We start from the raw sequence: 72,089 nt of genomic DNA on the forward strand, positions 1-72,089 counted from the left end.
AATTCAACCTTACATCCCAAATTTTTCAATTGTGACACACTCAAAAAATTATAGTTTAGTCCTTCAACATAGTAAGCATTGTCACATGAAATCTTATTTGTGAGTTTGATAGAACCTTTTCTTTTTATCAAACATGGTGCATCATTACCAAATCTTACACTATTTCCATCATAACAATTTAGGGTAATGAACTTACTTTTGTCTCCAGTCAGGTGATGTGAGCATCCATTGTCAATGATCCATTTGTTATTTTTGTTCACACAAGTCGCAAGTGCAGTTGCCTCATCTTCATTAGATTTTTCCTTCATTACAACATACACCACTTCATCATCATGTTCATCAGAATCATCCCTTGTTTCCTCTTTAGCAATGTAGCATGACTTCTTGCCTTTATCTTTGTAATCTTTGCTATCATCTTCTCTTTTGATCTTGTACTTATCACCACCTCCGTAGTTCTTCTTCTATGTACATCTTGCAGCAATATTACCAACCTCATTGCAATTGAAATAAATGATGGGCAATTTACCTTTGAACTTGCTTTTACCTCCGTGGAATCTTTTTTCCAGTAGTGCTTCTAGTTGTTCAACATCTTCCTCATCTGTATCACTATCACTAGAAACATATTTTATGTTTCTCTTCTTCTTCTTCTACTTCTTCTCATCCAAATCTTTCAGTAATAACTTATTTTCGGAAGTAGATTCAAGACTCTCAGGTTTGTAATTATCAAAGTTAGATAGGTCAACAATAGTGAGCTTCAAGAGTTAGATTATTTCCTAGAATACATCTCAGTTCTTGAATTGTAGAAACTCTAATAGCATAAATAGGCACTAGTGTTCTCAAGACTTTTCTTAGCATAGTATTGTCATCTATCTGATCAGTAGCTCCTTTTATTACACTAACAACTTCTTTTATTCTAGTAGTATATTGAGCAATATTCTCACCTTCTTCCATTCTCATATAATCAAACTTACCTCTGAGACTCTCAGATTTGGCTCTTTTAACATTTTTGTCTCCTCCATAGATGGTGGCTAGGGCATCCCACATTTTCTTTGCACTATCAAGACCTTTGATATCATCAAATTTGACATAGCTTAGGGAAGAGGCAATCTCCAACATTGCTTGATTGTGTTCTTTCTTCTTCTTATCTTTAGCAATCAAGACTCCAGCTGGATCAACATGTTCCATAGAAATGGTAGATTGTGCATGATCTCCAAGTCCTCCAAGGTGTAGCTTCATCAAACTTTGCCATGTAGGAAAGTCATCTCTATTAAGCTTGGGTACTTCTCTTTTAAACATCTCGATCTTTGTGCTTCTAGTACCTTTTAAATTAGTCCTCTTAAGTAGATGGCTTTGATACCAATTGTTGGAATACTTTAGAAAAACTAGTTTGGGGGGGGGGGGGGGGGGGGGGCAGGGGGGGTGGGTGGTGAATTAGTTATCCAAGATCCAGATGTATAAATAAAAAATTTCACAGATCTAGTGAACCCATAAAATATTCATATCCATGCATGCATCTATAAGACTATGCAATCACTAAAACTTGTAGGTTTCTATCAAATCAACTTACAACAATGTAAAGCATGAAATGTAACAGGTTCATCAACACACTTGAAATAATGATTTACATGGAAATTCAATTTGGGAAAAACCACCAGTAACATGCCACTCCTTTTCACTCTTCTGAAGTGATGCCCTGTGAAAGGTCAACCTTGTCAAAGGTTACAATACACACTGTTAAATGTGATCCAGTTAAGGAATTTCAATCACCCAGTTAGAAGTGAGCCTTGTTAGACTGTAGGCCATTCACTTGGAATGCCACCCAGTTAAAGGATTTACAAGTGACTGCTAGGTCAACCTTAATCCAAAGGATTAACCCTAGACTGATGCAATTGTTAGAGAGTAACAATAGAGCTTTGATCTGATACAACTTACAACTTCTCTTGCAAATTATAGATCTCTATTTAGTCCTCAATTCTACTTGGCTTTCATACTTTGCAGCTCTAATAGCTTATTCACCCTTCAAGCATTCATCTTCTTAAGCCTTCTTTCTTAACATGCCATTGCAGACTCTTCTCTTAGGTCACTTGATGAAGCAAAACCCTTGACTCCTTGTCTCCCTTAGGTTCTCATGCATGACAACTTTTCTTCATGACTAGAGATTCCTATAAATAGGAAATTAGGATATTTTCCCACTCATTTTCCATTGTCAAAATTTAGGGTTTTGATGAATTAGGTAATATACAATGTATCTACCCCATAATTCATATCTCTTCTAGAAACTTCTTTTAGAATCCATTTGAATTCACCTAAAAATGGTTTACCTCAAATATTTTTCCACCAAATCATCAATCTTATCTTCCTCCTAGTTCACAAAATTCAAGAGAACAAACTTGTCAACTCAGATTTAGTGAATCTCTGATCTTTTAAATAATGCAATAGCTTGATATTATCAACCTTCTGATGCTTGGCACATACTTCATTGCTTGGCATCCTCTATAAAATCACTTAGCATCAACTAATGTTTGTTGATGCTCAACATCAACTAAACTTTACTCGGCATCAATTGTCTTGCTCGACATCCACTAGAATTTTCTTTTACTCGACTCCAACTAACTTACTGCTTGGCTTGCACTAACTTTGCTCAGCACCTACTATCCACTCGGTCAAGCTTGATAGAAAAACTTTATGTAACTTGTTTTTCTAACCTTTCTTAGTGTAGGCAACATTTGTAACCTTAAGTAGGTTATCAATACATCATGTTATCACTATCTTAGCTGATTCTTGTACTTCATTACATAATTATAATTCAACCTTTCCTCTAGGTGCTATTGTTACATCTTTTGATTGAATTCTCTTCATCAATCAAATAAGTGATAGTACATGAATCTTATAAGAATTTGTCTTACTAGCAAATAATAGGTTTGACATTAGTGACAAAAAAATGATTGAAACACACAGTCTTCTTCAACAATCTCCCTCTTTGATTAACTTATTCAATTCATTCTCAACATATTCAGCTTCAACTATTGATTGGATAAAACAATTTTTCTTCTTGCTTGTCCATGAGATTAGTCTCTTTCCTAGAGAGAAAGCTCCTCCACTTGTACTCTTTTTGTCATCAACATTGCCTTCCCAATCAACATCTATGTATCCTTTTAGTTTGAACTTGTCATTCTTCTTATAATGTAAGCCATAATCTTCTATTCCTTTTCAGATAACTCAGTATCCTTTTCACTTCCATCATGTGATCCTCCTTAGGACTTGTAGAAAATATTGTAGCAATCCCAACTGGCAATGCAATATCAGGTTTGTTGTGAACAACATATTGTAACTTTCTAATCATTGATCTATACAATGTCTGTTCACATCAATAGAATCATCATTCTTAGATAACTTATGTCTTGTAGCCATAGGTGTGTTGAGTGGTCTTGAATCTTCCATTCTAAAAGTTTTTAGTATCTTTTTGATGTATTTTTATTGAGTAATGTAGATACCTTGCTTCATTTGATATATTTGTAACCCAACAAAGAATTTGATCTCACCAAACATAGACATTTCAAATTCTTTCTTCATCTCATTTGCAAATTATTGTACAATGCATTGTTTCCTCTAAATATGATATCATCAACAAAAAATTTAGATAATAATATCTCATTGTTTCCTCTAGTCTTCATGTATAGATTGTTGTTATCATTAGTTCTTGCAAATCCAATCTTTACCAAATAATTATGTAGCCTTTCATATTGTGCTCTAGGGGCTTGTTTCAATCTATATAGAGCTATAACCAGTTTACATACTATGTTCTTCTTGCTAGAATCAAAAAATCTCTCTAGTTGTTCTATGTAAATCTCTTCTTCCAGTATTCTATTCAGAAAGGCAGATTTGACATCCATTTGGTACACTTTAAATCTTTTGTAAGTAGAATATACAAGTAGTGTTCTAACTCCTTCCAATCTTCCAACTAGGGCAAATATTTCCCCATATTCAATTCCTTCTTCTTTTGCATATCCTTTGCATACTAGTCTATCCTTGTTCCTTGTGACTTCTCCTTTCTCATTCAGCTTGTTCCTGAATACCCACTTTGTTCCAATAATATGCTTGTCCTTAGGTCTAGGTACCAGTGTCTAGGTTTTTTTTTTCTCTATCTATTCAATGTCTTTATTCATTTTTTGAATCCATACTTTATTAGCTAAAGAATATTTCACTAGTTTAGGCTCAAACTCACTAAGTAAACATGTATTGCTTCTTAGTATTTTCCTTGTCATAACTCTAGATTATTTGTTACCAATGATTTGTTTAGGTGCATGGTGTCTTCTTACATATTTTTCTATTGTAGGTTCTTTTCTTCTTTCTTCTTGCACAGGTTCATCTTGAAAAATTATTTCAAGTTCATTTTGTATCTCTTCTTTAGGTTCTGATTTCTCAGCATTGTCTCTTTGATGTTTGACATCTACTTCATGTATCTCGACATCATTCTGATGATGCTCGACACCTATAGTCTATTGCTTGACAGCCTACTACTACAACTCAACATTCACATTTCACTATTGCTTAGTAGCTTTGTTTTCTAGTTCAAGTAAGGTGCATGGAACACCTTCATTCACATAAAACAACCCTTGGATACTAAGTTGAATATGGTTCCAATTTAGAATCCCACTGTGGCTCCTGAGTATCCTACTATCTCTCAGCCTGGGACCGTTTTAAACCCTGATCAGTAGGGGAATGTGTCTCTCAGGTATGACCCCAGTTGTAGGGAATAGCTCATCACAACTAGATTTGAGACCACCTTGGATGCATATAACTCCTAAAACTTCTTCTATTAGCACCTCTACTTCTCTATGGTGATATAATTTTCCTTCTAGGCATATTGAAATAAGCAATGTTTTATAGAGGGTAAGGATACTTCCATCAACTTTACCCTGGTCCTAGAAACCTAACCCTCTATTAGGATCTTGTTCTTCCACTCCCTTGGAGTCTACTAATGTTTTAGACACTCTCCATAACCTCCCTAACCTTATTCAACACTTTTGGTCACAACAATAACCAAAGAAAACTCACTTTCTTCACATAGGGCTAATTAGGTCTATTAGTTTCTAGGTCTAGTAACCTTGTTTTGCATCAACACTTAAAATTATTCCAAAAAAACCCATGAAAAACCTTATGAATCTGAAATATATCCCCTATCACTCCAAGATTCCAAGTTTTTAGAGTTTCAAAACCCTATTCACCCTTAAGCCCTACTTTCTAGCCTATTTTGTAGGCCTCCAGACTAGTCAACACTAAAAAGCTTCTAGAAATCTTCAAACCAAAAAAAAACCTTCCATTCCACTTTTACATAAAAGGTATCATCCTAGGGCTTCTAGGAACTCCACTGGTTTGACCCAACTTGATCATGTCCAGCGTGCTCTGCAACAACTTTTCCAAACTGTCTCGACTCACTTATTCCTAGCAGTCAACCTAGGGCTTCATTCCATGGAAAGGTAACCAAACACAAAAATGCAAAAAAAAACCAAAACAATATATATATAAAATGTATAACCTATCATCCCACAAAGTTTCATCCATTTTCCACCATGGATAATTAGATTAGAGCCATGTTTGTGGAAACAACCCTATGAAGGAAGTTCTCAGACTAGTCAACAAGAAAATGCTACAACTTGCAAAACTGATAACATAAACCCAAGTTTGAATATGAAAAAGAACAAGGAAAAAATATTCTAAGAAAATCATAAGCTTGATCTCCTGTTCCAATCTGTACATAGTCATACTACACCATTAAACAATGAAAACCTCAGAGAACTATTTGTACATCAAGTCCGCACATGCATAATCTGATGGAAAACCTTCAAACCTTTCAAAATATGATCCTACATGCTCACATACCCAATAATGGGTAGTTAGAACTTCCAAAACCACCAATTTATTTATTTTTTGCAAAAATTGCAAAAGTTGCTTAAGCAACTTTGCAACTTTGGAGCAACTTTTGCTCTTTACAAGTTTTGGTCAAATAGGTCCACCTAGGACCTTTCTAGGACCCTAGATAAGATACCTAGGACCTATTTAGGCAATAAAATAGCTTAGTTTCCCATACCTAATAAAATTTTACCTATTGAGCAACTTTGGCTCACTAAGCAACTTTTGAGCACCCTAGGACCTAGTGAGCAATTTGGCTCTTCTATTGGACTAGTTGCACTCCAAGGATTCTTGGAACTTATTAAGAACACACACACACACACACACACACACTCTCTCTCTCTCTCTCTCTCTCTCTCTCTCTCTCTCTCTCTCTCTCTCTCTCTCTCTCTCTCTTAAATAACCTCTAATAACCCTAAAAATCAAGATTTCTTAGAACTTATTAAGCACACACACACACACTCACACACACTTAAATAATCTCTAACAACCCCAAAACCAAAATTAGGGAGGTGCCTTGCTCCATGCTCCCTTGGGAAAAATAACTCAAGTCCCTTGAGTTAGGAGGTTTGCAATGGTGACCCCATGCTTCAATATATCAACTTTAGTCATCCAAGTAGCTTCAACATCAGGTAGTCCCTTCCATTTCACCAAATAGGTCGTGTAGGTGCCCTTCCTAGTCTTCTTGATCACCTTAGAATCCACAATGTTGTCTAGTTGAAAAGGTTGTGGAGTGGGCATGTCTTGAACCCACTTTTCCCTTTCAAGTCTGCAAGATTGTGTTGATCAGTATCAACATGAGTACCTTTGTAGGGAAATAAGTCACATACATTGGAAATAGGTGATATCCCTAAGTCAGGAGGAGATTCAACTTCATAGGTATTGTTACCAAACTTGTGTAGGATTTTTGGAGGTCCTATCTTTTTCATCAGTAACTTGGTTGGATGTCCCTTTGGTAGTCTCTCTTTCCTGAGATAAGAAAGTACTAAATCCCTCACTTTGTATTGCAAGTCTCTCTTTGTTTTGTTTGCCTTGGTATTGTACTTTTCCACTTGGTTTTGCAATGTCTTCCTAACTTGCTCATGTAACTCTTTCATCTATTTTGCAAATGAATCTCCTTGTGCACTCCTCTTGTCAAGTAGGCTGAGATCCATTAATTCCAAAATACCCCTAGGGTGATTCCCATATACAATTTCAAATAGGCTCTTCTTAGTGCTCCTGTTAATGGAGTCATTATAAGCATACTCTGCCTACCCTATGATATGATCCCATGATTGACCATGTTTCTTTGTTAAAGACCTTAATAGGTTTCCCAAAGATCTGTTCACTACCTTAGTTTTCCCATCAAACTAAGGATGGTAAGCTGAAGAAAAGGAAAAAGTAGTTTCTAGCATCTTCCAAAGGGTCCTCCAAAAATGCCCTATGAATTTACTGTCCCTATCACTCACTATGTTGAATGGAAAACTATGGATTCTCACTATATCTCTAAAGAATAGACCTTCTATATGTGAAGCATAATTTTTTTTCTTACATGGGATGAAGTGTGTCATCTTTCTAAAATGATCCATAAACACAAATACATTGTCATGCCTTATACATATCTTAGGAAGTCCTAAAACAAAATCATACTCAAACACTCCCATGGCCTTTGTGGTATGGTGAGTGGTTGATATAACCCAACATTGTTGGTATGTCCTTTGGCCCTTTGACACACATGACATTGTTCCACAAACCTTCTCAAATCAGTCGACAACCTAGGCCAATGATAATACCTAGAGACTTGTTCAAGTGTCTTGTCTACCCCAAAATGTCCTTCCAAACTACCTTGACACTTTTCCTTGATTATGTTCTCCCTCATGGAACATTTTGGAATACATAATAGATGTCCTTTGAATAAAAAACCTTCCTACAACATGTAATCAATAAAATCTACCATAAAACCCTACTTGAATTTGTCACATACCTCATAGGCTTCTTTGAATTCCTTATCCTCCTTGTAGAGGTCTCTTAGATCTTCCATTCCCACACTCTGCAATTTAATCTCCTAGATGGCTATGAATCTTCTACTGAGAGCATATGCAACCTTATTGCTCACACATTTATTGTGCTTGATTAAAAAGGTGAATGCCTACAAATATTCCACCCACTTGACGTGTCTCTAATTTAGTTTCTCCTGCCCATTCAAAAAGCTAAGGGCATGGTTGTCTATATAAACCACAAATTCCTTTGGAAGGAGGTAGTGCCTCCATTTCTTCAAGGCTTGGACCATTGCATATAATTCAATGTCATACGTAGAGTACCTCTACTTTGTCTCATTTAATTTTTTAGAGAAAAATGCCATAGGGTGTCATTCTTAGCTTGACACTGCTCCAATAGCTAGCTTATTAGTATCACACTCCACAAAAAAGAGTTGATTGAAGTCTGGAAACCTTAGGGTAGGAGGGGTTGCGATCCTTTCTTTCAAAAGATCAAAACCTTTATCTACTACCTTTTTCCATTTGAATTGACATTCGATGCCTCCCTTAATGGTGTTGAGGATAGGTGTACATGCATGACTTAATTCTCTCACAAATTTCCTATAGTAAGATGTTAAGCCATCAAAAACCCTAACATCTCCTATGCATTTAGGTGTTGCCTACTCCAATATGGACTTGACCATATCAAGATCTATTTTAATACATCCATTAGAAATAGAAAACCCAAGGTATACCAATCAGTTTTTAGAAACTCACACATTACTTGATTGATCATTAGCTTCTCTTGATGTAGCCTCCTCAAGACCATCTCCAAGTGCTTCATATTCTCCTCTTTCAACCTGCTAAAGATTAAAATGTCATCAAAATACACAATAACAAACTTAGCTATGAAATATGCTAGCACCTCATTCATTAGTCTCATGAAGGTACTTGGGGCATTTGTCAAACCAAAGGGAATCACTAGCCACTGATACAACCCTTCATCTGTCTTGAAGGTTGTCTTCCATTCATCACCAGACCTCACTCTAATTTGATGGTACCCTAATTTCAAATCCACCTTGGAGAAGTTGTAAGAGCTTCCCAAATTATCTAGCATATCCTCAATTCTTGGCATAGGGAATCTATATCTGATGGTGATCTTTTTGATTTCCCTAGAGTTGGTACACATTCTCCATTTTCCATCTTTCTTAGGTGCAAGGACAATTGGTACTGGACAAGGGCTCAAGCTCTTCCTTATTAGACCTTTTTCCAACAAATCTTGTATTTTCTTTTCAAATTTAGCATTTTGACTTGGTTTCATCTTGTAAGCTGCCTTGTTAGGTAGATTTTCCCCTGGTATCAAATCTATTCGATGCCTTACCTCCCTCATAGGTGGAAATTCATTAGGTAGCCCATTTTCCACTACTTCATGGTACCTCTGCTGCACTTCTTGAGGTACTTGAACTTTCTCTTTAATCTCTTCTCTAGGCCTTACCACTACTGCACAACATACTCCTTTCTCTTTCTTCATAGCCTTTAGGAACTCCTTCCCACTCAATAACATCACACTTTCCCCCACATGTTTCTCCTCCTTAAGTTTAGTCAAAAGGTCCATCTAAAACTTCTTGCCTTGCTTGGTGATCACATAACTATTATTCTCCCCACCATGAATAGCCTTCACATCATACTACCATGGGAATCCTAACAAAAGATGAAAAACATCCATAGGCATTATGTCACATAAAAACTTGTCCTTGTATGCTCCTATCTCAAATTCCACAAATGTTTTTCCATCCATTAGTATTTGTTGGCCCTTATTCAAGCAATACACCTTGTAAGGGGTAGTGTGAGGTATCCTCTTAAGGTTCAACTTATCTACCATCTCTATGGATACTATGTTCTAGTGGAACCAAAGTCCACTATCACTTTGCAAATCTTTCCATGTGACTAAAAGTTGTTTTAAAAAAACTTTTCCTCTGAGGTGGTTATACCACATTAGGTACCTTCAACACAGTTATTCTCAACATTAAATTTTTACCATCCAACATTGATCCTACCTTAGAAATAGGTGATGTGACACTTTGAGTGTTATCTTCTTTCACTAATTGTGTTCTCCTTTCTCCCATGGATGATGAGGAAGCCTTCTAAGGACATCTACCCATAGTATGGTTCACTTGGTTATAGTTGTAATATCTTCTAGTAAAAATAATATTTCCTTTGCCTTGGGACTAGAACCTACCCCTAGGTGGTCCTCTTCCTCTATACCGCCCCCTTTGGAAAGTGTTCCTACTCTAGTTACCTCCATATCTATCATTAGTTTTGGTTTCTTCTAGCCTACTTGGCCCTGATCCTCTACCAAAGGTACCCCTGCCTCTGAAACCTCTATTACCTCTACCTCTTTTTTGTGAATCATGCCTTCTCCTAACATTTTCTTTTTCCCTTAAGGCTAATTGAAAATGTTTATGCATACTATTAGGAGCCATCATGTTGATCTCATCTTGAATCCCTTGTCTCAACCCATTAAGGTACCTTGTCACTCTTTCCACTTCTTCTTCTTGGTTTCTTTCCCTTAGGCTTAGCTTATTATACTCTTTAGTATAAGAACTAATAGTGAGGTATCTCTATCTTAGATTTTGCAACTTCTGATATATCTAAATCTCATAATTTGTGGGTAGGGATTGGGCCTTCAACCTAATTTCCATCCTATCCCAAGACACAATCTTGTTCTTCCCTACTGATACCCTGTCATCTTGCATCATATTCCACCATACTAGTGTTGATCCCTTGAGCCTAGCCTTAGCATAGTTGACTCTCTTCTCTTCTTGTACTTCCTTGTAATCAAATTGATTGTCTATGGCCTCCAACCAATCTAGTAATTCCTCCTCATTCAAACTACCACTGTAATAAGGAATGTTCTCTATACTATCTTTGTTAAGAGACTTAAAGACATTCAAAAACACCTTTTTATCCTGATCCACCTCAGGATCCTTGTCCCTGTTAGATGTCTCCCCTGTGAGGCTTTCATCTTCTTACTCACTCTCATCTTCCCATTCTATGATTCTCTTCTCACTCTTTGGGTCCACTTTATTGGCTTTGGCCAATAAATCCTTGACCAAATCCACTATGGCACCCTTTATCATTGCCTTCGGTAGCATACTATCAGCCTCTTGGTCTTCCATGTTTGACATACACCAAACTAAAAGTAGGCTTTGATACCACTCTAATGTAGAGGGTCTAGGATTCTACCAAAAAACCACTTCCAATCAAGGTTCTCATCTTGAACCATCCAATGATTCTTGTTTCTTTTCCTTTTCACCAATTCAAGATTTTAAGACTCTTCCCCCAACTTTCCTCCTAGGTGTTGTTGGTTTGGTATAGACTTAATCTCCCACTTAAGGCACTAGTCCTACTAGCCCTTCTCTCCCCTAGAACTCTAACCTCGCTTAGGATCTTGTTCTTCCACTCCCTTGGAGTCTACTAATGTTGTAGATATCCTCCATAACCTCCCTAACTTTATTCAACACTTTTGATTGCAACAATAACCAAAGAAAACTCACTTTCTTCACATAGGGCTAATTAGGCCTATTAGCTTCTAGGTCTAGTAACCCTATTTTGCACCAATACTTCAAACTCTTCAAAAAAATCCTATGAAAAACCCTAGGAATTTGAAAGCTATCCCCTAACACTCCATGATTCCAAGTTTTTAGAGCTTGAAAACAACAATAACCCTATTCACCATTAAGCCCTAGTTTCTAGCCTATTTTGTAGGCCTCCAGACCAGTCAACACTAAAAGGATTATAGAAATCTTCAAACCTCAAACCAACCTTCCATCCCACTTTTATGTTCAAGGTAGCATACTAGGGATTCTAGGCACTCCATTGGTTTGACCCAACTTGATCATGGGCGTGCTTTGTAATAACTTTTCCAAACTGTCCTGGCTCACTTACTCCCAACAGTCAGCCTAGGGCTTCATTCCATGGCAAGGTAACCAAACACAAAAATGAAAAATAAAACAAAAACACTATATATAATGTCTAACCTATCATCCCACAAGGTTTCTATTAAACCCTTGGTATTTGGTCTTTGATTGTTGTCATTGATGTCTAAAAATTCTAATGAGCATATGGTATGGTTAACATCATGTAATTTGTTGGAAATATAGACGGAGTAACTGAGAGAAGGGGGGGGGGGATGAATCAATTACCACAAAAACAAATCCATAGATCCCTTAGATGTGACAATAGTAACTAAGTTTAGATATCAATGTTTGGTGAGATTAAATTTTTTTTTATCTTCAAATTCAATAGAGTAAGAATGGCATCTACATCACTCAGTCTAAATACATCAAAGAGATACTGAAAAAGTTTGGCATGGAAGATTGTAAATTAGTTGGAACTCCTATGTGCACTGGGCTAAAGCTTATCAAGGACGATGAATTAAAGGAGGTAGATTAGACATTATATAGATTAATGATTTGAAAATTACAGTATGTAGTTCATACAACGCCAAATATTGCTCTTGCAGTTGGTATTGTAGCAATATTTTCAGCAAAACCAAGAGAGAATCACATGATGGCAATCAAAAGGATCATGAGATACTTGAAAGGCACTGAAGATTATGGATTGTGGTACAAATTTGCAGGTAATCAAGATTTGAAAGTGTTTATTGATGCTGATTGGGCAGGAAACATTGATGACAGAAAGAGTACAAGTGGAGGAGCTTTCTTTCTTGGAAAGAGGTTGGTCTCTTGGACAAGTAAAAAGTAAAATTGCACATCTCAATCTACAGCTAAAGTAGAGTATGTTGCAGCAGCAGTAAAATTTTATAATATTGTTTGGTTCAAACAATTATTGGAAGGCATGCAGGTGGAAATCAAAGAACCTATTGTTATGTTTTGTGACAATACAATTGCAATCAACATATCTAAAAATCCATTGATGCACTCAAAAACCAAGCACATTGCAATAAAATATCACTTTGTGAAAGAATTGGTGCAGGATAAGGAGATCAAATTGGAATATGTCCATACAAAAGAAAAAATTGCTGACAAATTCACCAAGCCACTACCTAAGGATGGATTCTTGTATCTAAGGGGTAAGTTAGGGGTCATTCCCTTATCTGAGGCTCACTAAAATAAAGTTTTAGTGATGCATCAACAGGTATCAAGTTGAAGATCTATCAATTGATGCAACATAGTCATGGGAACATTGCATATGAATCAGTACTTAAGGTACATTGTTACTCATTAGGTTTGTGTTGTCTTTGGCATGTGTTGTCAAAGAGGGAGAGTATACTGTCATATCTTTCTAAAATTTGAATTGATTGAGGAGAATCTATTGTTTAATAAGAAGCTATGTAATTTCTTCATAGAGGGAGATTACTATATTTGAGAAGTTTTTAGAATAAAATCTAAGAGGGAGAAATATTCTGTCAGAAAAAGACTTGTTCTCAAATTTCATTCTACTATGACATGTTGTGTTGCCATCAATGCCAAAGAGGGAGATTGTTGGATACAATTTTTCAATTGTGTGTTGTCTTTGATGTTACACAAATGTCATATTAGTTATCAGATAGAGTCTACCAAGCTCAATTGGTTAGCAAAGAAAATCACAGAGTCTATCGAGCTCAGATGGTCAACAAAGCAATTTACAGATTCCACCGAGCGTTCCTGGTAGTTATACTATGGAGATAGTTTCTAATGAACTCACTCGAGCATTGAAGGATTTTATGGTAGAAGTTAGTTTCTACCAAGCTCAAAAGGTCAGTGAAGGATAGTTAGTATTTACCGAGTTCACTCATTCTCCAAAGGATTTTGCAGAATTCTCAGTGTTTACCGAGCTTCAATTGGTTAACACTGGAAATCATTTCTGGAGCAGTGTTTACCGATCAAGGTCGACCAATGAAGGATTTCATTATTTTGGGAAATAAAGTTTAATTGTTTCATGTAAAGTTTGTATCCAACTAATGTAATAATTATTGGTAATTGTAACTTGTAAATGAGCCGAATGGACAATTTGTAAGGTATAAATAAAAGGTCTAGTTGTGAAATGTAAATTGTAATGAGCAAGCATGCAAGTGAGTTAATTATGTGAAGAGGAAAGTGTGAGTGAATTCAGAAGAAGGATCAGATATCCTTGAGGAGTAGCAAAGGTGTATTCGATCAAAGAGCTAGTGAAGCAAAACAGAGATCTATAACAACAAAGTTTAGCTACATCTCATTTAGGTCACTTCATTGTTACTTTTTCATCATTGTAGTTGTGATTCTTAAATCTCTTAGCAAAGTTGGTTTAACAACCATTTTTGTAAATCCTCTAACAAGGTGGACAGTTCTATTGAATTGTTCTTAAGTCCTCTAGCAAGGCCACTCCTAGCAGGGTGATTACATCATTTAACAAGGTCACACCTTACAGTGTGTTTTGTAACCTTTAACAAGGTTGGCTCCTAATAGGGCTCACTTCAGAAGAGTGAAAATTCGTAGCTAGTTACTTGGTGGTTTTTCCCATATTGAGTTTCCACATTAAATCTGGTGTCTCTTGTGTTGATGTTATTTCTTTTAAGCATGCATGTTAAATCTTTGTGAATGCTTAATAAGTTAACATACATCTACCAAGTTACAATTTTTTTCTATGTGGCTACTGAGTGATAGTAGTAACACGCTACCAATTTTCACTCTTCTGAAGTGAGCCCTGTTAGGAGCCAACCCTGTTAAAAGTTACAAAACACACTGTAAGGTTTGACCTTGTTAAAGGATTTAATCACCTTGCTAGGAGTGGCCTTGCTAGAGGACTTAAGAACAATTCAATAGAACTGTCCACCTTGTTAGAGGATTTACAAAAATGGCCGTTAAACCAACTTTGCTAAGAGATTTAGGAATTACTACTACAATGATAAAAAGTAACAATGAAGTGACCTGAATGAGATGCAACTGAACTTTGTTGTTACAGATCTCTATTCTACTTCACTAGATCCTCTTTGATCGAATACACCTTTGCTACTCCTCAAGGATATCTGATCCTTCTTCTAAATTTTCTCACACTTTCCTCTTCACACAATTAACTCACTTGTATGCTTGCTCATTACAATTTAGATTTCACAACTAGACCTTTTATTTATACCTTACAAATTATCTAGTCGTCTCATTTACAAGTTACAATTACCAATAATCATTACATCAGTCGGTTACAAACTTTACATGAAAAAATTAAACTTTATTTCTCAAAACAATGAAATCTTTCATTGACCGACCCTGCTCAGTAAACACTGCTCCAAAAATAATTTCCAGTGTTAATCAATTGAAGCTCGGTAAACATTGAGAATTTTGTAAAATCCTTTGGAGACCGAGTGAACTTGGTAAACACTAACTTTCCTTTGCTGACCTTGTGAGCTTGGTAGAAATGGACTTCTGCCATAAAATCCTTCAATGCCTGAGTGAGCTCGGTAGAAACTGTCTCCACAGTGTAACTACCAGGAACGCTCGGTAGACTTTGTAAATCGCTTTGCTGACCATCTGAGCTTGGTAGACTCTGTGATTTTCTTTGCTAACCAACTGAGCTTGGTAGACTCTATTTGATAACTGATATGACATTTGTGTAACATCAAAGACAACACAAAATTGAAAAATTGTATCCAACAGTAATTATTTTATTTGATTTCCTTCAATATTGTTCAAAACATATTCAAGAGAAACACTTAAGTCTTATACAATTAACACTTAATGTTTACATTGGTGTAGAAAGTGGTTAAAACAAAAATAGTTTTGGTCTATGAGAAAGTCAACAAGCATTTTTATTAGACATATCCCAACTATCATACCTTTTTGGAAAAGCCTTTGAGTTAGCTAAAATGGGTCTTTGTTAGTTTTTGCATAAAACATGTACAAAAAGAGAAACAATCTATTTCTCAGAAACAATTACCAAATTATTATGACAATTTTAGCAGTTTTGAGTGGTTTTGGTCTAATGAAAGTTTGGGGTATGTACCCAAGGATACATTCCTCTAAAATTTCCAACAAGTGGTTTTGACAAAAGTTGCAGGATTTGTGTGGAATTCTGTGTAGACCGAATAATTTGCAGGCAGATTTTTAACAAAGAAGAGAGTAATACTTAATGTTTATATTTTCATATTTGTGATCTAATTTTCATTGCAAAAGTTTATCAAAGGTAGAAGAAGGGTTATATATTACTTCTTTATTCATTCATATTAGTATTTGATCAGATCTTTTAATGGAAAAAGAAAATATACTTGGATATTGGATGTTTGGAGGAGAATAGAAGTATATCATGTATTATATTTTTAACAAGAAGTTGAAACTAGTGATTCATGATTTGTGTTGTAATAGAGATGATCCTCTAATTTTATATCTCATTTGTTCATTTTGGGAGTTGGTGCTTCTTGTATTCATGAAGTTGGTGCTTGTAATGTCCCCACTAATAGGGTTAGTTAGGGACAAGTAATACCTACAAAATAAATGTTAGAATCACAATAATAATAAAACTAACTATATTATTCTACCCTCTAAGTTAACCCCAATCTTAAGGACATCTCCATATTGGGATTCTTAGCTCATAGCTACCTCATCGTCATCCTAGGAGTGCACCCCTTAAGATTTTTCTTAGACAAGCATCCTCTATCCAAGGCCAACGACATATGCATATGTTTGAAAACATCAGTATAATTTGGCACATTGATTATCGGCCATGGCGAACAATGGAGATCTTAATATCTCCATGCTCCATGCTTTGATATCAATTCTCAGCCATGGTGAACAATATAGATCTTAATATCTCACATGCTCCATGCTTTGAGTTCACATTGATTCTTGGCCATGGCTGACAATGGAGATCTTAATATCTCCATTCTCCATGCTTCAAGTCTCATTAATATCCATGGTGTTAACCCCATGAGCTAACACAATACTATCCACAAGTATGATTCATAAATATAAATAAATACATAAACATAATTAAACAAATATAATCTGTAAACATACCTTTCTTACCTTCTTCTTTTCCAAGAGTCACAACCTTTCATAATACAAATCCTTTGAAAAGTCACAACAATAGGGACATTATAGTGCTTCATGTGTAAGGGATTGGTGTTCCTTGAAATTGGTGTTTCTAAAACATGGTGTTGGTGCTTCCCAGAGTTGTAGCTCTAAAAGATTTTCCCAAGAGGCCAATAAAGTTTCATATTCAAAGTTGTTTTTTTACGCTAAGGGGTTTTCCATGTTAAAATATTGTGTCATTTTGTTATTCATTAACTATCTTTCTCATGTGCTAAATTTTATAACTTGTAATTGTTTCAAGTTTTGAAAATTTATTTTAAATTACTGATTCACCCCCCTCTTAGTGGTGTTTGTATTCCAACAAGTGGTATCAGAGAAAGCTTCCCTACATCAAGTTTAACAACTTTGGGTAGATTTTGGTTGAGTGGAGTACTTATCTTTTATGGCTCAAGATAGTTCTTTAAAGGTTCCTATTTTTGATGGATTAGATTATGATTTTTGGGAAGTAATGATGCAAACATATTTGTTATCTATTAATGTTGATGTTTGGGCTTCAGTTGTTAATGGTTATAAAGTTCCTAATACTTTACCTATAGATCCTAATGAAAAGAGGAAGTATGAATTTATATGAAAGCTAAATTTATGATACTTAATAGTTTATCTAAAGATGTTTTTATTAAGGTAATGCATTGCAGTTCTTCTAAGAAGTATGGGACAAATCAAAAAATATTGATAATGGTAATGATAGAGTTAAAGAAGCTAAGATACAAAATTAAAATCAAGATTTGAAGACCTTAAGATGGGTAATGATGAAAAGGTAGAAGACTATCTCCTTAACATAGATGAAACTGTAAATGACATAAGAGGACTTGGTGAAAAAATTGATGATATTGATGTTGTAACGAAAGTTTTGAGATATCTTCCTAATAAATTTGATCCAAAGAGATGTTCTATAGAAGAAACTAGAGATATTAACAAGTATACAATGGAAGATATTCATGGAGCACTTGTAGCTTATGAAATGAGAAAGTTTGGCAAGTAGGAATCCACAAGCAAAGAAGCAACATTCAAGGTGGAAAAGAAAGTGAAGCAAGTCTCTTCAGAATCAGAAGATCTTGATGTTCTTGAAGTGCATTATCAAGGAAATTAAATAAAGAAGCAGGTAAATACAAATGTAAGCTTCCTTTCAAATGCTTTAATTGTGGTAAAATAGGACACTTTACATCTAAAGGTCCTTATAATCTTCATGATGAAGTAGATGATGAGAAAGATAAATCAAGTAAAAAGAAATTCTATAACAAAAAGAAGTTCTTTAAGAAGAAGAGTTTGATTTCTGGTGTATCATATAGTGAATCTAGTAGTTTTGAATGTGATGAAAATGAAGTTTGATTCATGGCCCTATAGAAACTACTTGTCAAGAATTAGATAGTGATGATGATGTTGAACTTGTTGAAGTTAATTTAGAATGTGAATTTCTTTATCAACTTAAGAAAATAAAGGAATTAAAAATGAATTTAAGTGTTCAAGAAAATCAATTCTTAAAGGAAAAAGATAACTTTAAAAAAGAAACTAAGGAATTAAATCAACAAGTTATAGAATTAAAATTACAAGTTGAGGAACAAAAGAGAATTTTCTATGTCACTAAGGGAGAGTTAAGTTCTAAATATTTGGAATGTACAAGGTTAATGAATGAAGTAGTATCATATAGAAGAAAGCTAGAAAAATATGGGAACACTACTTTGGATGATATTTTAAGAAAACAAAGAAGAACCAATGATCTAATAGGAATTGGTTTTAAACTTGGACAATGTTCTAATGACAAGAAATATAAATCTTTATATGAGATATTTAAATATGAAAGTAAGGATACAAATCAGAATATGACCACTTCAAATGTAGGTAAAAATGCAAATTTTAATCAGATTTGTAATGATAAAATTCAGATTATATCAAGCATTTCATTCATGGGTAAAAGATACTCAAACAAGTTCACTTCTTTCTTTGATGGGTATTGCTTCACGTGTCATCAATATGGACATAGAATAAGTAATTGCAGATACATGTCAAGGAGGTATTCAAAGCTTCATTTTGGTTATTCCTTTCCTAAAATGAATGGCCTAAGATGTTACAAATGCAATCTCTTTGGTCATGTTATGAGTAATTGCAAAACTAAGTCAATTTAGAATGATCAATCTTATGCTAGTCTACAAGTTGATAAAGAATTTGATAATAAAGTGACTAAGATATGGAGGCCTAAGATTAATAAGTCTATGTTTGTTCAAATGGCTCTAAATTTTGAAGAAAAGGACTTGTGGATAATTGATAGTGGTTGTATTAGACACATGATATGAGTAATTGCAAAACTAAGTCAATTTAGAATGATCAATCTTATGCTAGTCTACAAGTTGATAAAGAATTTGATAATAGAGTGACAAAGATATAAAGGCCTAAGATTAATAAGTCTATGCTAAGTCAATTTAGAATGATCAATCTTATGCTAGTCTACAAGTTGATAAAGAATTTGATAATAAAGTGACTAAGATATGGAGGCCTAAGATTAATAAGTCTATGTTTGTTCAAGCTCTACATTTTGAAGAAAAGGACTTATGGATAATTGATAGTGGTTGTTCTAGCCACATGATAGGAGATAAACTAAAGTTTGAAAATTTGATTAACTACAAAGATGACAATGTTAGTTTTGGTGATGATTCTTCAAGGAAAATTAAAGGTTTCGGTTCTTTGATGCTTAGTGACAAAATTTCCATTCATGATGTGTATTATTTTGATGGATTAAAGTACAATATTCAATGTGTTAGTCAAATTTGTGATCATGGATATGAAGTTATTTTTAATGATAATGGTTGTCAAATCAAATTAAAATCTGGATAGTTGGTTGCATCAGGTAAAAGATCTAAAGGGAATGTATACAATTTAATAGATGTCACAAATACTAACAATCATGAAGATATTTGTCTTATGGGACAGGTGAATGAAAGTTGGTTATGGCACAAAAGGCTTGGGCACTTGAATTTTGACAACTTGGTAAAATTTAGTAAGCATAAAAAAGTAAGAGGTGTGCCATATATAAGTAAGCCAAAGAATGTTATTTGTGAAGGATGTCAACATGGTAAATGAACAAAGATATCTTTTCCTTCAAAATAATATTTTTCTTCTAAACCAGTACCATTAGTACATATTGATTTATGTGGTCCTACAAGGACAATGTTGTTATAGGGTGAAAAGTATTTCATGCCTTTCATAGATGATTATACAAGAACGACATGGTAACCTTTCTAAATCATAAATTAGAAGCATTTAACAAGTTTAAGATTTTTAGGAAAATGGTTGAAAATGAGTTAGACATGAAGATTAAATGCTTACGATTAGATAAAGGTGGTGAGTTTAATTTAGATGAATTTGTTGATTATTGTGAAAAAACATGGCATCAAAAGATGATATGCAACATCCAAGACACCTCAGCAAATTGGAGTTGTTGAGAGAAAGAATCAAACAGTGAAAGAAATTGCAAGGACTATGTTAGATGAATCTAAAGTACCAAATAAGTATTGGAAAGCAGCAGTTCACACAACAATATATATTTTAAATAGGTTACAAATAAGGGTAAAAGCTAAGTACACTCCTTATGAGTTACTGTATGGACATCCTGCTTCTATTGACCATTTTAGAATTTTTGGAAGTAGATGTTTCAGTCAAAATTTTGATGATAAAATAGGAAGCTTTGATTCAAGATGTGATGAAAGAATCTTTTTAAGATATTCTTCTCGAAGTAAAGCTTACAAATATTTTAATAAAATGTTGAATAAACTTGCTAAAAGTGTACATGTAAAAGTGGATGAAGTTGTGAAGGATAAAAAAAGAAATAAGAATGGATAATACTTTCCTACAAGACAGTGATAAAGACTTGAAAGAACTAGATAATAAAGTTTTTGAAGGTGAAGAAGAGATAAAAGATCAAATACAAACACTAGAACCCATAGGTACAAAGGCTACAAGAACAAGATTGAAGAAGTATCATCCTAAAGAATAGATTATAGGTGATAAACATGCAAGTATTCAAACAAGAGCAAGAACTACATCTAGTGAATGTGCTAATATTTGTTTGTTATCTCAAATTGAACCTAAATCATATAAATACGATAGTATGGATGAGTTTTGGGTTAATGCTATGAAAGAGGAACTAAGTCAAATTGAAAAGAATAAAACTTGGGAATTAGTGCCTAGACCTGAAGATAAAATTGTAATAGGTGCTAAATGGATCTTTAGAAATAATCTTGATGAAAATGGAAAGATATCAAGGAACAATGCTAGATTGGTTTGTAAGGGGTTTTTATCCCTCTCTTCTCTTGCACAAGTTCATAAATGAGTGATAGGTTTCGGGGGGATCATATTTTGCTTATCTTTTTGTTACACTAAAACCTTGGTATATCTCCTTTGTCATTGATGTCAAAGGGGGAGAAAAATGAAGATAAGATGTCTACATGATGGATATACAGGTACAAGTATCTACATGATGGATATATAGGTATAGGTAAAAATACAGGATATACAGGTACATATATAGGATATAAAGGTACACATGGATATCAGGTGGAAGTTGGTATTGACATCAATGCCAAAGGGGGAGTATGTTGAACCCTTGGTATTGTTGTCATTGATTGTTGTCATTGATGTCAATAATGAAATTATAATGAGCATATGTTATGGTTAACATCATGTAATTATCTTATTTGATTTCCTTCAATATTTTTCAAAACATATTCAAGAGAAACACTTAAATGTTATACAATTAACACTTAATGTTCACATTGGTTTAGAAAACAGTTATAAAAAAATAGTTTTGGTCTATGAGAAAGTTGACAACATTTGTTTTATCAAATAGATGCCAACTATCGTAACTTTTTGGAAAGGTCTTTGAGTTAGCTAAAATGGGTCTTTGTTAGTTTTTGCATAACACATGTATGGAAAGAAAAAAGGTTTGTTTAGTAGAAATAGTTACCAAATTGTTATGACAGTTTTAGCAGTTTTGAGTGGTTTTGGTCTAATGGAAGTTTTGGATATGTAACTACCTTCAATATTTCGACTTTCTTGGTTTATAAGTAGAGAATACATTTCTCTAAAACATCCACTAGGTGGTTTTGATAGAAGTTGTAGGATTTGTGTGGAATTCTTTGTAGACCAAACAATTTGTAGGCAAATTTTTAACAACAAAGAAGAGGGTAATGCTTAATGTTTATATTTTCATATTTGTGATTTCGTTTTCATTGTAGAAGTTTACTAGAGGTAGAAGAAGCATTATATATTTCTTCTTCATTCATTCATATCAGTATTTGAGCAGATCTTTTAATGGAAAAAGAAAATATATTTGGATATTAGATGTTTTGAGAAGAATAGAAGTATATCCTGCATTACGTTTTCAACAAGAAGTTCAACTAGTGATTCATGATTTGTGTTGTAATAGAGATGATTCTATATCTCATTTTTTCATTTTGGGAGTTAGTGCTTCTTGTATTCATGAAGATGGTGCTTTAGGTGTAAGGGATTGGTGTTCCTTGAAATTAGTGTTTCTAAAATAGGGTGTTGGTGCTTCCTAGAGTTGTAGCTCTAAAATATTTTCCCAAGAGGCCAATAAAGTTTCAAATTCAAAGTGGTTTTTTACCCTAAGGGTTTTTCCACGTTAAAATATTGTGTCACTTTTTTATGTTGGAAATTTGATTGAAAAGATCATTGTCGAAGATCAAAGAGGGAGATTGTTGTTAACAAAATGTTGTAAATCATTGTTTTGTCATTGATGTCAAATCTACTACTTGTAGGAATAACATTTGCTTATAAGATCCAAGTACTATCACTTAGTTGATTGATGAAGAGGATTTGATAAACAAGATGTAACAAGAGCACCTAAGGGAAAGGTTAAATGATGTATTGATAACATACTCAAAGATATAGAGGGTCACATTTAGAAACATTGGAGGAAGAAGTTGTAACAAGGTTGACTATAAATTTTAAAACTAAGTTCATTAGTGGGTGCAGAGAAAATTCTCAGCTGGAGCCGAGCAACAGGAAATTCTAGTGTGTGCCGAGTGATCTTCAGATGTTGAGTGATCTTTAGGTGCTGAGCAAAGTATCATGTGCTGAGAATCAAAAAATCTTAGTTGATATCAAGTGAATTTCAAGTGCTGAGCATCGATAAAAATGTAGTTGATGCTGAGTAACATAGTATGTGCTGAGCACTAGTATTTCATAGTGTCGAGTTGCTGCATTATTTTAAATGACAAAGATTTGCCAAATATGAGCCAACAAAGTTGTTGTCTTGAATTTTGTGAACTAATTGGAGGATAAGGATGATGATCTGGTGGCACAGAATTCTATGTAAACCATTTTTGGGTGAATTCAAAAGGATTATTCAAGAAGTTTTTAGAGGAAACAAAATATGGGTTAGATATAATGAATCCCACCTAATCCATACAAATTGAAATTAAATAATGGAAGAATTTAGTGTGAAAGGAACTCAAAGACTTCTATTTAAGGAGTCATAGACCAGGAAGCAAATGTTGCTGATGTTGCTACTGCTGAAGTGCCAAGTTGTGAAGTGGTTTGAAGAGTGTCAAGGAGAAGACATATAGGAGAAGGAAGAGCATAGAGGGTTTGCTTCTACTAGTGGTAAAGAAGAGATGATTGCATTGGTACATTAAGCATGGAGACTCAAGAAGGGCAAGCTGTCAAGAGTTGCGGAGATTGAAGGCTAGGCAATGTGAAGAGCTGAGAAGTGATCTAAGATCTAAAAGTTAAGTTGTATGTTGTAATCATGTCAAAATTCCTAATTTTTACTCTCTAGCAATTGTATCAGTTAGGATAGAAGAAAAATCATATGGACTTAGGTTGGCCTAACAACCATTTGTAAATCCTTTAACAGGGTGGCATTCCAAGTGAATGTTCTAAAGTCCTCTCACTAGGCCCACTTCTAATAGGGTGGTTAAATCCTTTAACCAGGTCACATTTAACAGTTTGTTGTAAGCCTTTAACAGGACATGCCTTTCATAGGGCATCATTTTAGAATAGTGTGAATTGAGTAGCATGTTACTGGTGGTTTTTACCAAATTGGGTTTCCACATAAATCACTACGTTATGTGTTGATCTTTTATGTGTTATGCTTGCATGTTGATTTATAGTAACTTTCTGATTAGGAAAGTTAAAGCTTGGATGAATGAATGGTTGAATGGGCTCACTGCACTTAGTGAAAAAGTTTGAATTGGACATGTTGGACCTTGAATAACTGATTCACGCCCCCCCCCTTTCTCAGTTATTCTAAAGCATTTCTAACGTGTTATTCATTAACCATCTTGCTCATGTGTTAAAACAATAAAAACTCATAGAATTGTTCGTACAAAAAGTCCACACATGCATAATCTAATGGAAAACCTTCAAACCTTTCAAAATATGATCCTCCATGCTCATATACTTGAGCATGTAGTTACAACTTCCAAATCCACCAATTCAAGCAACTTTGGATCATTTTTTGCTCTTTACACTTTTTGGTCAAATGGGTCCACCTAGGACCTTTCTAGGACCCTGGATAAGATACCTAGGACCTATTTAGGCAATAAAACACCTTAGTTGACCATCTCTAATCAAATTTGACCTATTGTGCAACTTTGGCTCATTGAGCAACTTTTGAGCACCCTAGGACCTAGTGAGCAATTTGGCTCTTATATTGGACTAGTTGCACTCCAAGGATTCTTGTAACTTATTAAGCATGCACGTACACATGCGTGCACACACACACACACACACACACACACACACACACACACACACTTAAATAACCTCTAAAAAACCTAAAAACCATAATTTCATGGAACTTATTAAGCGCACGCACACACACACACATAAATAACCTCTAACAATCCTAAAATCCAAAATTAGGGAGGTACCCTGCACCAATATAACACACTTTAATTCATTCTTTAGAATGAGGAAAATAGCCTTCGTTTATACCATATCCTCAAAATAATTCCTTGAGTCAGCCTTGAGGCTTTCCCAATTAATTATAATAGGACCTCATTAAGATATTATAAAACATTACATATTTTTGTAATTACAAGTCACTGTTGGTTCATAGTCTTTACATCTTCTCACACGTGTGACCTTAGATCTTGTGCACTTGATGATGTCATCATTAGGCTATCTACTGTCATTATCTGACTGCATGTAGCCAATTCTATTTGAATTATGAGATACAAATCAATTGTCAGAAACTACTTATCATGTACTCTATCTGCTTACTATCTTTTGTAAATCAATCATATATATTGCATATCTTTGACTCTCTGCATGCACACTTAGTCATGTTATCAAGATATAGTGTAGAATACATTCTTAACTGTGCTTAACTTGATCATCAATACATAGTCCATACAACCTCATTCTCTTTTTGTTACTCTGCTAGTCTTGAATAAATAATATTGTTGGCCAAAAGTGCCCTCCCACCAAAAGATTGAATTCAATATTTAAACCCTCCCAATGGTCACAAGATTCAAAGATCCAAAATTTGAATATGCACATGTGCACATTATAACCTTAGGTTATCCCTAAGTTTTGAGCCATTTCATGTTATATTTTAAGTCCCAGAGCCGTGACAATATAATATGGTCCCAATGTTATGATAACCCTTCTATTAGAGGATCGTCAAGCGAATCAAGTAGTGATAAGATGCTATGAGGCTCCTGTTGGCATAGCGTCAAGTTTTTATGACATCGAAGATTTTGTAGGATTGCAAGTCAAAGGCATCTGTATTTCGATGCCATGAAGTGTCAACAGTCGTAAGATTGTGGGGTTGACTTCCCAGGTCATTGATGTTATGAAGGGGAAGGTTAGTCATATGATTTTAGAGTCATAAGATCACAAGTGCAAATAAGGAGGCCACCAAGGTTATGACAAAAAGTTAGTTAACCATGATTGTAAGATCGTAGAGGTTATTATTGTTGCTGCCAATTTTACGATAGACTATGATCATAAGATCATGAAGTTCAGATCAACCACACCCATAACATTGCAAGAGGAGATTGATGGTACTATGACCTTATGCCAAGAGTGTTATCATGACATCATTTTGTCATAAGATCGTAGGTCTTTTTGCCATCAAGGGATCTTAAGGAGAATGAAGGATGGGCTCAATGCTATAAGGCATTGGCGATTGTAAGATCGTAGAGGTCAGGGTTATGAACACAAGGTGACATAAAGGGTTTTGACCATAGTTATTGATCTTAGGATCATGAGTTCCAGTGTTAACCAAAATCTAAGGAGCTCCACTTGTCGAGATGGAAAAATGAGGAGTCACTGACCAACTAGGTAGTAGGAAAAGTACAAAGTGATAGTTGAATATGGTTGACCTACATTTTTTTATCTAACTTGGTGTACTAGTAACAAGGAATAGGAAACTATTTGATGGCAAATCTGATCTTTTGATCTCATGCAACCACTTTCATTGTTCCCCAGGCTTGATAAGTATGAAGAACACTCTATCATCGTTAGTTGATCTATCTACTCGGTTACAAGGTTTATGGCCATTGTTCCTATCCTCTCAGAGATTTATTTGGTGAATAAGTGATCTTCTTATGTCTAGATTTGAGTTATGATCAGATCTTTTCCAATTTTGTAGTAATTATTCTCTACAAGCTTGAATGTAGTTGTTGAAGTTCTATCTTAGGGTAGAAGCTATCTAAGTTATGCTTGCACTATAAAAGCATATTTTTAAATCTTTCCTAGGGTTAAATATTCTCTATTTCTCTGGTATTTCTTTGGAATACTACTGTAAATTCCCTTTTTCCTCTGAATTATATGACACTCTATCTTATCTCTTTCAGCCATCAATGTACTGTGCAAGCTTCATTTGCCTCTCTTCAATGTATTGTAGATATTTGTAACCTACATGTCTATATCTCTTTCAGCCTATGAATGATATAAAGTGAATCTCTTCTTCCTTGTGTCACTCATTTGGTTATCTGATCTACATGTGGCTATTGGATTAAAACAAGTTTGAATCTGTCTATCTTTGGATTGTCATGATAGTTGTATTGTGCACGTATGGGCAGAGATTAGTCTAAATACTCTATTTTGGTGCATCACCTCCTTAGAATAGATTAGGTAGATTGCTTTTATGCATTCCTCCTCCATTTTCCTCTCCAAGTGTAGTCTAGGTGTATATTGATAGCCAAGGAAGCTGGCCTTCTCTAGAGACTTGGCCTCATTGTTCAAATCCCAAAACTTGGAGGTTGTTTCCATGTTTCACAAGGTTGTCCTTAGGTAAAAAATTTGGACAAGGGTGAAATTTTTTGTGACAACAAATACTATGTTGAAATCAATAAGAAAAATAGTCATGAATGCAATATGTCAATAAAAAAAAATCTCTCCAATGCTTAGGATACTCCCCCAAAGGAATACCATTAGTATTCATGCTAACACTTTATTGTGTAGGTATATTTTCCAACACAAGATCAAGCCTTACAAGATTTCTTAGTTGTTGTCCCTTCCCACCTTGCTCCTAAAAACATAGCATTTTGTGACCAAAAGATCACTTTGTAGGATTTGGAGGAAGTTGTCTACTCAATGGATGAGGACAAAGCACTCGGCTGTGATGGATTTCCCTATGAGTTCTATAAGGTTTTGTGAGATATCATTAGTCTTGACTTGTACAAAGTATACTTGGAGGCCTATCATGCCCAATCTTTGGAAGCACTTATTAATAGAGACAATATCAAATTCATTCTAAAGTTACCTTGATCAATGCCCCTTACAAGATCATTGGTAAGGCATTATCCCTTAAGATTCGTCATATCTTGCCTTCTTTGATCTAGCCAAAGTAGACAAGTTTTATCAAGTCCTATTACATCCTTGACACCATTATTATTGTCTGGCAGGGCATGGAATGGGCTAGGATGTCCAAGAAACCATTTTTTTTTCAAAATTGACTTTGCTAAAGATTACAACCACATTGAATGGTCTTTCATTCTTGCTATGCTCAAATCTCTTGGCTTTGGACCTACTTTAATCTGGTCTATTCAAATACCTTTTGGTGATTCCTTTTCTTGCATTACCATTCATGGTAGGAAATCTCAACATTTTAAGATTTTTAGATCTATTCACCACTAGGGATGTCCCTTGAATCCTTCTCTCTATGTCATTGGGGTTTGGGTACTTACTTGCTAATGCCATCTTGCTCAATTTTATCAGAGGAATTTCCTTGCTTGAGCCAACTTCTCAATTGGTTAATGGACACTTTGGTAGATGATTCCTTTCTTACTCTTGAGGAAGATGCAAATAATGTGAAATCTTCCATTCAGTACCTTGACACTTGTTGTCTTGATTATGGATCGAATATTTAGTGACACAAGACCCTTTGTTTCTATTCTTTTGGAGCATCCCAGGGCTTCCCAGTTTGAATGGAAGCAGTATCAACATGGTGAAATGTTTCTATTTTTGAGCATTCCCTTTGCTTTCCATGAAATTCCCATGGATCACTGGAATGCTATGATTTCTCAAATAGAGAAGGTTCTTGAATATTGGATTACTAAGCCACTTTAGTTGGCTGACAAGTTCCTTATTTGGTCTAAAGTCCTTGTTGCTACTCATGTTTATTCTTCTTCTTGTTAGGGTCTTTCAAAAGCCTCCCACATGAATCTTGAGTTTCTTGTTAGCATGAATGCTGATGATACTACATTGGGGGAGTATCCTAAGCATTGGAGAGTATTGACATGTTGCATTTATGACTATGTTTGTCATTGATGTCAACATAGCAATAAGTCTATGAAGATTGACAAAGTAGTAGACATAGATCTTAGTTGTATAGACAATGTTTTGATTATCTAGTGATGCACGTCCATGGACATGTTTGATACTGTGTCTTGATGTTAGGGTTCAATGCATAGTACCTAAGTCAAAGACATACAAAATATGTGTCTGATTTACAGAGAGCAGTACAAAGACAGAGTACCTAAGAAGCAATTTTTGATATCTATATTATATCATCTGATTAATATATAATCTGGAAATGCACAATCAACCAATGACATAAGATAGTTTGATGATGATGTCAGCAAGTGCACAAGCCCTAGTGTCACACGCGTGAGAAGTTTCATAGACTGTAAGCTGGTTGTGCTATTATAATTATGAATTAATTAATTATCTTATTATAATTAATTGGGAAAGCCTCAAGGCCGACTCAAAGAATTATTTTGAAGATACAGATAAAGAAACATTATTTTCCTTGTTTGTAAGAAGTGTTGAGATTATTTTATTGAGTGAGAAGTGTGAAAAGGAGTAGAGTGTTTGGGGAACATGAGTAAGCGATCCAAGGGATTATTGGATGTGAGAATTGTGATCTAGTTACAAGATTAGAAGGAGTAGAAGTCTGGTTGATAGGAAAAAGAAAGAGGAAGGAGCAATACTATTCATTTCTATTATTCTACAAGGAATAATACAGAGACCATTTGGACAGTGGGTTCATTGGTCTTTCTCCTGAAGTTGTTTGGACAGTGGGTCCATGTATCTTCTATAACTCCTAACAGGGATTCAAAATCTCCTAACAGGGACTAATATGTACTGAATGTTGTTATAGACTCCTCATAGGGTCCATCCTCTAATAAGGAATATTTATATTAGTACATCATCTTGTGGGTACTATCGCCACCGGGGTTTTCCCTCTAATCAAGGGTTTCCCTAGTTAACATATCTGGTGTTATTGTGTATGAGTATCTTGTTGTATTTTTTGATTATATTGCTCATATAGTTAAAGTTTAATAAGGTTGATAACTGTGATATTAGTTAAATAACTAATTTACCCCCCCTCTCAATTATATTGGTGGACTATATATTCTAACAATTGGTATTAGAGCATCAGGTCCTTGGAAGGGAAAGCTTGAAAAATTTGGGAGACCAGTGGCGAGTAATTTCCAAAAGGATAATTTTGACACCCAGAAGATGGAGCTTCTTGGTGAGACATCAAAAATGTGTAAAGAACAAAGAATTGGGTTTTTAGATCCAGAATCCTTTTGTTGCATACAAAAGACTACGAGCACAAGTAAAGACATATCCAGATCTGAAGAAGACAATAAGACTAGAGAAGGTATTGATTTTCTTATGAAAAGAGAGCCAAAAGCTATGAAATTTTTTGTTTGTTGGACATGTAAAGAGTTTGGTCATTTTTTGTCCAAATGTCCTAAGATAGTAAGAAAAAATAGAAAGATTTTTCTTTCTAATGATGATGAAGAACTTAAAGAAAGTATGGAAAGATTCTTGAATGACTGTGATGATAAGGATACTAAGGTAATAGAAGAGATATATTTGGTAACTATTGTTGACCCAAAGGTTAACCATGAGAATGTTGAAGTTTTCTTTGAGACTAACAATGATCTGCAGAATAATGTAAAAATTGTTGAGCAGAGAATCACCCTCCAGAGTAGATAATTGGAAGCAAAGACAAAGGTGTGATGACAAGAAACATAGTTAACGAGGAATTATATCTAATTTCTCAAGTTGAACCTAAGAGTACAGATGAAGCATGTAAAGATGATCATTGGATTCAAGCAATGAAGGAAGAACTAGATCCAATTGTTAAGAATGAAACATGGGAATTAGTTCCTAGACCTAAAGACAATAATGTTATAGGAACCTAATGGGTATTTAGAAACAAGATGAATGAGTAAGGTGAAGTTGTAAGAAAGAAGGCTAGATTTATGTGCAAAGGATAATCACAACAAGAAAGAATAGACTATGAGGAGACATATGCCCCTATAGCCAGAATGGAATCAATAAGAATATTTTTGGCTTATGCAGTGAATAAGAAGTTCAAAGTATATCAGATGGATGTTAAATCTGCCCTCCTGAAAGGAGAACTTAAAGAAGAGGTTTACATTGAGAATCTTGATGGTTTCCCTCTGACATAAGACAAAGATATGGTATACACACTAAATAAAACTCTATATGGACTGAAGCAAGCACCTAGAACCTGGTATGCAAGGTTGGACAACTATTTGGCAAAACTTGGATTTGCTAAAGGTATAGCAAATAGTAACTTGTATTTAAAAGAAATTGAGAATGGTTTGTTGGTAATAGTAATATTTGCTAATGACATAATATTTGGAGGTAATGATGAAGCAAGTGATGAGTTTGTTGAAGAAATGAAGAATGAGTTTGAGATGAGCATGATAGGAGAAATAAAGTTTTTCCTAGGGTTGCAGATTGTGCAGAACAGTGATGGTATTTTTATTTTACAAGCTAAGTACTTGAAAGATTTATTGAAAAGGTTTGGATTGGAAAGTTTTAAGCCTATTGGTACACCTATGATAACTGGTCACACGTTATCTAGCAAAGATGAGACACCTACAGTTGAGAAAAATAAGTACAAATCTATGATTGGAGGTTTGCAATATATGACTCACACTAGACTAAATATAGCAAATGCAGTTGGGATTGTAGCTAGATTGCAAGCTAATCCTAAAGAGTATCATTATGTAGTAGTAAAGAGGGCATTTAGATATTTGAAAGGAACATCTGATTATGGATTATGGTATGATAGATTGAGTGATTTCACTCTATGTGCATATATTGATGCAGATTGGGTAGGCAGTATGGATGAAAAAAAGAGCACTACTGGTGGAGCATTTATTCTTAGAGGAAGATTGGTTTCTTGGCTGAGCAAGAACCAAGATTGTATTTCACAAAGTATGACTAAGATAGCGTATGTTGCAGCAACAAACAATTGTAATCAAGTTATGTGGATTAAATAGATGGTGAAGGATATTAGGATTGAATTTATAGAACCTATTGTCATATACTATGATAGAAAAAGTACAATAAGTATGTCTAAGAATCTTGTGTTGCATTCTAAGACTAAGCATATATCTATTTAGTATAATGTCTTGAGAGAGAAGGCAACAGAAAAAGAGATTAGATTGGAATATGTGAGTACTAAAGATTAGATTGTAGATATATTTATGAAGCCCTTACCTAAAGATACATTTGAGTACTTGAGAGGTATGCTCGAGGTTATGCCTCTTCCTACTTCTGAGTAGATGATGTAGATATTACATCAGTCCAGTGGTACATAACACTATTATTAGACTAGACTAATTGTTGATTCTTCCTATATGGGGGAGTATTTGTTATGAACTGAGTCATCAAGGACTCTTGGTATTTGGTCTTGAATAATGCCTTTTGACACTTGAGCTAGTTGAATACTTTGAGCAGTAAATTGACATAATGAGGCATTTCTCATTGATGTCAATGTGGGAGAAGAGTGCATGAAAACATAACATCTCCTAAGTGTGTATGGGGAAGAAGAGTGCATAGTGCATGAGAATCTCTACTTTATTAGGGAGATTTAGAAAGATTCATGTAAGGAAGGAGGAATATCTCTATGGGGGAGATATGTAGCATGAGGAATTCTAATGTATTATGAGTTGTTTAATGTAAAAAACTATTGTCGATCCTAAGAAGATGTTGAACATAGTAGTGTTCCAATGGTTTTCAGATTTGATTGATGAAGAGGATTTGAAAAGATGAGAATAGTAGCAGTAGCAGTAGTAGAATACTATTTTGATATTCTTGGAACTTAGATGTTTTTCATTTATGTTGCCATCAATACCAAAGGAGGAGATTTTTAGCATAAATTTTGATGATACTACATTGGGGGAATATCCTAAGCATTGGAGAGTATTGACATGTTGCATGCATGACTATATTTTTCATTGATGTCAACATAGTAGTAAGTCTGTGAAGACTAGCAAAGTACTAGACAAAGATCTTAGTTGTACAAACAATTTTTTAATTGTTTGTTGATGTGTGTTCATGGACATGTTTTATATTGTGTCCTAATGTTAAGGTTCAATGCGCAGTACTTGAGTTGAAGATGTACAAAAGGTATGCTTGATTTACAGAGAGCAGTACAAAGATAGAGTACCTAAGAAACAATTTCTAATGTCTATATGATATCATCTGACATAGATATAATCTAGAAATGTGCAATCAACCAGTGACATAAGATAGTATGATGATGATGTCAACAAATGTACAATCCCTAGTGTCGTGCATGTGAGAAGTTGCATAGACTGTGAACTGATAATGCTATTGTAATTATGAATTAATTAATTATCTTATTATAATTGATTGGGAAAGCCTCAAGGAATTATTTTTAAGATATGATATAAAGGAAATATGTTTTCCATATTTGTAAGAAGTTTTGAGATTATTGTATTGAGTGAGAAGTGCAAAAAGGAGCAAAGTATTTGGTGAATGCAAGTAAGCAATCCAAGGGATTATTGGGTGGGATATTTGTGATCTAGTTACAAGATTAGAAGGAGTAGAAGTCTGGGTGATAGGAAAGAGAAAGAGGAGGGAGTGATACTATTCATTTCTATTATTTTGCAAGGAATAATACAAATAACATTTTAATAGTGGGTTCATTGGTCTTGCCCTTGAAGCTATTCAGACAGTGGGTTCATTTATCTTCTACAACTCCTAATAGGGATTCAAAGTCTCGTAATAGGGACTAATATGTACTAAATTTTGTTATAAATTCCTAACAGGGTCCATCCTCTAACAAGGAATATTTATATTAGTACATCATGTTGTGGGTACCATCCCCACTAGGGTTTTCCCTTTGATAAAGGGTTTCCCTAGTTAACATATCTGGTGTTATTGTGTATGAATATGTTGTTGTGATTTCTAATTATATTGCTCTTATGTTTAAAGTTTAATCAAGTTTATAACTGTGATATTAGTTGGATAATTGATTCACCCCCTCCCCCCCCACTTCAGTTATATTGGTGCACTATACATTCTAACATTTCTTTTCAAAGCCTTTCTTTGGGCCTCTGGTGACAAGGATGAGTTTCACAAATTGGCTTGGAACTTATGTTGTTTGACCAATGATTCTAGAGGCCTCAAGCTCTTATCCACCCAGAAGTAAGGCTTGGCTTTGTGTTCCAAATGGGTTGTTCATTCTCTTTTTGGCAATGAAGCTTGAAAAAAATTTCTTTACCATTGCATCTCTTCTAGTTTTTCATTCCATAGGCTGGCATGGAAAGGCATTTATTTTCAAACCCTTATAGTTATGAAGGAGATTGTTCAAATCTAGGGAAATTTTATTGCCAAAGATATACAGTGGGTCTGGGAATATACCAAACCATGGATCCATTGGGATGGGGATGGTTTTCATGATGAGCTTTCAATGAACCAAAAAAACATTTAGTGGACCCTTCTTTTCTATTTGCAAGGATTTTTTTGTAAAGCTTCTAGGGTCAGTGCTTTGCATTTTCATAAATATGGCATTCAGACTCATCAGGATATTTTTTCTAGAGATATTATGATCCTTCATTCTTGGGATGATATCAGGTCTAATTTCATTTGTATTGTCTAGATTGATAGACTTTCAATTTACCGATCTTTGCCTTACCTTTGCAACTAATTCATAAGTGTGGTGTTGCTTCTGTTAAGCCTTGGTGGGAAGATTGAAAATGGTATTTGTGTACTCCTATTTCTAGTTATAAGCCCAAGATGGGTTATTATTGGTTAGTCCCTCATTTTCCTATGGTTTCCACCCTCAACATGTGATGGCATTTAAACTCTTCTCTAAATTCTTGACTTCTTAAGTTCCTTTATGTGTGGTCTTCTACCACAATACCTAAAATCACACATTTTTCTTGGTGTATTTTGTACCAAGCTTTTCTCGTGAGTTTCAAAATTTGACATTTTGGATTCCTGACCCTCGATGCTCTTTTTGCAGATAGCTAGATACCTTCATGCATATTTTATGGTTTTTCTAGAGAGCTCAACATTTCTAGAGGTGGATACATGACTTTTTCTAGCCTTTTAGGCCAAAGCCATTTTGTTGTCATATGGCCTTGTTGGGGGACCTAACCAAGTTTCCTTACAAATATGTAAAAATTTGGTAGGCATTTAGGATGAAGATCCTTTTCACTATATGAAAATATTGAAATTCTTTCATTTTAGTCAAGTTACTATGGCTACTCATATTTTTATGTACACTAAAGCATGTATTGTTAGATAGTAAAGTTCACCAAAATATATGAGAGGAGGGGGGAGGGTGAATTAGTTACGTGATCAAAATAAATTTTATCAACATTATTAAATCTAAAACATGTGATCTATATAAATAACAACCATAAGAAGATACACATACACAATAACACTAGACATGTTAACTAGGGAAACCCTTGATCAAAGGGAAAACCCTATTGGGGATGGTACCCACAAAATGGTGTACTAATTTATAAGTTCCTTGTAAGAGGATGGACTTTTTTAGGAGCAAATTAAATGCATTCTAGACATATCAGTCCTTGTTAGGAGACTTTGAATCCTCATAAGGAGATTCCAACCCTGTTAGGGGTTGTACCAACCCTATTAGGAGTTGTAGAAGGCAGAAGGACCCATTGTCCAAACAGCTTCAGAGGAAAGACCACTGAAATCACTGTCCAAATGACCTATATATTATTCCTATTAGAATAATAGAAATACAAATAATCTCAACAACTCATAATCTTTCTCTTTCCATGACTTTTCCACACCAAACACCTCTCAAATCTCAATACCAGATTTTCAAACTTGCATCACGATAATCCCTTAGATCGCTTACGCGCATTTATTGATCTTCTTCACTTATCACATATAAATACACTTCATCCACTTGGTCCTCATCTCACAACCAAGGAAACAAATCTTCCTTTATACCAAGTCCTCAAAATAATTTATTGAGTCGGCCTTAAAGCTTTCCTAATTACAATTATAATAGGACCTCAAAAAGATAAAATGATACTCATTACATTACAATTTTTCATAATTACATAACACTGTCGGCTCATAGTCTTTACAAATATTTCACACATGTGACCTTAAACTTTGTGCACTCACTAATGTCATCATCAGGATGCATTCTACCTTAGTTTAACTACACTCAATCAGATTCTATCCCTATTGGGAGATATAATCCAGTTAGCGAAAACTACTTCTCAAGAACTCTATCTGCAAATTGTGTTCTGTAAATCTTGAAAAACTCTCACTAGTATTTGTCTTTCTGCATGAACACACAACCACTCAATCAAGATACTTTGTAGAACATGTCCCCAATTATTCTTGACCTCATATGCAATCCTTGAACCATACGGTCTTAAACACTATCTACTACTCTACCAATCTTCTTAGTATGCTGACATCAATGACAAACATAGTCATCAATGAGATACACAATTAACAATCTCTTTAATGATCTAGAAATTCTAAGATACTCTCCCATAGAAATTTCATCAACATTCATATGAAAAATATGCCCCTTTAGAATTTATGGAAATATAGATGAAAAACATCTAAGTTCCATGAATACCAAATACAACTCTATTGTTGGTGCTGCTATCATGTTTTCAAATCCTCTTCATCAATAAAATTAAAATCTCTCCAGAAAAACTCTTCATTAGTGGTTTTCTTCCCCCATCAATATACTTCCCTAATTGTTTCTCCATCATGAATAACTCTCCCCATATTTCTCTTCATATACTTCACTCCCCCATACAAGGAGTTCATTCTCTTCCCCATTTATAGGAAATGATTTTCATGCATTCTCTCCCCTATTAACATCAATAAAAAGGCATCATTATGTCAATATTCTACTCAATGTTTTGAATCAGACCAATTGTCCAAAGACATTTTTCAATACCAATTACCAAGAGTCCTTCATGGCTCAAATCAAACCCAGATACTCCCCCATAAAGGAAGCATCAACATTCATTCTAGATAAACAATAGTGTTCTATACCACTGAACTAATACAATATATGCATCATTTACTATAAAGTAGGCAAGGGCATAACCCCAATTATACCTCTCAAATACTCAAATGTATCCTTAGGAAAAGTCTTTGCAAATATATTCACAATCTGCTCTTTTTTGCTAACATATTCCAGTCTGATTTCTTTCTCTGCAAATATTTCTCTCAAAACATGATACTTAATAGATATATTCTTTGTCTTAGAATGTAACACGAGATTCTTAGACATATTTACTATACTTTTGCTAATACAATGTATGATAATAGGTTTTGAAAACTCTATTCCAATATCCTTCAACATCTGTTTCATCCACATGATCTAATTGTGATTGTTTGTTGCTTCTACATACTCTACTTCTACTGTGCTCTATGAAATATGGTCTTGTTTCTTCCTTAGCCAAGAAACTAATCTTCCTCCAAGGAAAAATGGTACACTATTTGTACTCTTTCTATCATCCATATTGCTTGCCCAATCTGCATCAGTATATGCACAGAGTAAAGACATTTGATCTATGATACCATAACAAAAAATTAGGTGTACCATTAAAATATCTAATTTTTTTTTAATGTTGCATAATGTGATTCCTTAGGAACATCTTGAAATCTTGCAACAATTCCAACTACATTAGCTATATTTGGTCTTGTGTGAGTCAAATATTGCGAACCTCCAATCATAGATCTATACTTTTTTTGCTCAACAGTAGGTGTCTCATCTTTGCTAGATAACTTGTGACCAGTTACCATAGGTGTACCAATAGGATTATAACTTTCTAAATCAAATCTCTTCAATAAGTCCTTTAAATAATTAGTTTATGAAATGAAAATACCATCACTATTTTGCACAATTTGAAAACCCAAGAAATATTTCATCTCACCAATCATGCTCAGCTCGAATTCCTTCTTCATTTCATTAGATTTTTTTTCACTTGCTTCATCATCACCTCCAAATATTATATCATCCAAAAATATCACAATAATCAATAGACCATTCTCAATTTCTTTTAGATATAAGTTACTATCTGCATTACCTTTAGCAAATCCTAATTTTGCTAAACACTTGTCCAACTTCGCATACCAGGTTCTAGGTTCTTGGTTCAGTCTGTACAATGCTTTCTTTAAGTTGCATACCATATCTTCTTCTTCCATTAAAGAAAATCCTTTAGGTTTTTCAATGTAAACTTCTTCTTCAAGTTCTCCATTCATAAATGCTAACTTCACATCCATCTGATACACTTTGAATTTATTATTAGTTGGATAAGCCAAGAATATTCTTACTTCTTCAATTCTAGCAATAGGTGAAAATATGTCTCTTCATATACTATACCTTCTTGTTTTGAATATTCTTTGCATACCAATCTTGCTTTGTTTCTCAAAACTTCACCTTGTTCATTCATCTTGTTTCTGAAAACCCACTTAGTTCCTATAACATTTTCGTCCTTAGGTCTAGGAACTAATTCCCATGTCTTATTCTTCATAATTCGATCTAGTTCTTCCTTCATTGATTGAATCCAATGATCATCCTTACAAGCTTCATCAACACTTTTAGGTTCAACTTGAGAAATCAAATACAATTCTTCATGTACTATGATTCTTATCATAACTCCTTTGTCTTTTCTTCCAATAATCTAATTAGCAGGGTGATTCTTTGTCAAATTCTTATTTGGTGTCACTATCTCAAATCTTACTTCTTCTATAAGTTATGGCCTTGTTTCTCTCTGTTCCATAACTTGGCTTTCATTTTGCAAATCATTTTTAGTTCCATAAAATAACTCAACATTTTCTTGATTAGTCTTAGGATTAACTTCTTCATCAAAATTATAATCAAGTATTCTTTCTTGAACTCCAAACTTCTTATCCACTTAAAAATTTTCACTAGTCCTCTGATTAAAATATCTATAAGCTTTTCTTTTCAATGAATAACCAAGGAACATACCCTCATTGCTTCTTGAATCAAACTTACCAATGTCATCATCTCTCTTAATATAACATTTACTTCCAAAATTTTTGAAATTTTTTATTGATAGTGCATGTCCAAACCATAATTCACATGGAGTCTTGTTTATACCTTTTTTTAGCTACACTTTGTTCATTGTGTACGCTGCTATATTTTTCGATTCTCTCTAGAATGTCTTTGATAAATCATTTTCAAACATTATAACTCTTGCTACTTCTATTACAGACCTATTTCTTCTCTCAGGTATACCATTCTGCTCAGGTGTTCTAGGGGTTGAAAGTTGTCTCCTAATACCATTCACTTCACAAAAAGTGTTAATCTCATTGAAGTAAAATTTCCACCTCTATTAGATCTTAGATATTTAATCTTTAATTCATATTCATTCTCAACTCTATTGTTGAACAACTTAAACTTCTCAAATGCTTTAAACTTTTCTATAAGAAATGCTACCCACATCATCCTAGTAAAATCATCAACAAGAATCATGAAATACCTTTCACGATAGAATCCTTGTCTTTGTAGCACCACTTAGATTTGTGTGAACAATATCCAACTTTTTTATCACAGTAAACTTATTGCTATGAAAATAACTTTTATTTTGTTTAGCCATAACACATTCTTTGCATACAACATTAGTAGGCTTAACAATTTTGGAAAAATCTCTCACTACAAATATAACACTAGATTTCACAATATTATCAAAGTTCATGCTACAAAACCTTTTATGACATAACCAAATATTGTCAATCTTAGAAACCAAACATGTCATCTCATTAGAGTTAAACTAAAAAACATTACCTCTGGATCTTGTACCAGTACTAATCATTTTATCATTCTAATCCTTGATAGTGAATTACTTCTCTATGAATTGAAACTAATATCCCTTGTCAACTAGTTGTCCAACACTCAAAATATTATGTTTCAATCCATCAACAAAATAAACATCATCAGTATTAATTTTTCCATCAAGAGTAATGGATCCTATTCCCTTTATGTGACAAGTTGCATTGTTTCCAAATTTGAAAATTTCTCCATCATAACTATTGAACTCAAAACATTTATTCATAGCACTAGTCATATGATGTGAACAACCACTATCTATGACCAATAAACTTTTTTTTCAACCTATGAAACTAGGGCTCTTTCTTCCTAACCTCTTTTTTAGAACTTTCTTCTTTTATAGCAATGAATCCTAACTCATCATCACTTCACTCAAAACTCTTTGATCTAGTTCATCATCATCATTTGCATACAAACATTCTATAGGCTTTCTATACTTGAAATTATTTTTGTACTTCTTCACTCTTTTAGGACATTTAGAAGCATAATGACCAAATTCATCACAAGTTGAACATTTAAGGATTTTCTTAGCATCTGATTCTCTTCTTACAAGCAAGGAAATTCCTTCTTCAATCTTTATATCTTTATTAGATCTTGATCTATTGCTACTAGCATAATCTCCACTAGTGCTTGTACCACTTGATAGAGTAGGATGAACACTCAATACACTAAAGTTTGTTCTCACTCTAGGCCAATCTCCAGACTATTTCAGACTTATTTCTGTTGCTTCCAATCTTCCAAGAAGGGTCTCTCAAGAGATATTTCTAGTACAAGTTATCACTTGCTCAATCATTTGTGTTGTCTACTTGAATGGTGGTGTAAATTTTTTCATGATTTTCTATATAATCTCATCATCTTCTTTAGTTCCTTCACAAGCCTTTATTCTTGTGACAATTTTTGATATTCTGCCAATACAACTTCTTACAAATTCATCTTCCATAATTTTAGCTTTTTGAAATAGACATATCCAATTTTCTAGTCTAACTCTTTTAGCATGTTTATCACCTTCAAAAGTGGATTCTAAATCTCACTAAATAATCCTAAAGATTTTACTTGATTGTACTCATTTTTAGGAAGAGCTGAAAAAAGTTCTTCTCTAGCAAGCATGTTACACATGAACAAATCTATTTCAACTTCATTACACTCTTCAAGTTCTCTTTCTTCAATTATGGCCTTCCCATTCTTAGTGATCAACCAATATCCTAGACCCATGCATAACAAATGCATCTTCATCTACTCTTTCCAGTTGTCATAGTTAACTTCATCAAATTTAGAACTTTCTTTTCTGAAATGACCTACCATTAATCTCCTTAAGTTGTTAAGATTTTCCTTAAAGGACCTGATGCTCTGATACTAATTGTTAGAAAGTAAAGTCCACCAAGATAAATTAGAGGAGGGGGGGGGAGGAATCAGTTATATGATCAAAACAACTTTTATCAACCTTATTAAATCTCAAACCTATGATCAATATAAACAACAACCATAAGAAGATACACATACACAATAACACCAGATATGTTAACTAGGGAAACTCTTGCTAAGAGCAAAAACCCTGGTGGGGATGGTACCCACAAAATAATGTACTAATATATAAGTTTCTTTTAAGAGGATGGACTATGTAGGAGCCAATGAAATATATTTAGTACATATCAGTCCCTATTAGGAGACTTTAAATATTTGCGAGGAGATTCCAACCATGTTAAGAGTTGAGCTAACCTTGTTAGGAGTTGTAGAAGGAAGAAGGACCCACTGTCCAAACAACTTCAGGGGAAAGACCGCCAAACTCACTGTCCAACTGGCCTCTGTATTATTCCCTTCAGAATAATAGAAATATGACTGATCTTAGCAAATCATTATCTTACTCTGTCCTCTTTCCATGCCTTTTCCACACCAAACACTTCTTAGATCTTAATACTAGATCTCAACGCTAGTTGAGTTACTATGGCTACTCATGTTTCTATGTACACTAAAGCATGTATTATAGAAAGTAAAGTCCACCAAGATAATTGTGAGGGAGGGAGGGGGGTTGTATTAGTTATGTGATCAAAACAACTTTTATCAATCTTATTAAATCTCAAACATGCGATCAATATAAATAACAACCATAAGAAGATACATATGCACAATAACACCATATATACTAACTAGAGAAACGCTTGATCAGAGGGAAAACCTCGGTGGAGATGGTACCCACAAAATGATGTACTAATATATAAGTTCATTGTAAGAGGGAAGACTTTATTAGGATTCAATGAAATACATTCAAAACATATTAGTCCCTAGTAGGAGACTTTGAATCCTTATGAGGAGATTCCAACCCTATTAGGAGTTGTAGAAGGCAGAAGGACCCAATGTCCAAACAACTTTAGAGGCAAGACCACCAAACTCACTGTCCAACTTGCCTCTGTATTATTCCATTCAAAATAATAGAAATACAACTGATCTGAACAACTCATACTCTTTCTTTGTCCTCTTATTGTGCCTTTTTTGCACCAAAAACCACTCAGATATCAATACCAAATTTGCAAACTCTCATCACAATAATCCCTTAGACCACTTACTCACATTTATTGATCTTCTTTGCTTATTGCATATACTTCCACTTCATCCACTTGATCCTTATCTCACAACCAAGGAAACATAACTTCCTTTATACCAAGTCCTCAAAATAATTCATTGAGTCAGTCTTGAGGCTTTCCCAATTACAATTATAATAGGACCTCATTAAGATAAAATAATACTCATTACATTACATCTTTTCATAATTACATAACATTGTCAGCTCACAATCTTTACAAATATTTCACACATGTGACCTTGAACTTCGTGCACTTACTGGCCTCATCATTAGGATGTCTTCTACATTTGTCTAACTGTGCTCAACTAAATTCTATCCTTGTTAGGAGATATAATCCAATTACTAGAAAGCACTTCTCAAGAACTTTGTCTGTAAACTGTCTTCTATAAATCTCAAATAATTGTCACCATTCTTTGTCTTTCTGCATGCACACTTAACCACTGAATTGTGACGCTTTGTAGAACATGTCCCCAACTGCACTTGACCTCATCTTCAATCCTCGAACCATATGATCTCAAATAGTGTCTGCTACTTTGCCAATCTTCTCAGTATGTTAACATCAATGACAAAAATAGTCATGAATGAAACACATAATCATGTTAACAATCTCTCCAATGCTCTAACAATGCTAGGATACTCCCCCATAGAAATATCATCAACATTCATGCTAACATATATGTGTAATAATGTGATGTTGCAAATTCAACTGCAGGCTAACAAAGTTGTCTTCGAGGTGGTCCACCTTCAAGAGCTTTTAGACATTGAGGAAATGCCCCGTGTACAGTAGCACAGGTTCTACCAACTACTTCCTCTACTGACTGCACTCTTCCTCCATGTGGGTGCCACCATGAACACAACTCCTCTACCCACCATTCGCTAATCCCATAGTCTCAGACCCCTTGTTGCTCTTCGAATGGAGGTGGGGATGGGTGGCACCACTACTCTGCCTCTCCTCGACATGTGTCCAATTGGTCCTCTCTTGTTGCTCCTATTTCTCCTTCTTCTACTTCTGTGTGACCCTCTTCCAGTAATTATAAGTGGTTTTCTTGGCCGACACTTGCAATTTCCTTCTCTCAAAGGGATGAAGAAGAAGGGAAAGAGAAAAATGATAATGATGGGCAGTCTCTTCCAGATCCACCTCTTAACCTTGTTGATGTATGGGGTTTCGATGATAAGAAAGATCATCTTCTGTCGGTTGACACTACTCTTGCAACTTGAGGGCTTTCAAACTATTTTATTTGATGTTTATGGTTTTTCATCCTTGGTGTTGAGTGACTCTCGTGGGGTGATCTTTTATCCCCCAACCCTTTTTTGTGAATATGTAACTTTATATTTTAAATTAATACAAATGGACTATTCATAAAAAATTAAACCTATTAAAGTTATTTTGGTCATTAAATTTGGATTAACGAAACCTAAGCAATATTGACATGACATTTTCTTCAAAACTTGATCCTAAAAACCCCACTTTACATGATAACAATTCTATGTACTCATATTACATTTTAACAAACCTCTTTTGTATAAAATATTTTCATGACTCTCTTATTAAAAAGATAAAAATGACTAACAATTTTATGTATCAAATTTATCTTTTAGTGAATTAAAAAAGATACATTCTAAATCTACAAAATCAACAATTGCAAATGAATATATTTGGATAAACATATTAATTTGTTTTAAGCAACAACCTTGTCCTTGCCCAACAAGATAAACATATTAATTTGTTTTAAGCAACAACCTTGTCCTTGCCCAACACCCCCAACGTTGTACAATTTTTCCTCCTACCTTTATTAAAATGCAAGCTAAACTTTCATCATATCTTATTAAAATTAATTATTAACTTTTCCTTAAAATTATTATATGTAAATCTTAAGTTTTAATTAGTCATATGTAGCCTTTAAATGAGCAAAGAGAACTAGAGAACTTTTTGGTGTTTCACCATTTAAATTTCACATATGTTTAAATATTCCAAAGCATCATATCATGAGAATAACTTCTAACTACCTCCTCTAAATAAATGAAATTAGGGAAGAAGTTGATAATTACATCTTGTTTCTAATTGGTTAGGGAGGAAAAAGTCCACCGCCTATCAAATCATTTTTTCACTCATATTCCATTGGTATGTTTTTTCAAATTAAGTTGTTCCCATTGGTATGTTTTTTCAAATGATATCCTGTAATATTCATGTGAGTTTTAAGATAAGATAATGTTGAATTGTGTGGCCCCCAACATATTTGGTATTAAATGGAAGTGATAACATAAAATGATAATGAAAAAAATGTTAAGGTATATTTAAGAAAAGATATAAAAATAAATTAAATAAATGTGTATTTTAAAGATGATTTTCAAAAATTTAGATAGTATTTTTATATTTAGTCTTATTAAGTGTATATTAGGTGTAAAGTTATTTTTTATTTTTTATTTTAAGGTGATGTAATTAGGAAGTGTCTTTCGATTGAAGTGTTAAGATCTATATAGAAAAGAATCAATCATGGAATGAGCTAGTTCTATGCAAAATTGATAATGAAAGTCTAATATTTCTTACAAGAAAAAAGAAAGCCACATTTGATCCTTCTTTGTCATTAATAATTTTGAAAAAAGATAAACAAATCTATAAATTGAAAAAAAAAATCAACCAATAATTACATAATAGAAAAATAATTAAATACAAAATATTTTTCAATTTCTAATTAAAAATATAAATTTAATAAATTCAAAACTCCTATGATTAATTATTTATTTTAACATAAAAATAATAAATATTATCTTTACATTATATCCACTTTCTTAATATATACAATTTAGTTGATTAGGAGAGATATAGCTTAGAGATGATTTTATTTAAGGTCATATTAATATTTGTGTGATGAATGTAAAGTTATGTTCATTTGACTTGTGATACCTTAGAAATGTACAAGAGGGAACATCTTTCTATTAATGTGATAAGAGAGACATAGATAATAATCAATTTTAGAATGAGCTCATTTTAGTAGTCAAAGATCTAAAAAGTTGTTGATAAAAGTCAAATATCTCGTTTAATAAAAGAACAAGTCATCTTGTATCCTTTTCATCATACAAATTTAAGAAACAAATTTCTAAAACGAAAGAAAATAAATCAATATATAAATACATAATAAGAAAAAAATTAAACATTTTTCAATTATTTTAAAAATTAAACTCAAGAATACAAAACTAGAATTTAATAATACATATTAAAAACAATATATATAAACTTTAAAATTTTGTTTTATTGAGATGATCCCATTATTTGAATAATGGGCAAAAATTAAGTGTCCACAATTGATTTATGTTTGAAATTATTCATTACTCTAGGAAATGGATTAGACTTGTCCCCCACCAACTCCTCACCAAATAAATAAATAAATAAAAGATTCTACCACATGACAATATGGTGAAATATTGTATTGTTTTCTATTAATTAAGGAGCCAATACGTGTCTTACGCTCCAAGTAAACTCAAAGAAATTAGTATGGTTAGCATGGTTTAAATGATTACTACTTATCTAAGGTTTAAGAGTGCGACATTAACTATGGGTCTACTACTTATCTAAGGTTTAAGAGTGCGACATTAACTATGGGTCTTATGTTTAGGTTCTAAAGTTTGATGAAGTGGGTTTTAAGTGTTGTTTGTTTGTTTTGCAAATAATTTGCAAAGTGAAAGTTTATAAAAGTCAATTACAAATTATATCTATAATTTGTTTTGCTTTTAAGTTTTAATTGTATGTATATGTTCAATATATTTTTTTAAACAAGGAATATGATAATTTATTTTATATTTTAATTTTATTAAAACTATTATTTCTATGAATATTTAATAATTTGTTTATGTATATGATTTGATTATTATTTCTTTTAATTTAGTGAGTTTTTTTTTCAAATAATTATATAAGTAGAATCATATTATTTGAGCACGAAAATTGTATATCTTATATATTTTTTCTTTATTTTAGAATCATTTTGGTCAAGTTTGTCTTTATGTGATGACTTGTGACAAAAGACAATGCTTTAACAAGAATGTCAAATTACTTGAACATGTGTGATTCTCTAGTAAAGGATAAGTATTACACTCCATTTATCTACCTATTTACTTGAGTCAATTTCTTAGAAATGTGAATAACCCCATACATATTGACTTCAAATTTTAAATTGGGCCAAATTCAAATATTTTTTCAATCTCTTGTTACTTGTTGACTTGAGAATTATAAACATTTTAAATTGCATACTAGGGCACTAGTTTTATTAAACAAGGGGAAATTCAAGACACCACAAATCTATTAAATAGTACCTATCATTATTATTTGATTATAGGCTATTCATTACATCATTAATCTACATCAACATATATTGCATGGTTTCTTTTTGTCTTCAATCCTCATTTCAAAGCCATTAAATTTAACTATGATGACTCAATTGAAGGATAATATTTTATTCTAGCAATTTCTTGTAGGTTTCTGTTTGCACTACCTCACTTTTTAGACATAGATTGCAAAAATGACATAAACAACTAGGATGGTGAAGTTCATTTTTACATGCGTGATTCATGTTTTTGAGTGTATGCATTATTTTCTTAGGTATACATATGACTCATGAAAAAGAACAATTTAATTCCACATGTCAACAACTATCAATTTAAATTTGCCCTCAAAGCATAGTTTGTAATAAAAAAGATTCAAGTCGCACATGGAGATAAGTAATAATCCCTCTTTTGTTATTTTTTAAATATTGAAACTATTTACAAATCTTGTGCTTATTCAAGCCACAACATGAGACTCACAAGCTTATTCAAGCTCCTTGCAAGAAACCACACTAGAAACAACAATTGGAAGACCAAGAGTCACAACTTAAAATTCCACAAAGATGTCCCTCTTGGGATTTGAACTAGGGTCTCCACACTAAGAACTCATTGCTTCAACCAACTAAGCTGAACCCCTTGGACCTCTTTTATCATTTTCAAAAGTGTTCATAGGTATCGATAATCAATTTTAGCAATTTTAATTTAAAATTAGATGCTTATTTATTGCATGTTCAACTATACTTGTGTAAAAAATTCAATAATATTATCATATTAACACACAATCCCATACAAGAACTATGCTCATTAATATAAAAGCTTTGTTGAACGTGCAATACCCTACTGGGGAACCCTTAGAAAAAAGGGTAAAAAAAATACTTGACATCTTTTTTGAATATTAATATGCATTACTCTAACATGATATATCAAAGTGCATCAAATAAATAATAACATAAGCATTGAACAACATGATAAAGAGAATATAATAATCATCACATGATCAAACACAACTAGAAGAATTCTTAAGCACTTCCAAAATTTTCTAGATAACCACACATGTAGAATGAAGAAAAAATGTTCCTTAGATTCCCCTTCAAGGATCCACACTATTGCAAGCTAGAGTTGTTGTTGCAGCAAAATGCTAGTGTTTCAATGCCTGATATGACCACTAGACTCGTAGAAAAGAGGAGATAGTTAAGCTATGCCATGAATCATAATGGAGAACATTAGTAGTTATTCTAACAATTGCCCCCCCCCCCCCCCCCCCCCCCCCCCACAAGTGCTACCCGAGGAGATTTTAACATGTAACCAAGATTTGATACCACTATTAGTTTGTGGTGATTGATCAGGGAAGTACTGTACATACTTCATAAATTCTTTGGCCGACATATGGCCAACATGTTTTAACCCTAAACTGGCATTAAACTACTTGTGTAAAAGGGCTTAGGGTTAGGGATTGATTCATTATTGTGATGCAAAAAATGGTGCTTGTGGTAGTTTTGAGCTATAAGGGATTACATATTGTAATTAGGTTGTAATCACTAGATTGTAATAATATTGGACTTGCTGTTTGGTGGACATAGCCCATGGATTGGGTGAACCGTGTTAAATCTTGGTGTCTTGTGTTCTTTTCTATGTGATCTATTATTTTATGTTATTGGTTATATTTGCATGTAATTGTTATTTTTGTCCGTGGATTAATCCTAACAAGTGGTATCAGAGCGAGGTTATTTTTCAGTTATTCTCTGCAGGAAAGTCTCATAGTTGAGTGGGAGTCTCATGGTCGAGTGGGAGCGATGGAAGATGAGGGTAAGCTGAGGGTTGATAGGTTTAATGGGCATACCTTTCAGTTATGGAAGATGCAAATGGAAGACTATCTTTATTAGAAGGATTTATGGAAGCTGTTGGAAGGCAAAACCAAGAATAAGGGATCTATGTCAAATGATGACTGGGATCTTTTAGATAGAAAGACACTTGGAAGCATTTGATTATGCCTGGCACCATCAATGGCATTTAATATTATAAAATCAAAGATGATGAAAGAGTTGATGCAAATCGTAGTGAAATTGTATGAAAAGCCCTCTGCTTCAAACAAGGTATTTCTCATGAAGTGTTTATTTAATATGAAAATGGCAGAAGGTGGATTTGTTGTAGATCATTTAAATGAGTTGAATCCTATTACTAGTCAGTTATCTTCTATGGGTATCAATTTTGACGAAGAAATTATGACTCTATTGATTTTGTGTTATTTGCCTGAAAGCTGGAATGCCTTGGTAATGGCTATGACTAATTTTGTTCCTGGATCTAGTACCCTAAAATATGATGATGTGATCAGTGTTATTTTGAGTGAGAAAACTTGTAGGAAAACCCCAAGTGGATCTACATCAGGAAGTGCTTTGAATGCACAAAGTCAAGGTAGAACGACTGAGAGAGGAAGTAATTTCAAAAATCATAGGAAATCAAGAGGAAAGTCAAAAGGGAAGAGGTCTCAATCGAGAGAACCGAATGACTACTGGTACTATGGGAAACCAATACATAAAAAGAAATATTGTTGGAATTGAAAGGAAAATGAAGGAGATAAACGAGATGGAGACAAGGAGGCAAATGTGGTAAGTAACAAATCCGAAGATGATGCTTTGCTTCTATCTTTAGAAAGTGTTGATGATTCATGGATTTTAGATTCTGGTGCTTCATTTCATGCTACACCTCATAGAGGTTATTTCATTGATTATGTCTAAGGAGATTTTGGGCTTGTTTATTTTGGGGATAATGAACATCATCAGATTGTTGGAAAAGGAAAAGTTAAGATTAAGCTACAAAATGGGAATCATTGGCTACTACATGAGGTAAGACATGTTCCAAGGCTAAGTAGGAATTTAATTTCGGCAGGGCAACTCGGTGACGAGGGTTGTGTAGTTACTTTTAATGATAAAAATTGGAAGGTTTCAAAAGGTTCCCTTGTAGTAGCAAAAGGTGTGAAAGTAGGAACCTTATATCATTGTACAACTCATATTGTTCCTTCTACTTTAATTGTTTAAGAAAAAAATGAATGTTCAAGAATAGTTGTTGCAGTTGAGCAAGAAGAACAAATAGTTGTTGTAAATTTTGATATAGCGCTGTGGCATAATAGACTTGGGCATATGAGAGAGAAATGTATGAAATTAATTCATTCAAAGAAAGTTCTACCAAGTTTGAAATGTGTTAATATAGATTTTTGTGAAAGTTGTATGTATGGAAAACAAAAGACAGTGAGTTTTGTGAAGACTGGGAAAGAAAACAAAAAGGAGAAATTAGAGCTTGTGCATACCGATGTATGGGGACCAGATCAAGTATCTTTCCTTGGTGGCTCTCATTATTATGTTACATTTATTGATGACACAACTAGAAAAGTCTAGGTTTATTTCCTTACATAGAAATCTAATGTATTTCAAACTTTTAAGAAATGGAAATGCTTGGTTGAAAATGAGACCGGTAAGAAATTAAAATGTCCCAGATTTGATAATGGTGGTGAGTATTGTAGTCATGAATTTGAAGATTATTTCTCTACTAATGGAATTTGTAGATAGAAAACTATTATAAGGACTCCACAGGAAAATGGAGTGGTTGAACGCATCAATAGGACTATAATGGAGTGTGCAAGGAGCATGATGTTGCTTGTTGGGTTTCCATTACACATGTGGGTGGAGGCTATCAATACTTTTATATATTTGATTAATAGAGGTCGCTCTACTCCTTTGGGTTGTGGTATTCCAGAAGAAGCATAGACTGGTAAGAAGTTGAGTTATTCTTTTCTCAAAACCTTTGGTTGTGAAGCATTTGCTCACATAGATTCTAAAAATAGAACCAAGATGGAAGCTAAGTTAAAGAAATGTGTATTTTTTGGATATGACATTAATGAATTTGGTTATAGGCTTTGGGATTTTGAAAATCATAAAATTTCAAGAAGCAGGGATGTCCTATTCAATGAGAAAGTGTTGTACAAAGATCTGTTGCAACAACATGAGAAGAAAGAAGATGATTATGTAGTGCTAGATAATACTCCAAAAGATGATGTTCCAACCATTCCTCCTGATGTGCAACAACCACAACAAAAAATACCACACACACCAGTGAATGTTAGATGGTCAACAAGGAAAATTAGACCTCTAGAAAGATTTTCTCCCTCTTTGTATTCTATTTTACTTATTGATGCTAGTGAACCTGAATGTTATGATGAAGCTATGCAGGTGGATACTAAGATTAAGTGGGAGTCTACAATGAAAGACAAAATGAACTCTTTGCTAAAAAATAAGACTTGGGATTTATGCAAGTTGCTTGCAGGTAAAAGAGCTTTACAGAATAAGTGGGTTTACAGATTAAAAGAAGAGGATAGAGGTAAGAAAAGATTTAAAGCCAAGTTAGTTGTAAAAGGATTTGCACAGAAAAAGGGCATTGATTTTGATGAGATATTCTTTCTTGTTGTTAAAATGACTTCTATCTGTACTGTTTTAAGTATTGTGGCTATTGAAGATTTGCATTTAGAGCAGCTTGATGTTAAAACAACCTTCCTTCATGGTTCTTTTGATGAAGAAATATATATGGCTCAACCATAGGGATTTGAGGTCAAAGGTAAGGAGAACTTAGTGTACATATTGAAGAAGAGTTTATATGGCTTGAAGCAAGCACTTCAGCAATAGTATCTAAAATTTGACAGTTTTATGCATGAGCATGGATATAGTATGTGTCATTTAGATCATTGTGTTTATTTTAAGAGGTTTGATTTTGATAGCTACATAATTTTATGTTTATATATTGATGATATGCTTGTAGCTAGGTCTAACATGGATCACATTAAGAGGTTGAAACACCAGATAGCACATGCATTTGCTATGAAGGATTTGGGGGCATAAAAAAAATCCTTGGTATGAAGATTTGTAGAGATAGGAAGAAAAAAAAATTGACACTATCTCAGGCTGATTATATTGAGAAGGTGTTGCAATGTTTCTCTATGGAGAATGCTAAAGTTGTCAGCAGACCTTTACCTAATCATTTGAAGTTGACTAAGGAGATGTGTCCCAAGACATAAGAAGAAGAGGATAGGATATTCAAGGTACTCTATGCTTCAGTTGTAGGAAGCTTGATGTATGCTATGGTATGTACAAGGCCAGATATTGCACATGTAGTGGGAGTCGTTAGCAGATATACAAGTCATCCAAGAATTGAGCATTGGAATGTCATAAAATGGATTCTCAGATATTTGAGAGGAACATCCAATAAGTGTTTACATTTTGGGGGCTCTACTATTGATTTACATGGCTATGTTGACTCAAATTTGGCAGGGGATATTGATACCAGGTGGAGCACTATAGGTTATGTCTTTACTATTGGTGGGGTAGTCTGAGCTGGGTTTCTAGGTTACATAAGGTTAATGCTTTATCCACTACAGAGGCAACTAAGGAGATAATATGGCTTAAGTTATTCTTGGAAGAATTGGGACACCCTTAGAAGGATACTTATTTCTTTATAGGTAGTTAGAGTGCCATTCATCTTGTAAAGAATTCAACTCTGCATTCAAAGACCAAACACATATAGTTGTGGTACCATTTCATTCGGTCTGTTTTGGAGGATGAATATTTATAGCTAGACAAGATACATACAAATGATAATCCAACCAATATGTTTACAAAGGTAGTAACAAGGGAGAAGCTGAACTCCTCTTCAGCTTCGGTTGGTCTTCTAGACTGAACATGACTACAAGAACAATAGAGTCCAAGGTGGTTTGATCCAGTGGGAGCCCCATGTGGTAGCAATATTGCTATACGATCAGTCTCCAAGTGGTAGATTGTTGTCTAGTGTGGAGTCTGATTAGTCCCTAACTAGGAGATTGTTGGTTTGTGGTGACTGATCAGGGAAGTACTGTACATACTTCATAATTTTTTTTTGGATCGGGGCCAATGTATGGCCGACATATGGCTGGCATGTTGTAACCCTAAAGTGGCATAAAATACTTGTATAAAAGGGCTTAGGGTTAGGGATTGTTTCATTGTTGTGATGCAAAAAATTGGTTCTTGCAGCGATATTGAGCTGTAAGGGATTACAGATTTTAATCAAGTTGTAATCACTATATTGTAATAATATTGGACTTGCTATTTGGTGGACGTAGCCCAGGGATTGGGTGAACCACGTTAAATCTTGGTGTCTTGTGTTCTTTTCTAAGTGATCTATTATTTTCTATTATTGGTTATATTTGCATGTAATTGTTATTTCTATCCATGGTTTAATCCTAACAACCACTTGTTATGTTCTAGTGTTTTCATTGCACCCAAAGGTTAACCTATCAATGCTTGATACAACCAATAGACTTATATAGCATAGGAGGTGGTTAAGCCATGTTAAAAATACTGAATGGTAAAATTGGTGGTTTCTCCAACACCAAACATCATCCACGAACCATAAGAGGATTAGTTGGTAAGCATTCATATCTAACAAGAAGGGAGACTAATCAACCAACCCCATAATGCAGATGTTCTTTTAAAGCCCAAATGGAGCTTCCTACTATGATTAACCATATATATTCAATTCATTTATAACCATGATCACAAACAATAAGTAAATATATATCCATAATTAAGAATCTATAAGGGCTACAAGAAAATCAAGGACCCTCAAGAATCTAACCTAGGAAAATACTCTCAAAAAACCTATCTCCCAAAACTTTTTGCAATTCAACTCTAGGCAAAGAAATTGATGGTCAAGAACAAATGTTGATTGAAAAATGCAAATGTTAATCAACAGAGACATTGATATTTGACTGCTGAACTTCTGGGAAAAGTCTTAGACCGAATAATCAAAGATGCTAAATGATAGAAAGAGATGTTAGTCTACGTAGAAATCAATTTTCACAGACATCAATCTACCTATAAAAGAATTTCTAAAACAAAGTATTAGCCTAGTGAGGCAAAGACACCATTTATGAGATGAAGATGTTGATCTACAAAATTGGACCAAATTTTCTAAATAAGAAAGGTATTCCTTAAGCCAACACCAATTTACAACTGTTAAACATCTATCTCCATACTAGGGAGTATCAGATACATAAATATTGAGGCCATGGTCACTTTTTAAATCATAATCATGAATGAAGTACATAAAGTAAACTAAGATATGATCAAGAACATCAAGTTTAAATCTACTCTAATATCCCATATATACACATGCGTATAGATATCAAATACATGTAGAAAAATAAATACTCTAAGTACATAACTGAATGTACACCATGAGTCAAGTGAAGTGTAACAAGCAGATCTTAATGCTCAAGAACTCTAAGTCTTGAGAAAGATCAATTATATATGCCTTCCCCTAAAAGTGATACAATATTACAATACCTTTCAACCACATGGTACTCTCAATTCCACCCCAATGTGCTCATAAAGATAGTAATATTTCCATAAACGTAAGGAAGCATACAAATAATGAGTGACTAGCACACATGCCAAGTAAATGCATAAACTCATAGGGAGGTACCATGACCCAATGAAATATACATATATACAAAATATAATAAAACATGAAGAATATTCAACATGTGTATCAATCACACTCTTAATACATTAGGGTCACTACTCAGTACCAACAAAGGTTGGGTAAATAGACTCAAGGGTGAGAATGTCATCACCTAGCACATGATGTGACACAAGGGAGAAACAAGGAAAGAGTAAGATGGAATAAACCAAATTAAACCTACAAGAAACCTCCTTTCTTAGAGTTTCACATAGAAGCTTAATAAAATACACAAAATAATTTAGGGACCACATGCAATATTTTACATGTGTTATTATTCCAATTCACATATAAAGAGAACAACATGTCTGACTGTGAGGCCCTCTAGGTTGTGTCCTAATAAAAAGATGAAGTATAGAATCAAACTATGAGCTCTCATCTCCTATATTCCTCTAAAATATCTATCCTTCTCTCCTACATCTACCCAAGCTTAGTATATAGACAACTAAGCCATAAGTCAGTTAGTCAAGCATTTAATTACATTATAGGTCCAATCTTTGAAGAGTAAACCAAAACCAAAGCAAAGAAAAACATAAGTTCACACACACTCAAGGATAGGTCCACAAGTGAGTTAGGAGTTAGCCCCCAACTACTCAAGACACCAAGTCATCAAAGAAAGTTTTTCCAACATAAACAACATGCATCGCTAAATGAAAACCACAAGAAATAAAGACCACAAGGAACACAACACAACTCGAAGAATATAAAGCATCAAAATGCACACACTTAGGAAAAGGATCTAGGATAGGTCCTTGATATGATATGGACTATGCTTAACTTGAAACCAAAAAAAACAATGGCTACTTTGTAAGCAACATACTAGAACAAATAAACAAGAAATATTTATGGTTAAAGCAAGATTTATCATTAACCCAAGATGCTCCTGCATCAGACGCCTATGGTAAGTAGAGAACTGATGTCCACATCATGACTTAAGAGAGTCTCACCTTAATCATAAAGATCCAATTCAACCTATGATATCCATGAACTATCTTCAACTAGTTTTCGTTTCCACTAAACAAGGTATTCGATGTAATCCTTTCCTATGGTACTTCTATTTATTCTAGTATTCAAGATTTTTTTCATGCCCTCCTCTTTCTACTTTGGATAATCATGATTATTAGGTAGCTCACTTTTAGGCTCATGTTATTCAAAGATATCTAAAATTTTGAACATGTGTGAAATATCAATATCTCTTAGCAACTCAACATCAAAAGCATTTCCACTATCAATTTTTCTCAGAATTCTATAAGGCCCAAACTTCTTCATCTTCAATTTGTTGTCTGTTCCAAATGGAAATATATTTTTCTTCAAATGAACCATTACCTAATCTCCTTCATTGAAAGAATTATATCTTCTCCTCTTATCATCTTGCTATTTATATTCTTGAGTCCTATTCTACAAAGTATCTCTTACATCATCATGCAAATCCTTTATGAAACTCACAAAATCTTCAGCATCACCACTACTCTTTTCTTCCATACTCAAGTTTCTTAGTTCTATAGTCTCTCTAGGGTGCAATCCATTTATGATCTCAAAAGGTGTCTTCTTAGTAATTCTATGTATAGGATATATGAAAATTCAACACGTGTTAAGACCAAGTCCCAATTTTTAGGCTTACTTCCAACCGAGCATCTCAACAAATTACCCAAGCTTTTATTCACAACTTCAAAATTGTCCATTAGTTTGAGGGTGAAATATAGAACTAAAATTAATCTTAGTGTTCAACTTATTCCAAAGTGTCTTCCAAAATTATTCCATGAACTTAGATCTAAACAAATTGTCTTTGGCAATCCATGCAACCTCACCATCTCTTTGAAAAATAGTTCTATATATACTGCATCAAATGTTTTCTTGTAAGGTATGAAATGTGCCATTTTAGAAAATTTTTCTACTAATATAAAAATAGAATCAAAACATCTCTAAGTTCTAGGGGATCCAAATACAAAATTCATGCTTATATCTTTCCATGGCCTACTAGGAATAGGAAAAGGTGAATACATTCCCAAATTATGACTAGTTCCTTTAGCTACCTACTAAACTCCACAACTTCTAACAAATATCTGAGCATCCATATACATCTCAGGCCAATAGTGTCTTTTAGTAACCAACTTTAGTGTCTTATCAATTCCAAAATATTATGAAATTCCACCATTTTTCTTCTCTTTAATGATGTTACTCCTCATAGATCCTCTCGGTATGCAAAGTTGAGTTCATTTTAACAACATGTCATCCTAAATGAAATATTCAATCCACTTATCTTGTTCATTTGTCAAATTATACTTAAAGCCTTCCGAGGTTTTGCAAAATCAAGGTTAGTTTCATACAAAATATTCAAGTCATCAAAACCAAGCACTTCAACCTTCATTTATGCTAGAAAACTCCTTCTACTCAAAAAATCAATGACTTTGTTTGATTGTCCACTTCTATGTTTCAACACAAAAGTGAAATTCTATAAATATTCTACCCACTTCACATGTCTCTAATTCAGTTTGTTTGGACTTCCAAAATATTGTACAACTTTATGATCTATATATTAGACAAATTCATTAGGCATTGAATAAACTCTCCTTCTGTCCACTTGAAATCCTTTTTATCTTTTCTCATAGTTTCTGTCATGGCATTACATACTGAACTATTTTTTTAAATAAATTTTCTATAAAAACTTGTCAACCCATGAAATGACCTATCTTCTCCAATAGTCACATGTATAGGCTACTCCAATATAGCTTTCACCTTCTCAATATCCATCTTCAAACCTTCAGCTAAAATCACAAAACCAAGATATACTAGCTCCTCTTTTATAAAAGAACATTTCTTCAAGTTAATCACTAACTTTTCCTCTTTCAAGCTCTGCAACACTTGTCTAATATGCTCAAGATGTTCCTCTTTAGTCTTATTGAAAATAAATATGTTATTAAGGTATATGATCAAATTTTTCCCAATATTTCTTCAAAACTCCATTCATCAATCTCATGAAAGTGCTAGGTGCATTAGTCAAACCAAAAGGACTAAACAATCATTCATACAAGCCTTCTTTAGAATTAAAAGTAGTCTTCCATTCATCTCCTTCTCTAATTATGATATGATGATATCCACTTTTCAAATCAATTTTGGTAAAGTATCTAGCTTCACTCAAATAATCCATGATGAAATCAATCCCAGACAAAGGAAACCTATGTTTTGCTATGATCTTGTTTATAGCTCTAGAACTAGTGCACATTATCCATTCTCCATTCTTCTTAGGTTCCAATATAATAGGTGTTAGAATGCTTTAGAATAACTGAGAGGGTGGGGGGATCAATTATCCTCAGGTCTAGATATACCAATTCAACTTTTAATAGCTTCAAACAACATAAGCAATCTCATTAAATAGCTCAGTCTATATAGCATATCATTAACATTTTGGCATTCTTTAACTCTATGTTATGTGTATGTGTGCTAGCTAACAGTAAAATAAACAACTATAAAATAACATGCATACCATAATATTCATACTAGTAAATGACACACGGATTTAACTATTAGCAATAGGAAACACTGAGGGAGGGGGTGTGATTCATTATTTCACAAATGTTTGCCCAAAATTGGATATCTTTAATAGTTGTATAACTTTCATAAGGAAGTAAACTAACTATGTTGAATAGTAAAGATAACCATGTGATAAAGTAACTCATAACACCATATTTTGTTAACTAGGAAACTCTATCCAAGGGAAAACCTCAGTGGGGATGTTACCCAAAAAATGATCCACTGATCAAAAGTATTTGGTTAAAGATATTGACATTGTTAGGAGTCTATTACATCTGTAAAGTGTTTGGGTCCTTGTTAGAGAACTTAGGACTTGTTAGAAGCCTCAAACCTATTAGGAGTTGTTATGTAATTTTACAAATGTATGAAAGATGAACACACTTCCCAAACATGCAATGCACAAAAAATTTATTCAAAGAAAAAGATAGATATACAAACCTTTGCACTAATGTCGATATCTTCAATATTTGATATTGCTTTTGCTTCTCTTCACAAAAATTTATCACAAATCACATTCCTCTGATCATACATCATAACTCACATACTATATAGTTTCATTTGATCAAAAAAACATCACACTAAAATTCACATCAGCAATCTTTCCTTTATACCTTTCTATTTTACAAATATCTGCTTTGTCGGCCTTTATACCTTTATTACACTTATCAAAATATAAAATTATCTCTTGATTAACATATAGGATGTCATCCCTAATTAGTTAAGTACTTATTTTGGTAAACAAAATAATTCCTTAACCCATAATAGTTATTTCCTTATCATGCTCTATTCTATCTATACAATATTACAACTGGTAAAATCATTATAACTTTGTCCGTACCATCCGTACAAATCTATGCACTTGCACACAACATTATGACATACTATAGTATCTCTAGGTAACTGTAAACATGCTAATTCTTCCTCTGTGAACTGCATTGATCAAAACTCTAACTATTTTGATACATAAACTATGTAATACTCATACAATTTTCCAAGTCCATATCCCAACACTTTATCGGCAAAACCTACTCACTTTATATGACCTATATGCTTCCATAAATGACAACATATAATTACTAACCTATTCAAGTTTCCTACAATCTCCCCCTTTGGCATTGATGACAATGTATTGGAAATTGGCTATGTACCAAAACAAAACTTCAAAAGTTGTGGCCTTTACAAAATTCAAAAACTATGGATCATCAATATTTATACCATATTTTTCTTATAACTTCTTATTACAATATTACTCCCCCTTTGACTATAATCCTTTACTTTATTACTATTCCCCCTTTCATATATATTTTACATGAAATTATCTTATACACTCCCCCTTTGACATCAATGACAAAGGTGTCAAAGTCTATATATGTCAAAAGTGTTTTACCTCTATCTTTAGGATGAAAATTTGGAAATACAATCTACAAAGTTTTCCTTCAAATTCTCAAACTCTTTCTTCCATGTATCCTTGACTTCCTTAGATACACTAATTAGGGTACAAAGTCCATAGGATGCCAATTCAACTGCATTTAAATCTGAGTACACAAACTTCTCAAATGATGTATTTTCCTTAAGATATTCTTCTATCCAATTATGCACATTGCAAATCTTCAGTGTCAAATGTTCTCTTAATAAAGAGAACCTATTGATAATTATTTCTCTCTTCAACTCAATTAGACTTATATTGTCATAAGTATTTTCAATTTTGGACTCTAAATCTACAATCTTTTTTTGAGGCTATTGGAGTTCATTAACAAAGTTTTGTAACTCTTTTTGATTTTCACTCAGCTCCTCATTTATATCTTTGCTGAATTTGTAGGACAAGGCACATTGTCCATATAATGTGTTTCCCTCTATCTCACATCTTCTCAACTCTTTTATGCATGAGTCAAGTATTACCAAATCATTTCTAATATTTTGGCACACTTTGTCAAACATTTGAGCATCATGTTTTGCTTGTACCCATGTCATTGCCACTTTAGATACTTGAGTGAATTCTTTGTCAAAAGCTTTCACTAATTCTTTTTCTCTTAGTTATGGATCTTCTTCTATTACCTTGGCTATTATTTCACTCTATAGATGTTTTTATACTTCCTCAACTAATTTCTTAAGATTTCTCACCTTCTTGTTCCTCTCAAGTAATTTTCTTGATGATGATATTAACCTTTTCTAATCATTATTGCCATCAAATTTTTTTCCTGTCAAAGCTGCCAATGAAAGTGGTCACCTAGAACTAGGTTCACTTACTTTCTTACTTGCATCTTATTCTTTTCTCTTTTCTCCCTTTCTTCTTCTTGTTCTTCTTCCTTATTCCTCTCTTCTTCTATCCTATTTTCTTCTTCTTCCTTCTTTATTTCTTCCTCTTCCTTCCTCTTCTTTTATTCTTCCAACTTCTTCTTTTCTTCTTCCTTTTCTTTTTCTTCTCCCCCTTTCTTCTGATTCAAACTCAACTATTTGAGTCCTTCTTCTCTGAGTTCCTTTATAGGTAAGAAGGGTCTTTCTCTTCATCTCTAGTTTTGTAGCCACCTTCTTCACTCTTTTATGTTTAGGAGGTTCAATTTTCTCCTTCTTAACTTCTGTCAACCTCGTAGACTCCTTATGCTTGGTGGGGTGGCTGATTGTACCTTCACAATATTGATATCTTCTTCATATTTTTGAATAGGTGGTACAAATTGGGGTTGCACTTGAGACACTGTTGCATAAGGTGCACTAGGTATATGTGTTGACGAACCTGCTATTTTTACACTTTCTATTGTACCTCCAATTGCTAAGGGCTTAGCAATTAGACCTTTTCACTTCATATGACTTATATGTTGCCATAAATGACAATATCATAATGACTAACCTAGCCAAATTGCCAACATTAACATGGAAACCCAAATTGGTAAAAACTACCAAGTAACATGCTACCACTTTTTCACTCTTCTAAAGTGAGATCGGTTAAGATCCCACCATATTAAAGGTTATAAAACATATTGTTAGGTGTGACCCTATTAAAGGGTGACTAACCTATTAAAGGATTTAATCACCCTATTAGGAGTGGCCTTGTTAAAGGACTTTGGATCATTCTATTAGAATGTCACCTTGATTAAAGGATTTACTAAATTATTGTTAGGTCAACCTTGAATGAAGAATTTTGACTACCAAAATGATTAGAAAGTAACAATAGGTTTGATCTATAAAACACAACTCACTTTGTAAATTCAGATCTCCATTTTCTCATCTGTTGGTTCATTGATTGGCCTCCATTATCATCTCCATCATTGATCTTCTTAGAATCCCTTCAAGCAATCACACTTCACTAATCTCTTCATTTCTCATATGCTTCTCTTCTCTTCATAGGTTCTCCTTAAGATCATTAGTCAACAACAAAATAACCTTATAAAATATCTCTTATGCCTCCTTAAATAGGGAATTTTGATCTTTTGTTGTTTAAACATCACGGTAGATCTTAGGATTAGGTCATATTCATCGAATCCTTCAATCATTGTGTTTTGCTTCTCCTTTCTTGATACTTCTAGAAACCTATCATTAAACCCTTTCCATAAATCAGCTAACAAGCTCTAATCATGCATTAAATATGCTAGCTCATCAATCCTTATCATCCACACATTTTGAATAATCCAAAATTTTAATTATGTCAGCCTCAAACTCAACTTTCTCACAAACTGTAACTTTTGTTATCATTTATTAATAACTAAGTTCTCATGCTTGGTCATCACTATTTTGCTCAACATACACTATTATGTATTGCTCAACATTGACTAGCCTACTAAATCATTATTGACACTCGACCAATACTAACATTTCCTTCATCAACTTGCTCGATCATAACTATCACTTGACTCATAACGTTTGTTCAACTTCTTCTTAAATTCCTTATTCTTCATTGATTGACCAACACTCGTACTCAGTCAAGCTTAGAGTTTTACTCAGTTGCTTGTCACTTCAGTCATACATCAATTCACTTGTCTTCTTTACTTTATGTGCTGTTTAAAAAACACATTATCTTGTCAATGACTAACTTATCAAGTGCCCATTGTAATTCCATGATACTTAGATTTTCTTTCTCAACAAGTTGACTAACTCACCTTGCTATCTCCTCTTTTCAAATCCTCTTCGTCAATCAAGTCATATGACACTCTAACTATTAGCAAATGTATGTCCAGTAGGTTTGGCATCAATGACAAGATAACAATTGTTCTAATTGTGATTTCCAACAATCTCCCTCTTTGGCATTGATGGAAAAATCTCTAGTTACCATGCAATCCAAAACCTTCATTATGGCTTCTCTGAACTTGTACTGTCAACTCCTTCTATGGTTGTTTCTCTTTTTCTTAGTTTCATTTTTATCCTCATCTATGTCATCTTTGAATGCTCCTTCTGGCATCAACTATAGTAGTATCAACTACATGTTTTAGAATTGTTTACTACTCCCTCTTTTCTATTAGCTTCTTCTGTTAACATCTTCTTCCTCAACTCATGTAATTGCATAAATTCTCCCTCTTTCATTTCATCACAAACTCTTTCTCTTCCATATCTCCCCCTTTCTCTGGATGATAACTTAGCAATATATTCTCCCTCTTTGACAATAATTCCAAAGACATCATTCTCATGTTTTGTACTCTATACACATCATCCTTATATCACTACTTTGACTGCTATTATCAGCTCATTGTGTCTATCATCTATGACTTAGACAAATTTACACTCCACTATTAGAAATGTTTAGAATAATTGGGGGGGGGGGGGGTGAATCAATGCCACTTGAATAATTAAACCCTAAATATTTCATTGTTTTGCTTATCTTGATGTTGCTTGGTCTATACGATAAAATTCTTGTAAAAATAACTTGCATTGTATAATGAAAACATTATCAAATTAAACACATAAGACATTCATCATAGTTTTGATACTAGGATTTTATGTGGAAACCAAATTTTGGAAAAACCACCGGCAACATGTCACTCATTTTCACTCTTTTGAAGTGAGCTTTGTTAGGAGCCAACCTTGTTAAAGGTTACAAAAGACACTATTGAATGTGACCTGGTTAGAGGATTTAATCACCTTGTTAGGAGTAGCCTTGTAAGAGGACTTTGATCATTCCATCTATAATATCACCTAGTTAAAGGATTTACGCAAGCTGCTAAGTCTTCAAATGACTATTAGGTCAACCTTTGTTAAAAGGATTTAAATACAAATTGTTTATAATGAATAGAAAGAAAATAATAGGTTTTGATCTGTGTGATACAAATCACTTTTTAAGGTTTAGATCTATGTTCGGTTCTTATGTTGGTTTACTGATAATCCTTCCATTGACATCTTTGATCTTGATGTGCTTGGACATCCTTCCACTCTTCTCATCAATACTTAAGCCTTCTTCTCTAATGTACTTATCAATAACAACATCATATCTACAAGCTTTCTCCGTTAGCTTCACATTCACTCACACTCTAGTGTTTCTAATCAACCTTGCTCTATATATCTCTCTTCACATACATGATCACACTAACACACACTGCACAAAATTGTACTCACTAGTTAGTTTGGCTTTGTACCTCTTTAAATAGAAAATTTGTGCTTTACCATTTTCTACATCCACTGTAGATCTTAGGGTTTACAATCAGATTCAACTCAATTCACTGTATTTGTCCATCTTCTTGATCATCTTTTAGAAACTTCTCTTGAATTTGACTGTAAGGTCTTCACCTAATCCTTGCCTTGAATTCAATGATACAACTCATTAATCTTATCTTCAATGCAATTTACATCTTCCAAGAAATCAATTGAGTTAGATTGATGTCACAATTTCCTTGAATTCATTTTATACTATCACTCAACAATCTCTAAATTTTGGCACTCGATAATCACTGAAATACTCAGTCCTTGTAAAGCTTTCTGGATCAGCATCAACTGTCTTTCTCAGAAGATGATAATTGGTCAACACTAGATTTTCTCAACACTAACTACAACTTAGTTCATACTAGCATTACTTAGCACTAAGTTTATTTTATACTTCTGCTCAACTTTGCTTATCTTTTTTGACATAAACAATCACTTTGCTTTATCAAAGTCTATCTGATAAAATGTCCATTGTAACTTCCTTTTCATAACTCAACCTTTCCTTTAGGTGCTATTGTTATGAGAAACTTCTCAAATCCTCTTCATCAATCAAATATATATGACATTTAGATTAGGTAGCAATATGTCTCATTAATAGATTTGACATCAATGACAAAACAACAATTTTTCCAATTGTAAGTTTCCAACAATCTCCCTCTTTGGCATTGATGGCAACATCTCAAACATAGTAATACTAATTATAGCTTGGTTACCATACAATCCAAAATTTTTTTTTACTGACGGTCTAATTCTTCTTTTCTAAATTTCTCTCTCTGAATCTCTCTTAGGAGTAATTGCTCCCTCTTTCTATAATCTCTCCTTCTGTAAGTTTGTGAATTTTTTCTCTTTGAAATTTCTCCCTCTTAAATAATCTCTCCCTCTTTGACAAAAATTCCAAAAATGTGTAGTTGTCTTAGCTACAAAGTCTTCATACATCTGAATTATATAGATTTATCATGTCTAGTTGATATTTGTCATTTGTTTATGAGTGATCTGTTATGTTGTACTGAATTATCTACCTTAGGCACTTCCCAAAGTAGAGTTGTATTGCATCAAAGTGTAGGATATTCTAATTAGTATATGTGATGTAATGTACCTTTCCTACTTAAGTAGCTTTGATTAGGGGAATAATCGCTAGTTGATGCCAGATGAATTAAAGGGTACCCTTATTGGAGGTAAACTAGATCCCTGCAAATAACCACATAGTAGAAACACAATAACAAAACAACAACAATACAAGATCTGATACCAAATTACAACTCTTTATTCATAAAATAACTAATTACATGTAATATGCCTGACTGTAAGGTCTTTCGGGTTAGGGCCAAATACAATAGAAATTACAAAATAGTTTTGCAAGATCCCTCAAGATCCAACTCACAATGTTAATCCAAGCTAGTCCAGATTCACACTTAGGTAGAAACCTCTAAGGAAATCTTATCTTGTGCTCGCAAGCCCACCAAGAAATCTCCTAGTTGTCAAGCCTCAACTACTAGCCTTGAAAGTTCACATCTACGCTTCATCCTTTTCTCCAAGATGAATGACCATCATGACTAAATACTCCACAAGACCCCATACGTATACCCAACTAAGCCATAGGTCAGCCTAATTCATTACAAATTAAATTAAATCCCTTACATTAAATATATCTTGAGCCACAAGCTAGCCACAACACAAATTAAATACCTAAATTTGGCTACAACACAAATTAAATACCCAAAGTTGGATCATAGACAACTCGGGACCTATAGGAACAAAGACTAGACCAAGTGTTAGAGAGACCAAGATAAGCATTAGCCAAAACACCAACATTGTCGAGTTCCCAATGTATTTTGAGCAACCAATATATATTGAGAACTATAGCAAATGTCGAGCAACCCATACAAGCCAAGAATATAGAGAGTGTCAAGAAATCTATATTTGTCAAGCTCCTTTAGCAACAAATCCCCTTCAATGAACAAGATCCATAAAGACAACTACACCCTTCAGTGACTAAGCACCATTTTTTGGTGATCAAGTCCACAACACTTACCCAAAATACCTCCAACATATAGGATTGCTAAAAACCTTAGGAAGCTCCTACATTAGACACCCCAACATTGAAAACATGTTCTCAATAGCTGGAAGAACATCTTCTAGAATTCAACATATAAATCCCAAACTGGTTCTTCACATACATATCTTCTAAGTCTTCAACTTGTACACTCTTTCCCTTGCTTCTCTTTTGCTTCTTCACATCCATCCTAGGAGTGCTACATTTCTTCTTTCCATGCTAATCTCCAATCTTCTCAAAATCCCTCAACTCAACTTGGGTGCCAATAATCAGGTTCCTCCAATGACGCTCTTCATTCTGTAAAGGAATCAGAGAATGCTACTTGCCACCTTTTACAATTGTAAACAAAATCTTGAAGAAATCATGCACATCCCTGCAATCATACTACCAAGGTCTACCAAGAAACACATGACAATTTTTCATGTCCACAATATCACACAACGCTTGATCCTTATACTATCCAATTTGGAAATCAACAAGGCAATGCTCCCTTACCTCCAAAGTATTCTCACCTTGCAACTAGCCAATCCTATAAGGATAAGGATGTCTCACCCTCTTCAAACCAAGTTTCTAAACCATCTCCTTAGGAACAAGGTTATCAATACTACCACCATCCACAATCACCTTGTAGACCTTACCACCAGACTTACAAAAAATCATAAACAAACTAGTCCTATGAGAATATTCCAGTGTCTTCTAACCAATCAACACTCATTGAGCCAACAAACTCTCTCGTTGCTCGTGTTGATTGTCTTGGACTACAATCTCATTCACAAGATAAGTTGTCTTACCATGAGGACATTCAAATGATCTATGCCCTTCTTTGCCACATCTAAAGAAATTACCTCTAATCTCACCTCCACCTGTCCTTCTCTTCTGATCAACAAGTTTTAGTTCACCTTATGCACTCAGTTTACCTTTTGCCAAGCTATCCTGCTTCTCCTTCCCTTTGGAATTACCTTGAATTTTCCTCTTCAAATTATCCTCAAATGAATAAATATTTAGCATACCAACCTCATTTTGAATATTGAATCTCAATCCATTAATGTACCAAGCTAAATTTTCCTTTGACAATTCTCTATGCCCAGACTAAATAGTCAACTTGTAGAACTCCTCAATATAATATTTCATAGTCATATCCTTCTATTTCAAATTCTACAACCTCTTAAACAACTCAAGTTAATAATCAATAGGAATGAAATTAGCCTTCAATTTAGTCAACATCAACCTTTAGTCAACATCAACCTCCATCTAGTGATCTTCTTTTTGCCTTCCTCCTCTCTGTCTCTTTGCAGTTCTTTCCACCAAAGAGAAACATGTCCTTTCAAATTTGTTTGTGCAAACCTCACTTTGAGTAGATCCTCAATATCCTCAAGCTCAAAGTAGATTTTCAATTCACCAATCCAATCAATCAGGTCTTCAGGAGTCAAAGTATCTGAGAAATTAGAAACCTCCATCTTATGCTTCAGGTTCAATTGAGATCCAGGTCAAACTCACCATCCCTAGTTCCAATAGGTCTCTCCACTCAGTTAGCTAAGTCCTCACCACTAGATCGAGTAATTTCAAAGTGTTTAACAACTTCCTCATAACCATATTCAGTACCCACATGCCTAGGTATACCACCTAAAGCACTCACAATTTTAGCAATCATGTCACTCTTCATCAATGTAATCTCAAATTTGAATTTTTCTCTAATCTTCTTTGAGATCCTTTCTTCCATAGCATCACTAAGATCATCAATTTCCCTAGGGTCTAATCTTCTGAAAGGCATTTTTTAAGATTTTGGAAAACCCAAAGCAATAGGATCCACAAATCAAGAAGATCAATTAGCTCCAGTAGATCAACCTTCTCTTCCAACCTCTACCAAAGTCATGGTGTAAACTGCCTCAACTTCAGTGATCTATCTACACACTTAGGAAAAAACTTCTCTCTGATACCACTTGATGCAAGAAGAATTTGAGGGTACACCTATCAGAGGTGAATTAGATCCCTCTAAATAACCACACAATAGAAACAAAACAACAAAACAAAAATAATACAAGATTTGATACTAAATCACAACTCTTTATTCATAAAATAATTGATTACATGCAATATGCCCAGTTGTAAGGAATTCTAGGTTAGGGCCAAATACAACAACAATTACAAAATAGTTCTACAATATCCGTCAAGATCTAACTCACATTCCTAATCCCAACTAGTCCAAACCTACACTCTGGTAGAAATCTCCAAGGAAATCTTAACCTGTGCTTGCAAGCCCACCAAGAAATCTCCTAGTTTTCAAGCCTCAGCTACTAGCCTTCAAAGTTTGCATCTATACTTCATCCTCTTCTCCAAGCTGGATGGCCATAATGACTAAAGATTCCACAAGACCCCCTACTTATATCCATTTGAGCCACAGGTCGACCCAATTCATTACAAATTAAATTAAATCCCTTACATTAAATATATATTTAGCCACAAGTCAACTACAATACAAATTAAATACCCAAATTTGGCTCATAGACAACTTAGAACCTATAGGAACCAAGATTAGACCAAGCATCAAAGAGACCAAGCCGAGCATCGACCAAAACACTAGCATTGTTGAGCTCCCAGTGCATGCCAACCAACTAACATATGTCGAGCACTATAGTGAATATCGAGAAACTCATACAAGTTGAGCACACATAGAGTGTCGAGCAATACAAATCTATCAAGCTCCTTCAACAACCAAGCCCCTTTAATGATTGAGCTCCTTGGCCACAACTAAACCCTTCAATGATTGAGCACCACTTTTTGGTGACCAAGTCCACAATACTCAGTCAAAATACCTCTAACATGTAGGATTGCTAAAAACCTTAGGATGCTCTTGTATCGCTAGTTTACTCTAAGATATTCATGAGAATCATTAGGTAAGGGTTTTGTGAATATGTCAAAAATTTGTTCCTTGGTATTCACATATTCTAGCTTCACTTCTTTGTCTTGAACTAATTCCTTCAAGTAATGATACTTGATAGCAATGTGCTTTGTCTTAGTGTGCATCACTGGACTCTTTGAAATTTGATAGCACTTGTGTTATCACAATAGATAACCATTAGATTTGTGATTTCTTCTTTCATACCAGCTAGTAATTGTTTGATCCACATAATATTTCTCTCTACATAAATGTAGAAAGAATGCACCTCCACTAGTGATTTTTCTCTCATCAATATTTCCTACCAATTTGAGTTTGTAAACAACCTTAGTTCAAAGTTATCATTTCTTTTTTAATACAATCCATAGTCTTATGTACCTTTTAGATATCTAATTATTCTTTTCACTATCATAATGTGATTCTCTTTAGGATTTTATGAAAATCTAGCAACTATCTCAACTGCTAAAGTAATATTTGGCATACTGTGACCAACATATTGAAAATTTCTAATCATGGATCTATATAGGTCAGGTTCACATAAGTAGAATCATCAGTCTTAAATAGCTTATGTCTAGTAGACATAGGTGTACTCACTAGCCTAGAATCTTCCATACCAAAAGTCCTTAGTATCTCCTTGATATATTTATATTGTGTAATGAAAATACCAAACTTCATTTGACACACTTGTAATCCAACAAAGAATTTGATTTCACCAAACATACACATTTAAAATTCCTTCTTCATTTCATCAGAAAATGATTTGCATAGAGCTTCTCTTCCTCCAAATATAATATCATTAAAAAATATTTTAGATAACAACACTTCATTGTTCTTACCATTCTTCAAATATATTTTACTATTATCATTTGTCCTTTTAAAACCAAACTTCACCAAATAGTTGTGTTATCTTTCATACCATTCTTTTGGGGCTTGCTTCAATCCATAGAGGGCTTTGTTCAGTTTACATACCATTTTCTTCTTGTTTGGATCTACAAATTCTTTAGGCTATTCAATTTATAATTCTTCCTCTAGTATACCATTTAAATATGTAGATTTGACATCCATTTGATATACCTTGAAATTTTTGTAGGTTGAGTATGCAAGAAGAGTTTTGACACCTTCAAGTCTTTCCACTAGAGAAAAAGTTTCTCCATAATCAACTCATTTTTCTTGAGCATAAACCTTGCATACCAGTCTTGCCTTGTTTCTTGTTACTTCTCCATTCTCATTGAGCTTGATATTCTTTGTCCCAATGACATTTTTTTCTTTAGGTCTTGGCACTAAGGTCCAAGTATTGTTCTTCTCAAACTGGTCTATTTCTTCATTCATTGCTTGGATCCAATCTTCATTTTCTAGAGAATCCTTTATTAACTTGGGCTCAAACTCACAAAGTAAGCATGTATTATCTTTGAGTCTTTTTTTTTTTTTTTGATCGATAATAAGATATTTTATTAATTCAAAAGAAATTACATAATCTTCATACATTAACCTTTCCAAGGTTCACCATTCTACCATTGAGTCTAAACCTTCCCCACTACTTACAAAAATTTCTTCACTATAGACAACTACTTTCATTACAAGTCTTTACATTCAAACATAATAACTACATTCTACATACTTTAAACCTTAAACATAATCTGCTACAGGGGGCCACCTTGTTACCTGCAAAACTCGACCATTTCAAAAGGCATCCTTCGCATGTTTCTGCCTTCCCCTACCATACAACTTGCCTTTGGAAAACTCCCCACAGTCACTACCTTCCTCTATGGTTTTCCTTACCACCAACTAGAGCCAGAAAACTTAGCTTCCATTTACCCTTTCGGCTGCTTTCATTCATGCCTGGAGGCGACAAAAAGGATATGGCCTCTATCTTCAAAACCAAAAAACCATCCATCAAGTCTTACCTTCACCCTCTGCTTGCCCCTCTTTTCGACCGCTACTTCCTTGGCACTACCACATTGAAGGGATCATTTCAGTGCTGCGCCTTGCCCTCCATGATTGTAGTTTTTAGGGCGTTCCATGCTACCCGACGCTCATTCACATAGGCCTCTTTCTCCTTATATCCTCGCGGCCAGTTCACAAATGGCATGATTCCTTTCTCCTTGCCTTCCTCCTCATTTGCATAACCCTCCGAGAAATTGAAGGCCCAACCCAGATGGGCCCACTTCAACCATGCATCCATGTTTGGGATTAACTCCTCTTCAAACAATTCCTTCATAACCCATTCCACTACTCTGTCATGCTCTCCAACTTCTAGGCCCCAAGCCATTGTCATTGCAGCTATATCAACTTGCGCTTTCCATCGATGCTTCGAATCCTGGAAAAGTGGGCCCAATGTGTTTTGCAACGTGCCCACCATAGCCTACGTGGCACATTTTACCATCTTCTTTAGCTTATGATCCGCTACTTGCCCAAATAACACCTTTTGCTGTCACTGAGTTTTGAATGTAAAAGATGGCTCCATCTTTGTTATACACACTTTCCTTCTGCAATTACAATCCCCTTCAAATTTACACTTAAAGAATGACATATGCCATGCCTTTTTAAAGGCAATTAAAATCTTTCCAATCATTAAAACTACCTGCGGGCACCTTACTTAAAAGATTTCGCACGGGATTCATCGGACGGCCTGAGTTGTCTTTTACATCATTGCTGACAGTCCTCTTTTATTCTTGCAATTTATGATGTTAAAAAGTTTACCTTTTGAGTTTTTCTTTTCAATCCTTAATGTCTCCTCATTCATTGTTAAAGCCCATTTTGAAAGCATATCAGCCTCCTGATTTCCTTCTCTATTTATATGCGTAGTTTTAAAATCTTCAAAATTATTCAATTCCTGCTCTATGTTGTTAATAATAGGTTGTAGATGCCATGCCTTTATGCTCAATTTTGCTATTGCCTGCACTGTGATCAGAGAGTCCCCTTCTAGATGTATTTTTTTTAACCCTTCCATTCTAGCTATTTGAACTGCTAATAATGCTGCTTGGCATTCTGCTATGTTATTCGTTCCATATGGGAGTTTTTTCGCTCCTACTAATAAAAGGAGCCCTCTGTCATGTTTAAAAACAATCCCAATTCTCGAATCCCCTGGATTGCCTTTTGCTACTCCATCAAAATTCACTTTGACCCAGCCTTCCTATGGAGTAATCCATTCAACTGCCTTCTTCTTTTTTTTGCTATTGCTTGTTACCAAATCTCCTGAGGGTGATTTGAATCTAATCCCCAGCCAAGTATTCTGTATTTGTCTATCATCTCGTGTGAATGGAATTTTCATAGCTTGTTTCCTTGTAGCTGACACATTGACTGTTTCTTCTATTGCATTAATAATTCTGCTTATGCATCTCCTCAGACTTTCTTTTTCTCCTCTAAAGATTCTCCTATTTCTCTCCTTCCACAACTCCCAGATTATCAATGATGGTGCTACTATCCATATACTTGATAAGGTTGATTTCCTAGCTATCCTTGGCCATCCATCCAAGGCTTCCCTTATCGTTTGAGCTCTTGGCCCTTGCCAACTTAATTTGAATTGAACTATATCCCAACATTTTTTAGCATATTGGCATTGAATTAAACGATGGTCAATGGCTTCCTCTCGTTTCTCACATAGAGGACATCTGGATGGACCATTAATCCCTATCTTTCTTAGTCTTTTAGCTATTAGAATTCTTCCTTTGTAAGCTAACCATGTAAAGGCCCCTGCTTTAGGCAGTATATCTTTGTTGCAACATAAGTCTCTTGAGAAGAAAGTTTCCCTTCCTGTCTTAGCTATTAGATTGTAGCCTAGTTTTACTGAGTATTTACCTGATAATGAGCCACACCAAATTACTTTGTCCTTCTTCTTTGTTAGCATCACATTCCTGACCTTAAAAATTTGTTTCATTTGCTCTTTCTGTGCTTCTGTCAGTTCCTCCTAGGATACATCCTTCCAACACCACTCCTTTCCTATAGGGCCATCCTTCTCAGTCATGTAATCTTTTACTGTATTACCCCATCTTTCTTTAAAGTAGGATTTCAGTTAATTATCCCTTATAGTTTCCC

Source organism: Cupressus sempervirens, chromosome 3, assembly GCF_028749045.1.
Source record: "Cupressus sempervirens isolate cs-2001-9-10 chromosome 3, ASM2874904v1, whole genome shotgun sequence".
NCBI lineage: Eukaryota > Viridiplantae > Streptophyta > Pinopsida > Cupressales > Cupressaceae > Cupressus > Cupressus sempervirens.